Genomic DNA, 72089 nt, shown 5'->3' with positions numbered 1-72089 from the left:
CGAAAACTGACCTTTTCCAGTCCTGTGGCCACTGCTGAGTTTTCCAAATTTGCTGGCATATTGAGTGCAGCACTTTCACAGCATCATCTTTCAGGATTTGAAATAGCTCAACTGGAATTCCATCACCTCCACTAGCTTTGTTCGTAGTGATGCTTCCTAAGGCCGACTTGCCTTCACATTCCAGGATGTCTGTCTCCAGGTGAGTGATCATACCATCATGATTATCTGGGTCATGAACATCTTTTTTGTACAGTTCTTCTGTGTATTCCTGCCACCTCTTCTTAATATCTTCTGCTTCTGGTAGGTCTGTACCATTTTTGTCCTTTATCGAGCCCATCTTTGCATGAAATGTTCCCTTGGTATCTCTAATTTTCTTGCAGAGATCTCTAGTCTTTCCCATTCTGTTGTTTTCCTCTATTTCTTTGCATTGATCGCTGAAGAAGGCTTTCTTATATCTCCTTCCTATTTTTTGGAACTCTGCATTCAAATGGGTATATCTTTCCTTTTCCCCTTTGCTTTCTGCTTCTTTTCTTTTCACAGCTATTTGTAAGGCTTCCTTAGACAGCCATTTTGCTTTTTTGCATTTCTTTTTCTTGGGGATGGTCTTGATCCCTGTTTCGTGTACAATGTCACGAACCCCCGTCCATAGTTCTTCAGGCTCTTTGTCTATCAGATCTAATCCCTTGAGTCTATTTGTCACTCCCACCATATCATTGTAAAGGATTTGATTTAGGTCATACCTGAATAGTCTAATGGTTTTCCCTTCTTTCTTCCATATAAGTCTTAATTTGGCAATAGGAGTTCATGATCTGAGCCACAGTCAGCTCCTGGTCTTGTTTTTGCAGACTATATAGAGCTTCTCCATCTTTGGCTGCAAAGAATATAATCAATCTGATTTTGGTGTTGACCATCTGGTGATGTCCATGTGTAGAGTATTTTCTTGTGTTGTTGGAAGAGGGTGTTTGCTATGACTAGTGCAGTCTCTTTGCAAAACTCTATTAGCCTTTGCCCTGCTTCATGCTGCACTTCAAGGCCAAATTTGCCTGTTACTCCAGGTATCTCTTGACTTCCTACTATTGCCTTTCAGTCCCCTATAATGAAAAGGACATCTTTTTTGGGTGTTAGTTCTAGAAGGTCTTGTAGGTCTTCATAGAAATATTCAACTTCAGCTTCTTCAGCATTACTGGTCGGGAGTCTGGCAGGCTACAGTCCCTGGGGTCGCAAAGAATCGGACATGACTGACATGACCACGACACACAGTAGATCCCCCTAACTTATTCATCTGATGTAGTTTGAAAGATGCAGAAGAGATAGAGACAGGGAGGAAATGAAGCCAGAGGGGCAAAGAAAGGAACGGTAGGTAAGTTTCAAGGAAACGAAGGTAAGTTTTTAAGCAGAGCAAGATTCAGTCTTCAGACAGTGGAAGAAGAAGTCAAAAAAATAGCAAGTAGCTCTTTTCTGGAAGAAATATTGAGTCAGTCATGCCTTACTCTTCCTCCCAAGGAAGCAACCCTAGGAACTACTGAGAAGGTGTGCCTCCCCACAGTGTCTGCCTTACTGAACAAACAAAAGCTGCTGAAAATTGTTGTTGAAATCATAGCTGTCGGGTTTTGTTAGCATCCCAAGTCTTTTAAAATCTGACTAAAAATTACACAAATGACTAAAATCGAAGTTCCTAACAAACAGAGCAAGGAAAGAGATACCTGATGGAGAGTTTAAAAAGAAAATCCTGTCCTTCAGTCCCACGTTCTCCTCCTTTATTTTATGTAGCTACAATAAGAAAAGTTATTGACAATCAATCGTAAAAACTGCTGTTAATTGTGTACCGGTGTTAGCTTTTGTTATTAGCTGTATCTCAGCCAAGTGACAACCCACTCCAGTATTCTTGCCTGGAGAATCCCAGGAATGGGGGAGCCTGGTGGGCTGCAGTCTATGGGGTTGCACAGAGTCGGACACGACTGAAGCGACGCAGCAGCAGCAGCAGCAGCAGCCAATGAGCTTTCTGATCTAGCTTTCTGATTTGTAGTGTTATTTTTTAGTTTGTCACAATTAAAAAAAAAATTGGAACATAATAAATTGAGCTGAAGAATTATTGTCTCTGCATGATGCATGTCTTTACTGTTTTTTCTAGAATATTTCTTTTGTTACAGTAACAAAAGCTGAACATTTTGGCAGAGATTTTTGTTACCTGGCATTTCCACACTTCAATATTATGAGAACTAATGTTTGTAATGGTGACCCATAGACATTGTAAGAGGCTAAATTATTATTGGAACAACAAATAAAAAAATAAGGGATATTAATTTCGTTTGGTCTATTCTGTAGTATGAAAAACAGGTACTCCATATATAATGTATATGGGTATGGTGTGTATGGTAATGTAAACCATAATGCTCTACTTACCTGAAACGGGGAGTTTATTTTCTTTCCTTCTCCTGTTTAGCTTTATTACCCCATAGAATCCTATTTCAAGAATGGTAGGTTATTTCTTCCCAGTTTCACCAAATACCTGCCAAGTAGCCATAGAATCAATGCTGGAATACTGCAGGGGGCAGGAAATGTAACCTTTTTACAATGCAGGTGATTAATCTTTGTAAAGATGGTGCAAGCTTCCTTACGTGGAGTCAAAATCTGACTTCTTATGACTTCCACTGATTGGTCCGGCTGTTGCTACTGCTAAGTCACTTCGGTCATGTCCGACTCTGTGTGACCCCATAGACGGCAGCCCACCAGGCTCCCCTGTCCCTGGGATTCTCCAGGCAAGAACACTGGAGTGGGTTGCCATTTCCTTCTCCAATGCATGAAAGTGAAAAGTCAAAGTGAAGTCGTTCAGTCATGTCCGACCCTCAGCGACCCCATGGACTGCAGCCCACCAGGCTCCTGCGTCCATGGGATTTTCCAGGCAAGAGTACTGGAGTGGGGTGCCAATGCCTTCTCCTATTGATTGGTCCCAGGGCTATTCAAAACAAGTATTTTACAGGTCTTTGTGTATATATCCCACATATATGCAGTGTACAGGAAGAGAATTAGACTTGCATATTCCAAATCTGAAATACAGAAGTCCAAAATAAAAATATCTCTTCTCTAAATTAAAAAAAAAAAAAGGAAACAAGTGTTTTACATGAAGTAGACTTCCAGTATTTGAAAACAGCTCTTTTTTTTTTTTTTGACTTGAAATATCCCCAGGTCCCTAAGCAAAATATGATATGTTTTAAATTCTTCATTTTCATGGTAATGAGTAAATTTTTGTCCTGTGTCTCCCTGTACCAGGCACTATTAAAGGTGTGGGGATGAGGAGGGTAAATGGGAAGCAGCAGGAGCAGAAGTTGAGGCAGAAGCAAAAGCACAAAAAGCCATTTATCTTTACTAAGGAATGTGGATGTATTTTGAAAGTAATAGGCAACAAATGAAAGGTTTTTAAACAAACAGATGCGAAACTCAAATTTGCATTATAGACATGCCGATTATGTCTATAGACATAGAATGGCCAAGAATGGCCCACAGAGCAGCAGACCACCTATAACAGAACCACCGAGAGACCTTATTGAAAATGCAAATACTTGAACTCACCATGACCTGCTAAATTCAGGTCTCTGTGGGCTGTGCAGCTCAGGCACGTACCTATATCAAGTTTTCTCTTGGACTCTGAGGCCCATGGTCTGAGGGCTCGGTATTGAAAAGCCTCAGTGGTGGCAGTCAGAGAGTTTGTTTGTCAAGTGAAAGTCAATGGACATCCAGAACCCAGAGCCTGACCCACCAAGGCAAAGGGCTTGGAAACACCCTGGTCCGGGGCAGGGATACAACTCGGCCCTCCTTCATCCTCTCCGTTCAATCACTGCCTGCCTGGTGCCTTCTCTCCCTTGGGGTCAGGCCTAAGCATCACCTCTTTAGGCTTTTTCCCTGTCTTCCTACTCTTACAGGCATTCAGAACACCTCTCTATTTCCTTCTGTTTCTCACAATCTGTAATCTCACATCCATGTGTGTGGCTCCTCATAAAGGCCCTCCCCTCCCCTGAAGAGACTATAAGCTCCCTTAGGTCCAGGCCTGTGTTGTTCTCATTGCTGAGTTCCCACAGCACCTGGTACAGGGCCAGGCACAAGATAAATGGCAGCTAAATATTTGGAGATGGATGGATAGATGGGTGGATGGATGGGTGGATAGGCGGGTGGCTGGGAAGGTGGATGGAAGGATAGATGGGTACCTAGATGGATAGATGGGTGAATGGGTGGGTGGGTGGGTGGATGAGGGGTGGGTGGATAGAAGGATGAATGGGTACATGGATGGATGGTTGGGTGGATGGAAGGATGGGTGGGTGCATGGATGGTTGGGTGGAAGGATGGATGGATGGGTGGATGAATGGGGAGGCACTGGTGGCAGCCCCAGCTTGGACAACAGTGCTGAGTGGCAAACCTCTGTGGGGCTAGTCCTGGCTGCTCTATTGGCCAGGTTGCTCATGACGCCATTAATGGCTTGAAGCACAGGCCCTTTCTCTGTAGGTTCCCAAATCTTGTCAGAATCATAGGTGACTCCCCAAATGGAAAGCAAACCAAAGCCAAGGCAGTCTGGTCTGGGGTAAGAGGTCAAGGGAAGCTGCACATTTCTGGTTGGTTGTCTGAGTACCCAGAGGCCAGGGGAGGAGAGGCCTGGATTTGCTGACTTCTTGCCCTGGCCCTGACCTCCCTTGCTGTGGCTCCCCGGGGGTGGGCACAGAGCAAGGGCAGAATTCACCACCTCAAAATATATCTCTTTGGCATAAGGATTATTTTAGGCTGGTTATTTTTAAGGAACAGCAGAGCTAAGAAAGCTCTGGAAACCTAGTAGAAGTTACCATGTTGTAAGAAACATTTACATTTATAAGGGAAATCTCCATTTGTAAGGGAGTCTCCCTTCCTGGACCAGGAAGAGAAGGATGGCTTAATCTCAAGAAATTCTTATCAGTGGAGAAGACAGCAATTGTTAAATATGCATGACAATCTTACCCTTGTTCCCTGAGTTTTTCCTGAAAACCTCCCATCACTGGCTCTCCCCGACTCCCTTATCATCTTCTTTTGTTTTTAGCTGGTGATGGTATATAAGTTGGAGGCTTAGACCATTTTGGAGAGTCACTCAATTTTCCTGGGTCTCTCCCGTGAATGCAGGAGGTACATAGGTTCCAGAGTCTGTATGTTTTTCTCCTGTTAATCTGTCTTTTATTACAGGGCCAGAGACCTCAGGGAACCTGATGTGAAGAACCGACTCATTGGAAAACACCCTGATGCTGGGGAAGATTGAAGGCAGGAGGAGAAGGGGATGACAGAGGATGAGATGGTTGGATGGCATCACTGACTCAATGCACATGAGTTTGAGCAAGCTCCGGGAGATGGTGATGGACAGGGAAGCCTGGCATGCTGCAGTCCATGGGATCAAAAAGAGTCGGACACGACTGAGTGACTGAACTGAAGTGAACTGAGGGGCCTCAGTCAAGAACCTGGAAGGATAGAGAGGAAATTATTTTTCCTCCTTCACAGCCTTTACTCTATCCTATGCAGTGTCATGGGCAAATGTCCTGGAAGCCTGGGAGCCCTGGTCTCCACCACAGGGTTCCCCAGGATGCCTCAAAATGAGGAGGGCCACAGGAAGGTTTGCAGAACATCACACATGATGTGCCTCCATCTTTCTCTGAAGGGCTGGCCCAGGCCACCTGCAAACCACGTCTCCTCACCACCAGAATGGCATGCTTCCTCTGGAACGAAGAGCCAGGCCCCAGTGACTTGAACAGATCAGACTCTGGAGAACGAGGATCTCTGATGAGATGCACGTAGCAACCATCTCTGAGTGTCTCTCAAGGCTGTGTGCTGGCTGCTGTACAGTTTGCAGCAATCTTTTGAGGCGGGCACTATTTGTTGTCCCCATTTTACAAGTAAGAGGACTGAGGCTTTGTCAGGCCAAATGGGTTTGTCAGTGTCACATACAGAGCTGAGATGTGAACCCGGACAGCCTGGCTCCAGAGCCCACGCCCTGAATCACCGCACCGTGTGTGCTGCCTCCCTTGTACAAGTGAAAACTCAGACACAGAAAAGCCAAGTGGTGTGCCCAAGGTCACACAGCTGGATAATGGCAGAGCTGGAACCGGAAATTAGGTCTCCAGTCCCCACTCCACTCTCTTCCCTGCATGGCTCTGTCCCTCTAGGTACAATCGGGATGGATAACTTGTCCTACTTTACTGAGTCCTGATGGCAGAGACAGGGGTGAGTTCTCCTCAGTGTCATGACTATTTCTTTGACTGCTCAGCACTTGAACAGTCTTAGACTGAGAGGCATGGTGGGCTCAGGCCTTCTTGTTTGTCCAAAGCTTTCAAGAAGGATAATGGCCCAGACCAGCACGCTGGTCACCCTGGAGTCAGGACCCTGCCTGCGTCCATCACCCTCCTGAGTCCCCGGGTCCCATGGACTCTCTCTACAGGCCCTTTGGGGGGGAACTCTCACCCCAGCCACCATGTCTCTTCCTCCTCTTGGCTCTTTCTCCTGTTAGCTGTGTGGGTTGGGGCCAGGGGGTGTCATCCCCACCCAGGGCTTTTAATGAGATGTTTTGTCATGCTCCAGGAAGCATAGATAAATAATTCAGTGAAGGAAGCTCAAGAAATATTCTTCCACAGAAGAGTACTTTGACAGTAGGAGAGGCAGAGAAGGACAGCATCTTATTATGGGAGGGATGCGGGTGGGGTGACCGCCGTGCAAGAGAGGAGGAGGAGGAGAAAGAAGACTGTATGGGAATCACTAAGAGTGCAGACTTTCAGTAAAGTTTTAAACATAAAAGTTACTGAAGACCAGAATTGCCTTTTTAAAGAGTCCTCTGACTCCAGTGAGAGGGTGAATGTGAATGGGGGCTACAATAGAGACAGGAAGAGCATAGAGGAAGCTATTGCAATCATTCAAGTTTCCATTGTAATGAAAGGAAAAAGGTAGACTGGATAGGAGGTGTGGGTCATTAAGGCATAGTCTAGGGTGATCCCTTGGTTCCTGAGCTCTGACCTCAGAGCAAACTCTAATGTGTTCCTCTGGTAAAATGTGTCATTTTGGGTGCCTTGGTGCACCACAGAGTAAATTTCAACCATCAGCTACTTTCCTCACCAGCACAGGATCTAGTGATAGCTTACGTCTTGGCACATAGAGGGAAGATGGGGCAAGATTTGGGTGGCAAGGCCTCCTCCACCTTCCAACTATTCCTCCCCTAGGAATATCATTGTAGTGGGATTTTCTTGAGATAATCAACTGCTGCTAATTCAACCTAAAATCACATTATATTTCTTTGTATTTGTACCAAGCTTTCTTCCCTTTCTCCTTCCCTTCCTCCCTTCTTTTCTTTCCTTTTTCTTTCCTTGAGCAGTTACTGCCAGGCACTGGGCTAGGCACAAGTAGCTACTCATTATTAATTATACTCCCTAAATGGCTTTCTCATGTGGTACTAATCAATCTTGTACTGCTATCTTGTATTAATGCAATTCACTGGAGGAGATAGGGTACTTAATACTGTGGCAATACATTTACCCCTGCTAAATTGCATCTTGTTAGACTCATCCCATGGTCACAATTTGTTAAGATGATTTCTTAACCTAATTCTAGCAGCCACTATATTTGCTGTCACTCTCAATTCTTGTCATTGACATATTTAATATGCAGGTCTTATTTTTTTAACTTTAGTCATTAATCAAAATTTCGAACAGGACATGCTGAAGGACAGAGCCTTTCAGGTTGACATAAACCCCCACTAGTTAGCACTATTATGGTACAATCACTCAACTTATTACAAACCCACCTAATTATATCATCCAATAATCAATATGTTTTCCATGTTATCTGCCAAACTGTTGTGAGGAGTTCCAGTTAAATTTCTTCTTGAAGTCTGGATATATTCTTTTATTACTTTGGTATAGATGGGAGCTGAGCAACCTTCAAGAATCTACCCCATATATGCATCTAACAACAGAACCCCAAAATACATGATGCAAAAAACTGACAGAATTGAAGGAAGACATAAACAATTGAACAATAATCACAGGAGACTTCAATATTTGACTTTCAACAATAGATAGAACTACTAGACAAATTATCAATAAGGAAAAATAAAACTAAAATGACACTATAGACCAAGTAGACCTAACAAAGCATCTCTAATGATTCAAACCAAAATGTATTCTTCTCCAGTGCACAAGGAACATTTTTCAGGATAGATCATATGTTACACAATTGCACAAGTCTCAATAAATTCAGAAGGGTTGAAATTATCTAAAGAATATTCTCTGACCACAGCAGAATGAAATTAGAAATTAACAACAGAAGGAAATTTGAGGAATTCACAAAGACGTGGAAATTAAACACTACTCATCCTAATAATAAATAGATAAATGGAAATATCACAGAAAAATTAAGAAATACTTGAAGATGAGTGAAAAATGAAAGTACAACATGCCTAAACTTGGGAATGCAATAAAAGCAGCACTTAGAGGGAACACCTACATTAAAAGAAGAAAGGTCTCAAATCAATAGCTTAGCCTTCACCTTAATAAATAAGAAAGAGTAAATAAAAAACAAAACAAGGAGAAAGAAGGAAATAACCCAGACTAGAGTGCAAATAAGTTAAATTGAGAGTAGAAAAAGAGCAAAATTAATGAAACAAAAAAGCTGGTTCTTTGAAAAGATCAAAAAAGCTTACCAAACTTTAGATGAACTGACCAAGAATAAAAGAGCAAAGGCTCAATTCATTAAAATCAAGAACAAAACATAATCTTATAGAAATTTTTTTAAAAATTGTAGAGGAAATTATGAACAACTCCTGGTGAATAACTTAGATGTGATGGACACATTTCTAGAAAGGCACACAGTGCTAAAACTGACTCAAGAAGAAATAGAAAATCTGAATAAATCTATAACAGGTAAAGAGATTGAATTAGTAATTTTAAAAAAGCTTTCCACAAAGAAAAGCCCAAGACCAGATGGCTGTAGTAATGAATTCCACTAAACTTTAAAAAAAGATTAACACAATCATTCACAAACAATCCACAAAATAGAGGAGGAATGGACACTTCCCAACTCATTCTATGAAGTCAGTATTATTACCTCGATACCAAAGTCAGATAAAGACATTATGAGAAAAGAAAATACAGACCATTTAACCCTTATAAATATATAAACAAACAACTTCAACCAAACACCAGCAAACTGAATCAAGCAGCATGTAAAAACGATTATATGCCATGACCAATTGGGATTTATCTCAGAAATACTAGGCTGGTAACATACATAAAACATTGTAATATGTTAATAGAATAAAGTAAAAACACATGATTACTTTAACAGATGACAAAATTGAGCACTCTCTTGTGATAAAATACACAGAGACACAACACTTAGCAAACTCAGAATATCAGGGAGCTTCCTCAACCTGATAAAAGGCATCTGTGAAATATTTACAGTTAACATCATGCCTGTAGGGGAATGACCAAATGCTTTGCCCCTGTGATCAGAAACAAGACAAGATGTCCACTCTCCACTTTTATTTTATGGTGATGGAAGTTCTAACCAAGGCAATTAGGCAAGAACAAGAAATAAAAGTCTTCTACATTGGAAAAGAAGAATTAATGTTATCTCTATTCACAGATGACATACTGTTACTATTTAAAATTTTAAGGAAATTCCCCCAAATTATGAATTAATAAAGTCCAACAAAGTTCCAAGTTACAAGATCAACACACAAAAATCAGTTGTATTTCTGTATACTAGCAGTGAACAATCAAAAAAGGAAATTAAGATAATTTTATTTATAATAATATCAAAAAAAATGCTCAGAAACAAATTTGATTTTAAAAAGTCCAAGATTTGTACACTGAAAAATACATAACATCATTGGAAGAAATTAAAGACATCCTGTATTCATGAATTGAAAGACTTAATATTGCAAAGATAGCAATACTCCCAAAGTGATCTACATAATCAACACAATCCCCAGCAAAGTCCCAGCTGGCTTCTTTGCAAAACTTGTCAAGTTGATGCTGCAGTTGATATGGAAGCACACAGGATGCAGAACAACTAAAACAGTCTTGGAAAAGGAGAACAAATTTTGATGACTCACACTTCCAAAATTCAAAATTTATTACAAAGCTATAGTAATCAGGACAGTGTGGTAATGACATAACAATAGATATATAGATCAATGGCATAGAATTAAAAGCCCAGAAATAAATCCTTACATTTTCAGTCAGTTGGCTTTCAGCAGAGGTGTCAGGATAATTCAAGGGGGGAAAAATGGTCTTTTCAACAAATAGTGCTGTGACAACTGGATCAATTCAGTTCAGTCGCTCAGTCATGTCCAACTCTTTGTAACCCCATGAACTGCTGCACTCCAGGCCTCCCTGTCCGTCACCAACTCCCAGAGTCCACCCAAACCCATGTCCATTGAGTTGGTGATGCCATCCAACCATGTCATCTGATGCTCTGTCATTCCCCTTCTCCTCCTGCCTTCAATCTTTCCCAGCATCAGGGTCTTTTCAAATGAGTCAGCTCTTTGCATCAGGTGGCCAAAGTATTGGAGTTTCAGCTTCAACATCAGTCCTACAAATGAACACTCAGGACTGATCTCCTTTAGGATGGACTGGTTGGATCTCTTTGCAGTCCAAGGGACTCTCAAGAGTCTTCTCCAACATCACAGTTCAAAAGCATCAATTCTTCAGCTCTCAGCTGTCTTTATAGTCCAACCCTCACACCCATACATGACCACTGGAAAAACCATAGCCTTGACTAGAAAGACCTTTGTTGACAGAGTAATGTCTTTGCTTTTTAATATGCTGTCCCCCATGAACAGTATGAAAAGGCAAAAAGATAAGGCACTGAAAGATGAACTCCCCAGGTCAGTAGGTGCCCAATACGCTACTGGAGATCAGTGGAGAAATAACTCCAAAAAGAATGAAGGGATGGAGCCAAAGCAAAAACAACACCCAGTTGTGGATGGGACTGGTGATGGAAGCAAGGTTTGATGCTGTAAAGAGCAATATTGCATAGGAACCTGGAATGTTAGGTCCATGAATCAAGGCAAATTGGAAGTGGTCAAACAGGAGATGACAAGAGTGAACATCTGCATTCCAGGAATCATCGAACTAAGATGGAATGGAATGGGTGAATTTAACTCAGATGATCATTATATCTACTACTGTGAACAGGAATCCCTTAGGAGAAATGGAGTAGCCATCATAGTCAACAAAAGACAACTAGATATCCATGTAGAAAAGAATGGAGTTGTGCCTCATACAATATGCAAAAATTACAGTAAGTCCTGTACATATGAATGAGTTCCATTCTGAGCGCACATTCAAAAGTCCAATTTGTTCATTAAGTCCAACAGTGTTAGCCTGGGTACTCAACTAACATAATCAGCTATATGGTACTGTACTGTAATAGGTTTACCATGTTGTTCATTCGCTCAGTTGTGTCTGACTCTGCGACCCCATGGACTGCAGCACTCCAGGCTTCCCTGTCCTTCACTATTCCTGGGAGTTTGCACAAACTCATGTTCATTGAGTCAATGATGCCATCCAACCATCTCATCCTCTGTCACCCACTTCTCTTGCCTGCAATATGTCCCAGCATGAGGGTCTTTTCCAATGAGTCAGCTCTTCACATCAGGTGGCCAAAGTATTGGAGCTTCAGCTTCAGTCATCAGTCCTTCCAATGAATATTCAGGGTTGATTTTCTTTAGAATTGACTGGCTTGATCTTGTAGCCCAAGGGACTCTCAAGAGTCTCCTCCAGCACCACATTTTGAAAAGTTTGCAATACTTCCACACAAATAATACATATAAACAAACACACAAAAAATAAAGAAAACCTTTTAATCTTACAGTATAGTTCCTTGCAAGTATAGTGGTACAGTACAACAGCTGGCAAACAGGGACTAGCTTGCATCAAGTGAACAGGCAGAAAAAGTTACTGACTAGAACAGGGAGAAGGGGGTGGGAGGTGGTAGAGGTGGAGGATCATCAATAGGAGATGGAAGGCCAGCTGCAGTTTCACTCATGCCTGATGGTGATGGAGCGCATGTTTGCATCTTTGAAAGTCTGCAACTTGAAGATTCGTATATAGGGGACTTAATGTACTCTTGCCTGGAAAATCCCATGGATGGAGGAGCCTGGTAGGCTCTCCTCGCTAAGAGTCGGACACAACTGAGCAACTTCACTTTGACTTTTCACTTTCATGCATTGGAGAAGGAAATGGCAACCCACTCCAGTGTTCTTGCCTGGAGAATCCCAGGGACGGGGGAGCCTGGTGGGCTTCCGTCTATGGGGTCGCACAGAGTTGGACATGACTGAAGCGACTTAGCAGCAGCAGCAGCAATGTAATTCAATATGGTTCATAGACCTAAACATAAGAGTTAAAACAACACTGACATAGAGAATGCACGGATGGATACTGAAGGAGGGGGAGGGGTGATGAACTGGTAGATTGGGATTGACGTATATACACTACTATATATAAAATAAATAACTAATAAGAACCTACTTTATAGTACAGGGAACTCTACTCAATGCTCTGTGATGACCTAATTGGGAAGGAAATCCAAAAAAGCGGGGACATATAGATATAGATATAGATATATAGATATGAAGAGCTGATTCATTTTGCTTTACAACACAAACTAACAACATTGTGAAGCCAATATCTCCCAATAAAAATTAATTTTAAAAGTGATAAAATTCTTAGGAGGAAACACAGGTGAAAATCTGCGACTTGGGTTATGCAAGGATTTCTTAGATAATAAGAACAAAATCAAGAGCCTCAAAGGAAAAATAAATTAGACTCTTCAAAATCAAAGAATTTTTCCTTCAAAACTACCATCAAGAAAGTGAAAACACAACTCAGGATGGAAGAAAATATTTGAAAGTCATGTATGTGATAAAGGATTTGTAGCTCCTATACTTTATATAATACTCTTAAAACTCCATAATAAAAAGACAACTCCCCAGTTTTAAAAAGGGCAAAGGATTGAATAGCTATTTCTTCAAAGATGTGAAAGTGGCCTATAAATATACAATAAGCATATTAAAAATGCTCATCATTAGTCATCAGGGAAATGCAAATCAAACCAAAATGAGATACCATTTCATACCCACTAAGATAGCTATAATCAACGAATCAAATTATAACACTTTGTGGCAAAGGTGTGTAGAAATTAGAACTTTGATACCTTGCTGTTGGGTATATAGAATATTGCAGCCACTGCAGAAAACAATCTGGCAGTCCTTCAAAAAGTTAAACATAGAATTAGTACATGATTCAGCAATTCTACTGGAAGGTATATACTCCTAAGAATTAAAAACATATTTTCTCACAAAAACTTGTACAGTAATGTTTATTGCAGCATACTTACCCAAAAGTGGAAATAAACCCAAATATCCATTAACTGAAGAATAAATAAAATGTGGTATATCCATACAATGGAATATATATTTGGTAATTGGATATATTACTCAACAATTGGAAGATATGTTATTGGCCTTATAAATAAGAACAAAGTACTGATATATGCTATAACACGGATGAACCTCAGAAATATTATGCTAAGGGAAAGAAACCAATCATGAAAGATCACATACTGTAGGTTACTATTTATGTGAACTATCCAGAATAGACAAATTCTTAGAGACAGAAAGTAGATTAGTGGTTGCCTGGGGCTGGAAGGGTGAGGATGAAAGAATAGAAAGTGACTGCTAATGGATATCGGGTTTCTTTTGGGAGTGATGCAAATGTTCTAAAATTATGGTGATGATTGCACAATCCTGCCAACACACTAATCACTAATTGAATTGTACACTTTAAATGGGTCAGTTGCTTGTGAATTACATCTCCATAAATTGTTGAAGAGTAACCTCTCGTACACTGACAGCCTGGGGTATGAGTTTATTTTCAAGTCAAACTGCAAAGAAAAGAAGAAACAAAGAAGAGCCTAGTAATTTCCCAGTAAAGCAAAGGCTACACTAAGGTTCATTCCTATACAGTCACCTACTAGATTTTACTTACCCTTGACATGTATCAGACACTCTATATAGACAACCAGAAAAATGACAAGCATCTTCAAAAGTAAAGGATTCTATTGCAGGGCAACTATTTATTTGTTTAATTGGACCTCAGGTGGCTGAGAATTGAGTTGATCATAGTCCTTAGTTCTTAGTAAATTTTTGTCATCATTCCAGGCAAGGCCTCTCTCTCTCTCTCTCTCCCTGTCTTTCTTTTTTTGTTTCCTTCTTCCATGATTTATACTCCCAGATCCCCCTCCCACCCCAGGCATCCACCCTAAAGTATTTAATAGTCTTTAAACATGGTGACGGACAGGGAGGCCTAGCATGCTGCAATTCATGGGGTCGTGGAGAGTCAGGCGTGACTGACGGCCTGAACTGAACTGAACTGAACTGAAACATATTGATATCCCCTTAAATCATGTGCTAGTGTTTTACATAGTACATATTTTTTAGCTGTTTATTTTTTGATAAAACTTGTTCTGTACTTAGTGGCTACATAATTTGCACAGTGGCATTTCTGCCTTAGGTTCTTCCTCATAGTGAGAACCGGGTATTCCAAGTTCTGATTAGCCTTTTTGGACCCTCACATCCTGTTCTCGCTAATCTCACTTTCTCTTCAGGAGAAACAGGACAATTTTCTTATATAAAGTGTTTCTTAATATACCTATGGAGGAGAGGGGACGACAGAGGATGAGATGGCTGGATGGTATCACTGACTCGATGGACGTGAGTCTGGGTGAACTCCGGGAGTTGGTGATGGACAGGGAGGCCTGGCGTGCTGCGATTCATGGGGTCGCAAAGAGTCAGACACGACTGAGCGACTGAACTGAACTGATCCGATCCATTTATTTATTTTAAATTAATTTTTATTGGAGTATAGTCGCTTTACAACCTTGTATTTCTTGCTGTACAGAAAAGTGTATCAGCTATATGTATGCACATATCCCCTCTTTTTTTTAGATTCCTTTCCCCTTTAGGTCACCACAGAGCACTGAGTAGAGTTCCCTGTAGTATATAGTATGTTGTCGTTGGTTATCTATTTTATACATAGTATCAATAGTGTGTGTGTATATATATATATATATATCTCAATCCCAAAATCCATCCCACATCCCTCCCTTGGTATCCTTATATTTGTTCTCTATGTCTGTGTCTCTATTTTTGCTTTGCAAATAAGATCACCTATAACATTTTTCTTCCCAGTTGGCTCAGTGGTAAAGAATCCACCTGCAATGCAGGAGACACAGGAGACTTGGTTTTGATCCCGGAGTCAGGAAGATCCCCGGGAAAAGGGCATGGCAACCCACTCCAGTGTTCTTGCCTGGAGAATCCCATGGACCGAGGAGCCATGGCTAAGTCCATAGGGTCACAAAGAGTCAGACACGAGTGAAGTCACTGAGCACACATTCATGCACATGCCATTTCTCTAGATTCCACATATATGTGTTTGTATATATATGTAAGTATATACATATATAAAATGTTTTTCTTAATTTCAAAGCCCTGATCCCCTATGATAGGATATGTCCTTGTGCCGGGAGAGCCACAGAGCAGTGGTTAAGTACAAAGAGTCTGGAATCTGACTGCCTAGGTTTAAGTCTTGCCAGGGGCTGGGGGTGGGGAAGAGAAATGGGGAGGCATTGGTCAAGGCTACAGTTTCAGTTCAGTTGAGTCACTCAGTCCTGTCCGACTCTTTGTGACCCTACAGACTGCAGCACGCCAGGCTTCCCTGTCCATCACCAACTCCCAGAGCCTGCTCAAACTCATGTCCATTGAGTCAGTGATGCCATCCAACCATCTCATCCTCTGTCGTCCCCTTCTCCTCCTGCTTTCAATCTTTCCCAGCATCAGGGTCTTTTCCAATGAGTCAGTTCTTCACATCAGGTGGCACAAGTATTGGAGCTTCAGCTTTAGCATCAGTCCTTCCAATGAATATTCAGGACTGATTTCCTTGAGGATTGACTGGTTTGATCTCCTTGCAGTCCAAGGGATTCTCAAGAATCTTCTCCAACACCACAGTTCAAAAGTGGCAATTCTTTGGCTCTTGGCTTTCTTTATAGTCCAACTCTCACATTCATATATGACTACTAGAAAAACCATAGCTTTGACTATACAGACCTTTGTCAGCAAAGTAATATCTCTGCTTTTTAATATGCTGTCTAGGTTGGTCATAGCTTTCCTTCCAAGGAGCAAGTGTCTTTTAATTTCATGGTTGCAGTCACCATCTGCAGTGATTTTGGAGCCCAAGAAAATAAAGTCTGTCACTGTTTCAGTTATGCAAAATAAATAGGTTCTGGAAGCCTACTTTCAACACAGGGCCTGTGATTAACAGGCCCTTTTAACTGGATTGTGTAGCTAAAATTTTCCTAAGTTCTATCTTATGTTGTGTTCTTATGGCAAAGCTTCTCTGGTGACTCAGCTGGCAGAGAATCTGCCTGCAGTGCAGGGTACCTGGGTTCGATACCTGGGTTTGGAAGATCCCCTGGAGAAGAGAATGGCTACCCACTCCAGTATTCTGGCTTGGAGAATTCCATGGACTGCATAGAGTCAGACACAACTGAGCAACTTCAACTTTCACTTATGGCAAAAGGAAAAACAAAGCAAAACAAAGTGGGCAGAGGAAACTTTTGGATATGATGGCTTAGTTTATGGCTTTGAGAGTGATGATGGTTTCACAAGGTATACTTATTTCCAAACACATCAAGTTGTAATATATTAAATATATACTGCTTTTTATATGTCAATCATCCCTCAATAAAGTGGTTCAAAAAGTTTTAGTTCCACCATTTATCAGCTTATAACTTTGGGCAATGTACTTAACCTGTACCATGCTTCAGTTTCTTCAACTATATCATTTATATTAATAGTACTGACCTTTGGGTTGTTATGAAGCTTGCATGAGTTCATATCTGCAGAGCACTAAGAATAATGCTGACCCACAGCAGAAGTTCTATGTGCTTGCTGTTATTATAGTTCCAGGTTGTTATTCATGTTACCAGATTGTCTGGTGGAGCAGGGGATTTCTCTGTAAGCCAGTAGGGTGAACAGAGTGCAGAAATAGAATCTAGAGAGGTTCAGGCAGATTTGCCAGTGGTTGCTAGGCCTGTCACCATTGAACAGGAATGGTGAACCAACTGGTAACAGCAATTCTGAGCCACACTCCTAGGAGGGAACCAGAGTTACAAGTTACTGTTGTAGTGATCCAAAATTGGGACAGTCCTATTATATCTGGGGTACAAGGTGAATACTCAGGCTGTGAGAATGGGGTGCAGAAACACTATGGAGGAGGGGCCATGACTATCAACATAGGGGGTCAGAGCAAAACCTATTCCTGGCGACATCAATGTACCCACCCTTAAGCCCAGGAAGGCAGAAGTGGAGGAAATGGGGCAGAATCCACTCCTTTGGTAACTGTTTAAAGCAGTAATTTCCAGATATTGTAGAACTGAAAATTATTGCTTCTTTTATTTTAGTTTATCTCATCTTTTCCTTAAAATGTATGTCATATGCCTTTAAAATTTTAATTGCATTAAAATCTTTTTAATATTTTTTATACTCCTTGAAACAATTGCAGAACCCAAGAATGTGGAGAACAGCCCTGGGAATTAGCTCCCCTCAGCTCTTATTATGGGAAAGAGAGTAATGAACAATGTAAAAGCCTTCCCAAACTGTGAAAATAAAAACTCTGGGCATGAAGCCATTTTAACTCAAATTTATATCTATTTCTTGAAGTGTTTTCCAGATAGAGTACCTTCAAGGATGATATATTAAAAATGGCAAAAAAAAACAAAAACAAAAACAAAAACAAAAAAACCTGGAGTTCATCTCAGGGTTGGAATATCAAATCTGCCAAGGTCTGGTTGAGAGATGTTAATTCACCATACTTGAATCCACGTATTAACTCACTCCAAAACCACACCTGAGCCCAGTCTTTTATTTCTGTATTCTGGAGTTCGAAATTGAGGCTGGAGGAAAAAATTTAAAAAAAAACAAACAAAAAAAAACAGACCTAGAACTGTTTTTTTCTTCCATCTTTCAATCCCGACCACCCTGTGCAGCTCCAGAGGGGAAAGAGAGAAACAAAGAGAACCCAACGAAGCAAGAGGTTGTTCTGAAATGGTTTCAACAACTCAAAAATTGATTAAATTACTAAAGCTTGAATGTGCTCCAGAAAAAAAGCATCCAAAACACAGCAACATCAGTAATCATAATGAATTTGCATTACCCCACCATTCAAATAAGGCTCAGCTATTTTTGATTCAGAGATTGTGGAATGTCTCCACTGTTGCTTTCTAGGTAAATATAGTATAGTATAGTGAATGACACCCACAGAAACATACCCAAAGTAAACATAGTCACTGTTGCATAAGACTGCTTTTTAGAAGCACTCCTTAGTATAGGTCCCTTATATCACAAAGCAGAGCAGTTTACTAAAAGTGATTCTGTGGGGGCCAATATGAAATGATTCAAGTATATTGTCACCTCCTAGCCTAGTTTAACTCACAAAGATTTTAAACTCTAGAGTGACACAGTTCTCTAAGCTTTGTTCGTCTGTCCACATGCATGTAGGGTAGAAAATGGCAGCATTTCTGCAAGGAGTCACCACATCCAGCTGAACACCAAGGATTGCCACTATAATAAATCAATGAATATCCTCATGTATGTGGACAGCAACAAAATAGAAACTCGCTTTAAAGTGCTATTGAATGTTGATTGTTGAAGTTGAGTAAACAATATATGAAATTGATTCTCTACTTTTGTGTATATTAGAAATTTTCTATAAGAAAATGTTTTAAAAGAGTGTTATTCAATATGGAGTTTCCTCAAAAAACTAGAGTTACCATATGATCCAGCAATCCCACTCTGAGCATATATCCAGAAAAGACAAAAACTGTAATTCAAAAAGATATATGCACTCCAATGTTCGTAGCAGCACTATTTACGATAGCCAAGGCATGGAAGCAATCTAAATGTTCAATGTCCATCAATGGGTGACTGGATAAAGAAGATGTGGTGTGTACACTCACACACACACACACACTCTCTCTCACACACACACACAGGAATATTACTCAACCAGGAAAAAGAATGAAATAGACATTTGCAGCAATATGGATGGACCTAGAGATTGTCAGACTGAGTGAAATAAGTCAGACAGAGAAAGAGAAACATCAAATGATATAGCTTATAAATGAAATCTAAAAAAAATGATACAAGTGAACTTACAAAACAGAAGCAGACTCACAAACATATAAAACAAGCTTATGGTTACCAAAGGGGAAAAAGGGGAGGGAGAGATAAATCAGGAGTTGGGATTAACAAGTACACATTACTATATATAATGTAGGTAAATAACAAGGGCCTACTGTATAGCTATATTCAATATCTTTCAATAACCATAATGGAAAGAAATCTGAAAAAAATGTAGATATATGTGCATATGTGTAACTGAATCACTTTGCTGTACACAATATTCTTAATTGCAGCTATGACATTCATTGGAGCCAAGCCCTAAACTGCTATATTCCAAAATGTTCAACCATCATTACAAAATTAATGAGACATATTCAATCACATTATTCTCACTAACACAATATTCTTAATCAACTACACTTAAATTTTAAAAAGAAGAATAAAAGAGAAACTCTTTACATTAATAAAAAAGAGTATTACCAAATTAACAGTACATTTTAAATATTTTTTCAACCAATTAATAGTAAAATATGACCACTATCATGGTCATACCTGAGAAAAGTTTTCACCTTAAAGCAAGAGATTTTCATACTCAACATGGTTTGGAAAAACTGCTACACAGTATTGTATCTAATGTAGGATGTGTGTACTCTATGAGATTGAAATATGATTCATCAGAACTAGCATTTATATTAATTTTTAATCTTAAAAAAGAAAGAAACTATCTCATTAATATCTAATATAAAGATTGACTGATGTCATCACTCAGTCTGTCTGTCAAGGAAAGATGTCTTTTTAACAATAAGTGAGAAAGGAAATGTCTTTCAAAGGCATAGGTCACAGAGAGTGTTTTTTATTATCCTCTTGTAATTTTGTTGCTGAGAATTGTGTGAAAAAAATGTAACAAGATACTATAAACTTGCCTAAAACAGCCTGCAATAGCTTGCACTGATTTGTAAAAATATTTTACTCTGCAAGAGCCACTGATTGATGCTAGGGAGAATAGGAATTTAATACCCAAATTTTAATAAAAACCTTTGCATAAGTGAAAAGTTAGTAACATGATTTACTGAGCACAGGTAATGTCATACCACAGCCATTTAGATCTATGAATCTTAGTTAGACATTGTTTCCAGCTATGACATTCATTAGAGCCAAGCCTTAAACTGCTATATTCCAAAATGTTCAACCATCATTACAAAATTCATGAGACATATTCAATCACATTGTTCTCACTAAAATATTTATAGGAATGTTTCAAATAAGAGATAAATTTACATATGTGATCAAATGAAAGAAACTTTATTTCAAAATATTTCATATTCACATTTTAAATGTTCTGTTTTACATGCTTTATAATGCATATATTAGTAAGGCAGTGCACAAATATCACATTAATTTTTTAAGGTAAGTATATTATACATTTTAATGCATTTTTACATAATTACATACAGAAAAATGTTCTCTAAGATCTTGTTAAATTGTGGCATCTGATTCAGTAATTCTAGGGCAGGGCCTGAGGGTCTACATTTCTAACTAGCTTCCAGAATCTGCCTGCAATGCAGGAGACTCAAGTTCGATTCCTGAGTCAGGAAGATCCCCTGGAGGAGGAAATAGCAACCCACTCCAGTATTCTTGCCTGGGAAATCCCATGGACAGAGGAGCCTGATGGGCTACAGCCCATGGGGTCGAAAAGAGTCTGATACTACTGAGTGAATGAGCACACACATAGGAGAATGCTTATGTTTCTGTCAGCATTTTTTTGGTTATTGTTAGCTGATTTCACATTTTAAATCAAATAAGATTTCAACAAATTCATAACTAGCACATCTAAAGGCATGAAAGAGGGTTTTGACTGCCAGAGCCACATTTTTCTTCTCTTTTAAGTTGCTCTAGATGTAAGCTCAAATCATCAAATAAGATGAGAGCTACCTAGCAAGGATGTGGAACAAAGAGAACCTTCTTACACTGTTGGTGGGAATGTAAATTGGTGCAGCCATGGTGGAAAACAGTATGGAGGTTTCTCAAACACCTAAAAATAGAGCTACCATATGACCCAGAGGTTCCACTCCTGGGTACATACCGGAAAAAAACCAAAAACACTCACTTGAAAAGACACATGTACCAAAATTTTCATGTAAACATAGTTAAGTTTTTACAATTAACAAGATATAGAAACAACCTAAGCGTCCATCAACAGATAAATGACTAAAGAAGATGTGGAGTGAAATACTACTCAGTCATAAAAACAAAATTTTGTTATTTGCAGCAACATGGATAGACTCTGAAGGCATTATGATAAGTGAAATGAGTCAGAGAGACAAATACTGTATGATATCACTGACTCGATGGACGTGAGTCTCAGTGAACTCCGGGAGTTGGTGATGGACAGAGAGGCCTGGCCTGCTGCAGTTCATGGGGTCGCAAAGAGTCGGACATGACTGAGCGACTGACCTGATCTGATCTGAAAAAATACAACAAACTAGTGAATATAACAAAAAAGAAGTAGACTCACAGATACAAGTAACAAACAAGTGGTTTCAAGTGGGAGAGAGAAAGGGAAGGGGCAATATGCTGCTGCTGCTGCTGCTGCTAAGTCGCTTCAGTCGTGTCCAACTCTGTGTGACCCCATAGACGGAAGCCCACCAGGCTCCCCCGTCCCTGGGATTCTCCAGGCAAGAACACTGGAGTGGGTTGCCATTTCCTTCTCCAATGCATGAAAGTGAAAAGTGAAAGGGAAGTCACTCAGTCATGTCTGACTCTTAGCGACCCCATGGACTGCAGCCCACCAGGCTCCTCCGCCCATGAGATTTTCCAGGCAAGAGTATTGGAGTGGGGTGCCATTGCCTTCTCCAAGGGGCAATATAGGGGTAGGGAATTAAGTGGTACAAATTATTCTGTACAAAATAATCTACAAGGATATATTGTACACCACAAGGAATATAGCCAATATTTTGTAATAACTGTAAATGGACTATTACCTTTAAAAATTGTGAATAACTATATTGCACACCTGTAACTTTCACAATTGTTGTTTTAGTCACTAAGTGGTGTCCGACTCTTTGTGACCCCAAGGACTGTAGCCTGCCAGGTTCCTCTGTCCATGGGATTTCCCAGGCAAGAATACTGGGGTGGGTTACCATTTCCTGCTTGCTCCAGGGTATCATCCTGACCTAGAGCTTGAACCTGCATCCTCAGCTTGACAGGCTGATTCTTTACCACTGAGTCACCTGAGTTTTAAACAGGCAGAGGAACCAGAGATCAAATGAATAACATTCATTAGATCATGCAGATAGCAAAGGAGTCCTAGAAAAACATCTACTTCTGCTTCATTGACTATGCTAAAGAATTTGACTGTGTGGATCACAACAAACTGTGGAAGATTCTTAAAGAGATGGGAGTACCAGACCACCTTACCTGTCTCTGGACAAACCTGTATATGGGTCAAGAAGCAATAGGTAGAACCAGATATGGAACAACTGACTGGTTCAAAGTTGGGAAAGGAGTATGACAAGGCTGTATATTGTCACCCTGCCTATTTAACTTACATGCAGAGTACATCATGTGAAAGGCTGGGCTGGGTGAATCAAAAGCTGGAATCAGGATTGCCAGGAAAAATATCAACAACCTCAGATATGAAGATGATACCACTCTAATGGCAGCAAGTGAAGAAGAGCTAAAGTGTCTCTTGATGAGGGTGAAAGAGGAAAGTGAAAAAGCTGGCTTGAAGCTCAACATCAGAAAAAACTAAGATCATGGCATCTGGTCCCATCATTTCATGGCAAATAGAAAGGGAAAAAGTGAAGGCAGAGACAGATTTTATTTTCCTGGGCCCCAAAATCACTGTGGACAGTAAGTAAAGCCATGAAATTAAGAGATGCTTGCTCCCTGGAAGAAAAGCTATGACAAACCTAGACAGTGTATTAAAATGCAGAGACATCACCTTGAGAACAAAGGTCTGTATAGTCAAAACTATGGTTTTTCCAGTAGTCATGTATGGATGTGAGAGTTGGACCATAAAGAAAGCTGAGTGCCGAAGAATTATTGCTTTCAAATTGTGGTGCTGGAGAAGACTCTTGAGAATCCTTTGGGCTGCAAGGAGATCAAACCAGTCAATCCTAAAGGAAATCAACCCTGAATATTTATTGGAAGGACTCTTGCTGCAGCTGAAACTCCAATACTTTGGCCACCTGATGCAAAGAGCTGACTCATGGAAAAGACCCTGATACTGGGAAAAATTGAGAGCAGGAGGAGAAGGGAATGACAGAGAATGAGATGGTTGGATGGCATCATTGACTCAATGGACATGAGTTTGAGCAAACTCCCGGTGATAGTGAAGGACGAGGAAGCCTGGTGTGCTGCAGTCCACGGGGTCGCAGAGTGAGACACGACTTAGCAACTGAACAACAACTTATATAAAATATCACTGTACTTCAACTATACTTTTAAATTTTTTTAAAGAACTTAATCAGAAAAAAATATTTTTAAAAATTTGAGACACCTATAAATTTTAAAGTATCAACTCTCTTATAACCATCAGAACCCAGCTTTGCTGTTTTTCCCTTTTCATGTTTGAAAGTTAGACCTTCACATAATAGATTGGAGTATCAATTAATATAGTTCCTTCAGAGCCCAGAGCTGGAGGTTTACTGTTTATGTTGATGGACAATACATTAGAAATGCATTAACATCTTTTGACCCTAATACCATAGTATGTCAGGCCTTTCTCTAGGCACAGATTCGTATGCCTCCGTCTTCATTTACTTGACTCCGTTTCTCAAGAGACTGTACAAATTTCTCTTTTTCCCCACCTTTTTCTGTCTCAGGATGTTACTCTCATTCTTTACCACATTACTTGTCTCCCTCCTTAACTTTTTTCCCTTTAGTTGAGATCTCTGAGGGCAGAGACTGTGTCTGTTTTAGTCACAGCTATATTACCAGCAACTAGCACAGCACTTGGCACAGAGAATTCGTTGAACATTTGTCGAAGGTTTGAACCATGTTAAGGTTGGATTTCCTTTGATTATTTCGTTATGTGGAAAATGCTCATAACTCTATCTTAATTTTCTTTCCTTTGGAATAAAGTTGATCAATTCAAGAGTTCGAGAGCTGGAACACATAGACACCAAACTTTCCAGGACAATAAAAATTGGGAAAAGTACGATTGCTTGTTTCAAATCGGACAAGGAAAATCTTCCCAGTTTATAGATATTGGCTTGAATTCCTTACCTGTTTATCTATGTAGGAAAAGGCCAAGTACTGATTTTTTAATGTAAGAATGGCTATTTATTCCCTCTGTTACTTAATATTCATCAAGCTAGACATGAATGTCAAAATAGACACGCTGTCTGTGCTCTCAATATGAAAAATCAAAGAGAGAAGTATCATGTGTCTCATATTACCCATGCATGGCTTCTCAGATTTGGCCTGGAAGGAAAAAAAGTCAGGCAGAATAGCCTGTGTTTACGTAAATTCTGATGTGTGTGCCCTCTGACTCCCCAGATGACTGAGTGGGTGGAAGCACACACACTCATTGTGACAGTGTGTGCATAAATACTGTCACATGTGAGGCCAGGAGCAGGGTGACACAGAGAGCAAGTCACATGTTGTCAGGGCTCTAAATTGAAGTTTTGTTTTTATCAGGGCCCTAGAAAACCAGAGCCACGTGAAGTCATGGCCCTTAACCTCGACCTCTCCCACATACTGAAAGGAGAATTCACATGCCCACTGCAGTCAGCCAGTCAGACTGCTTCTTGCATGCTCCCTGCCTCCACTGCTCCCATGCTCCACCCTGGGAGATTTCTCCACTATGGTTGAGGCTGACTGAGATCTTTGAGATCATATCTTTATCCCCTTTCTACTCACATCACCCCCAAACCTGAAATTCCTAGGATTTAGCACAAAGCTTATAAGGGCCCAATTAATATTTGTAGACTGAATTAGTGAATGAATGAATGTTGCTCTGGGCCAAACCCACAGCTTCCACACCCTGCATAACTGCACTCAGTACTGACCCTGGAGATGTGAAAAGCAATACAATTGACGCTGTAAGAAAATGTTTCTTGTTTATACTGCTGCATCTTGATCTTTGGCTGATCTAGGCACAAAGAGAACTCTTTCAGTTCAGAGAAAGGAGGTTTGTGGTGTGTGGGAGAGCTAAGAACAATGCACTCAGTTGATAGACTGGATGTGCTCTCAGCTTCTGAGAGCATGAAAACTCGATCTATAGATGGGTCCCAGAGGGCAGAGCCAAATAAGGGCAGATGGAGAACACAGCTTTCTTGGGAACTGGCTTTCCACTGTTCTGAGGCAAAAATACATTCACTTTATAGCACCCTGAATCAGTTTTCCAAAATATGGTGCTCTGTCCTTGTTTGCCAGTGTCTAAAAATAAGTCCTTTTCATATTTTTATTCTTTTTGTCTTAAAGTCATCCAACTAGCCTTGCTTGCAGAATATTAATTGCAGTGAAGCAGAAACCAGGAGATTACATTGAAACTACTTTTGTACAGAGCTCCTTAACTGATGAATATCTTGTTGCCCCCAAGCTAGACTCTCTTTTCTCTCTGATGATGCTCCTTGCCATCTCTTTAGGCTGGTCGTTAGAGTGCCAAATCATAGCCTAGGGTTTTGACAGGGATTGGATGCTGTGTCCTAAGTGGGCTAGTGAGTGGGGCATTGGGATAGCATGTGCTGCTAATTAGCTTAATACTGCCCTGCCACAGATTGTTTACATTTACACTGCCTTTACTATATCTGTTCTGCCCATACATTAAACCTTTCACCCAGTACTTCTCATATAAAACTAAGCATTATTCGTGCCTGAAGCACTAAGCATTCATTATTGGAATATACAAACAATTCAAGGAAAAATTAACAATAACTGAATCCTATACACACCAGGGCTGGGGCACTATTGTCACATAAAAGTGAAAGTCACTCAGTCATGTCTGACTCTTTGCAACCCCATGGACTGTACAGCTCCACGGAATTCTCCAGGCCAGAATACTGGAGTGGGTAGCCTTTCCCTTCTACAGGGGATCTTCCCAACCCAGAGATCGAACCCAGGTCTCCCACATTGCAGGTGGATTCTTTACCAGCTGAACCACAAGGGAAGCCCATTGTCATATCATATAAAAGCCCATGTCATATTTGACTCTGAATTTGTACAGCACTCTGAAACCCAATTTCTAAGTGAAAAGAAACCCTAAAATGCAATGAATTAGTATCAAGACCTGAGTTGAGTGCTAGCCCAAGCCCAGATATATACTGGTTATTTGTGGTAATTTACCTTGCCTCTATTTCTTAGTGTCTCCAACTATAAAAACAGAAGTGATTTATTTACTCTTTATTTCATAAAATTATTGTGAGAATGACTTGGGATGACCTGAAAAATAAATAAGGTCCTTGAACAAAGCACAATAAAGGTACAATTAGTTGAACTGCTATTGTGGAGTCAAACAGAACAATTCAATTCAAAGACACAGTTGTTTGATTGAGAACATTCTTAATTTTATTTTCTTTAATTTTATAAAATACATTTTGTAAGATAAGTTTCTAAAAGTTTATCCTTTATGTGTGTTAAAATTGAAATTCTATATCAGAAATGAAGGAAACACTTTCAGTTGATTAACTCTGTTCATATGTGTATATGTGTGTATGTATACATAGAAAGTTTTTGGGGAAGGGTTGGTTATTTGTTATATTATTAAATCAAAACAAAACACAAGGTATGGATTACTTCACTTTCCTTGATCTTGATTGGTTTCTTACAGAACCTTTTCCATCTTCTCCCTATATGCAGCCTGGAAGCTTATATTGTATACTTCGCTGAAAACAAATATCAAGTGTTTTTTTGGTAACGATTTTACATCTCCTTAAATGTTGTTGAAATCACTTTGGGGGAGAAAGCAAAACCACTCTTTACATCAAAAGAGCCGCCTACAGTCATACCCGTAAAATCTTTCCCTGAATAAAGACCAATCAGCTTTTTGTTTTTTAACCCAACATTAAAACCCAAACATAAAAAGGGAAGACTGAAACCTGGGAGCTATTTGAGTTTCAAACTCTTTCCCCCTTTCCTTTTCCATGGAACCTCACCAACAGAATAGCTAATGGCTGGTGCATTTAGTTATTTGATCTGCACCAGGAGAGAATAACTTGTATGTTAAAACTAACTCTTTAACACACCAAGGTAACATTACTAAATCAAATTATCTCCCACCACCTAGAAAGAACAATCAGATATGTTACTCAAACTGAGATTCGAATTCACCAAATCTGTTTCTGCAAAGAACGGAATCATTGGTCAAAAATCCCAACAGATGCAAGAACTAGCCAATTTTACATATCATTTGTGCTGTTTAATGTCCAATTTTCATTTGTTAGAGAATCATAATCAAAGAATCATTCTCCAGACCTTTCTGGTACAACCCCAAACAAGTGATAGACAAGCTGGAAAATACGAAATGTGCATCATTCTGAAACAAATCAAGATCTTCAAATCACCTGCTATGACTGAATGGCTAATACCCCATGAAAAGAGCACCATTGTGAAGATATGACAGAGGCCAAAGTACACAACTAATTAACAGAAAAAAACATGCTATCCAAAAAGTTATCTATCCTGTGTCTACCAGAGGGCTGGCCCAGTTTACACTGTTAGCCACTAGCGACTGCTGCTCCTTAGGCCAGTCTATTTTTCATATGAACTAGTTTCTCTCTATCCTCAGCTCCTTGGAAACCACAGGGTTGTCATGGTAGCTGTTATCAGGGAGAAGGGAGTAAGAAGATGCTGACTACACCCTGTTTCTCTTCTCTAACGAGGTATAAGGCCAAGCGCCCCCTTTGTCTACACAAACACTATGCTCCCTTATGCTATAAGTAAGGTTGGCTGAGTTAGGGCTTAAATAGTCCATCGCCATCGGGGTCAGTGCTCTCTTTCTATGGGAGAAAGATCCTTGCTTTGACCCCCTTCTCCCAGCTGCAATAGGTAGATTTGGGCAAATGCTCTTATTGTTTTGCTGGCATTCTTTTTTTTTTCTTCTCTCTTCAGTGGTACTAGGGAGACTGGAGTGAGTTCTCGGTTTTGTACACCAAAGAGAATATATTTGGCTCCCAAGATGGCAACAGGGACAGGTGCCTCCCTTCTCTCTACCTGAACATCTTTCTTTCCACTTTGTTTTCATCAGTGGAAGTGCCCTTTGAGAAGAAAACACTTCCTGGTCCTCGGGAGATGCTTGAAAATTGAATGAGAGCCTCCACTTCTTTGTGACTTGCAGTTGGGGAGTCACCATCTTTAAGCATTTCCCATTTCTAGCAGGAACCAGCTATGAAGCAAAATGACTAAAAGAGGTACGTAAGAGGGGAGAGTCCGCAGAGACATTAATCACCGTGAGACTCTCCTTTCTTGTTACACTCGTCAAGTAAGAAGAGGGCCAGTCAGTGGCAAAGGCAAAGAGTTAACATGGGAGACGCAGCACTGTAGGCTGTGTGGTTAGAGCCTCGCTATTAGAGAAAGGGAAATTTCTACAGGAGATCAGAACTTGGTGCCTCGGCCCATGAGTTTCAGGACGGCAAAGTTGTAAGTGGCAGCAATCATGAAGGTGAGCTGTAGGGAAGAGAAGAGAGAAGACTAGTGAGAGTAGAAAAGGCAGCTCTCTCTCTTCCAATCCTTTTGGGAATGAGGAAGGGTAGAAATAAAATCACAGGTAAATAAAGAAAAAAATATTCTGCACAAAGGAACACATTCAGGCTTTTGCCCTGTATACTTGACTAGAAGTCCTCCATGAGACAGGCCCAGAGAATCAACTTGACAAGGATTTTTTCTACACCCCTGCTCTGCCCAGCACTGAGTTTTCCTCAGGGAAGTGAACACTACCTGGGCTCTGCCATCATCATATCTGTATGTCTGAGTGACCTAGACTTCCTGTAGAGGCATAGCCCCACTGTGCAGCACAGCTTTCTCCCACTTAATACAGCCATTTATTTCACAAGATGAGGAACAACTCAACTCTGGAGAAAACCCTCAGTGGTGGGAGCCAGGAGTGCTGCAAGCTGATCCTGAGGAGATCAACACTTATTCAGTACCCCGTGTTCTTAATAATGAAGGCATGACATTGACACTGTGCCGCGACACCATCAATAATAACAATTCTAATAGTGTTAAGAGGTCCTTCCAGTATTTTCAGGAGAGTAACTAAATCCCTTGGAAGGCATCCAAGATGGATTCCTATTTATAGTGTATAGAATTCCAGGCCACAAAAAATCACATTTAGTAAGGTTTCAGTGTTCTTGTCACTGATCTGACCAGGATGTGTTAAGAATTAATGATAATTTCTGACTGCAAAGCACTTGGCAATGTCACATGCTCTGTAAATGTGATATCTTATTATTCTTTTTAAAATTATGTATGTATGTATGTGTATATTTGGCTGTGCCGGGTCTTAGTTGCAGTAAATGGGATCTTTGATCTTTGTTGCAGCCTGTAGAATCTTTAGGAACAGCATGCGAACTCTTAGCCGTGGCATGTGGTATCTAGTTCCCTGATCAGGGATCAAACCCAGGTCCCTTGTGTTGGGAGCTCAGAATCTTAGCCACTGCACCACCAAGGAAGTCCCAATATCTTATTTCTTGACCACGAATCTCTTTCCTCCTCTTCCCTCATATCACTTTACTTGTTCCTATCTCATTTTTGAAATTTTTCTTCCTTGCCAACCCAAAGTAGAAAGACATAGTCTCTATACTCTGCCATCTCTGCCCAGGAGCTTCTCTCCAGCATTTCAAGTTTAGAAGGAATCTATCTTTTTACCTTTCAGTATAGCTGTCTCCAAGCTATCCCAGGACCATTTATTTGCCAAGATCATTCAAAGACAACTCACCAGGGACACCAGTGTGGCTGCAGCCCCCACAAACGCAGCAATAAACAGATGGAAGGTCATTTGGAACTGTAAGAAAATGCAGAAGAACTGGGTCTTGCAACCGCAAAACTAAGCTGTGCTGTAGATTGTGAAGCGCAACTTTCAGAAGGTGTTGATTTTTTTGTGTGTTAATTTGGCATCTCTAACTAACTTGTCACATCTATAGGCCTCCCATTCTTCCGTGTACCCATAGCACCCAGAACACAGAATACTCATAAAATAACATAGTCCTCCCAAATAATCAACTGGTTCCCCACGGTTGTGCCTGGGATCCCAAAACATTTTGCTTTCAAAGAAATAGTTTACTGCCTTCTTCCTTCCTTTTATTCCCCTGCTGCATTTGTGCATAATATCCATTTTCAATAGTGTTTTCCTTTTTCAAATGTACTTTCTTTTTAAATGAGATTGAGAAGTTCCAAACGAAATGTGTGTTATAAAATCGATGAATATCTGTGCACAACTCATTTCCTTGATAAGGTTTTTAAGAATAAAAATGTTCACTTGAGGGGTTTTGCCATTAAGCTCTATCTTTACCTAAATCTACAAATTTCTCTTTTAAGAGAGTAAGCCTTAGAATGGAAGGTTTTATCTGCTGTTTTTAGGAAACTAGATATTTTACCAAGTATACGCTCACTGGCTCAGGCGATATTTCATAGAAGGCAATCTGCTAACTCAAAACCCAGCAAAGAGAAACTGTAGTCCTTAAAATCCAAGATGGGTAGAAATGTTACAGTTTGGGCCATTTCATTGTAAAATAACCCAATGGCTCACTCACCTCAGCTGTTTTGCAGATGGACAGAAGGTTGGAGCCACACACCTTGCCAGGGAAAGCATTCCATGGGAGAACACCTAAGTAAGAGACAAATATCACAAGGTAAACTTCACAGAGCTTTGGGGTTACCTGGAGAACTTTCATCTTTAATCATCCTGGCTGAAAAGTTGGGTCCTACTAATTATCAGGATTTTCTTTTCTAAAGATTTACTCAAAAAATAGAGGTAGTATTGAACAGTTGAAAATTTTTCTGTTTGTTATTGAAATGGGCTGCTTCTGGTTTCAGAACAGCAGTCAACTAAGAGAAAGCAGTGCAAACAGCCAAGAAAACTCCCACCACTTCCAACAAGTGGTTTCCCTTCTCAGGGAAGAAATCTCTCTGGTTTCAGTGGAGAGGGATTAACGAGCATCCATACTTCTTATTTCTCCCCATAATTACCACCCTCCTTAGCCTAAGAACCAAATATATCATGCTTCTATAGGGAGTAGGAGAGCCAAGCCACCCTAACTCACCATACATTCTGGCATCAGCACAGAGAGTGCCTATACTTGCAGAGGTCTTGCTGGGGGCAGCAATAGACTGGCAGGTGGTCCAGGTGTTGAAATAAATGTATACAGGCACAGCAGAGCAGGCAAACACCAGGAGCCACACAACGGTCAGGGCATAGGTGATGCCCACAAACTAAAACAATTGACATGGAGTGGTTAGAAATCAGTGTCAGCCTGCAGATATTGAAATGTAAACAAAGAGATCCTGGAATGGCATGTGCCAGACATGAAACCAGATTTCAGGGATCTCCACCAAATACAATTAGTAAGCGGGGCACCTCTGCCAAATGTCATTGGCAGTATCTTATCTACTAGAGAATTGGCCCCAAGTAATGACGGGGAGGGGGAGAATGGGTGGGGGTTGGAGTGAGGAGGACCCCTGGGTTAGAAAGGTTTCGGGAGATTGTTTGGACAGATAAGGTGTGAAGAAATCAAAAGAGATCTTGAAAGAAAGTCGTGCCATTTAAATGCCTTAGGCTGAGCTTAAAAAATGCCCCTTGTCAAAGGACTTTGGATCCCTAGTTATTGAACAAAGCCAATCAGAGATTTCAATTTCCAATCCAAAAACCTTTCTAAGCCAATACTAGCCACAAAAGATAACAGCACAACCCCCAGATGTTCAGCCCCCAAATGGTCTTTAACTCTAGAGGCTGGAAACCAATGTGTACCTCACTAGAAGCAGAATAGCCCTCTGACAGATAAGGCCTTAAACGTGCAGATCTATGCTAGTTCCCTCTGGGACCTTCAACAATGTAGGATCCCAGAATAGTATGGATTCCATCTCGGAGTCAATTACTTAATTTCTATGATCCACCTTCCCTCTCAGATCAGGAACCTACATCTCAATCCACTGAGTAACATTTTAAATTCTTAGGCAGTCAGATCTACTGTTGTGGTCCCAGCTAGGAAGGGATCAAAGAGGTACCAGTAGATGGCTTAGAAATGGTCTGATTGTATGAAGCACCCCACAGAACTCAGGCTTTCCCTTTTGAGATGAAATTTTCTAGGGACCTTTTGAAAAGCGAGGCTAAGCCAGCTGGGCACCACGTTCTTCCTGACCTCATTTGGCCGTAGCCATCAGGTCCTCACTCAGAAGCCAGGCCCCTAGAGAGGACCCAGCCTTGGGTGGGGATGAGGCCACAGACTCATGCCCAGTTGTCCCCCACCCCTTGTTATTGCCACAAAATCCTGAGGATGATCACCTTGTCGGGATGTCCTAGCCATTTTCCCAAACAATGACACACCCGCTCCAAAGAATGAGCTTGATGTTGGCCTCTGGAACCCCTCCCCTTCTGGCCCCCTGTTACCGTTGCACTCAGGCCCTTGCCGCAGATGGTGGTCTTGTAGTCGCCAAAGATCTGCCTGACTGCGCCGGTGGTGTAGAAGCCCTCGGCCAGCAGGAGGGCCCCATAAAGGAAGAAGAAAGAGGCAGTTCCATAGATGACATACTGGAAAGCATGGATCCTGTGTTAACAGATAACACAAAGCCAGAAAATCTTATGCATGGAGGACCCGGTTCCCTTGCTGCATAAGTCAGTTGGACTCCTGAGTAGGCTCCTAAACAAGGCTAGGGATGCTTTAGGGGAATCACTAGGTTCTTCCTCTAGGCTTCTACCTTGTACTTATTGAGGTAACTGGAGAAGGGAATGGCAACCCACTCCAGTATCTTGCCTGGAGAATCCCATGGACAGAGGAGCCTGGCGGGCTACAGTCCATAGGGTCACAAAGAGTCGGGCACGACTGAGCAACACTTATTGAAGTAAAAGAAGATGCTCCTCCCCCACATTTGTCTTACCCTGTGACCTGAAGAACTGGGACCCTACTTTCCTTGGCCTGACCCTTCAGAGATGCTCCATCAGAGAAGAGAGGAGAGAGGAGCTAAGTAAAAAGGAAGACGGATGAAGGAAGTAGAGCCTAACTTGCTCTAGAAACAGGAGAGGCTTAGTATTGGGCTGGAGCACACTCAAGTGGTATGGTGAAACGAGAGCAGCAGCCCCACTCTTGTCTCATCAGTCTGCCTCCCGCGAGTTCTCTATATGGACCACTGCAGAGGCTCCAACTCAGTCCATGTTAACCCTACTTAGCAGAAATGAGAACATGTGAGACAAAGCAAGGGCAGGGGTGGAGTGGGTGTGGTAGGAGTGAGGTGGCAGGCAGGCAGACCTCCTCCCCTGAATGTGGCACTTCCCCTTCATTTAGGGCTTCAGATGTGCTATAGGTGGAATCTGCACACATATCAATGTGTGTATGTGGAATCTAGAAAAAATGGTACAGATGAACCTATATGCGGGGCAGGAATAGAGACATAAATGTACAGAACACATGTGTGGACAGAGAGTGGGGGGTGGATAAATTGGGAGATTGGGATTGACATATATATACACTGTGTGTGTGCTAAGTCGCTTCAGTCATGTCCAGCTCTTTGCGACACTATGGACCATAGCCCGCCAGGCTCCTCTGTCCATGGGGATTCTCTAGGCAGGAATACTGGAGTGGGTAGCCACACCCTCCTCCAGGGGACCTTCCCAACCCAGGACCTTCCCAACCAAGAACCTTGGCAGGCAGGTTCTTTACCACTAACACCACCTGGGAAGCCCCATATATATATATATATATATTCACTTTCACTATATATACACTACCATGTGTAAAATAGATAGCTAGTGGGAAGCTGTTCTATTAGCACAGAGAGCTCACCTCTGTGTTCTATGATGACCTAGATGGGTAGGATGGCAGGTGAGGGTAGGATGGAGGTCCAAGAGGGAGGGGCTATGTGTATACATATAGCTGATTCACTTTATTGTACAGCAGAAACTAACACAACACTGTAAAGCAACTATACCCCAATAAAAAATGTTTTTTAAAAAAGAAGGAAGACCCAGGAATTCTGTCTGGCTCCACACCAATCCCCTACTAGTCACTAAGGTACTGATGAGTTCTGTGTCTCGAAGATAGACAGGATTGGTGGGGGAGAGTAGGTACTTACACATTGATAAGATACTCATAGTCCTGGTAGTTTTTGGAGAAATATGTCTCAATTAGCTTTTCTGTACCAGTGAGTGCTTCATGTCCACAGCCACAGAATAGTGCCACCCCAAAGAAACACAATCCAGTGGCCACCAGGGAAGCAAAGGGGGCCCCTACGAGACATCTTGCACAGCACTCTAATAAGCCTGAAGAAAAAGGAGGGCAAACAGTCAGGGATGTACAATACATAGTTCATCACTCATCTCTCTCTGCCAGCCCAGCCAGGCCCTGTGCTCACATGCATGGATGCAGGGATGGAGGAGGGGTCACCTCAGAGACCAAAAGCAGGAGAGTCTAGAACCTCAGAATTTTGGAATGTGAGACTGACTCCCCCCAACCATATTTTGTTCCATTCTTGAAGATAAATCCTTGCCTTGAATTCCCAAAATGTCCATGAGTTTTTGAATAATCAGTATTCAAGTAGGCCACTAGAAAGATGGTGCTCTCATTCCCTCCTTTCTTATCCTTCTGATTTGTTTGTTTTCGCCATTTATCAACTTTTATGGAGTACTTACTATGTGTCCAGCATTGTGTTAGGTGTCACATGGAGTGTGAACATGTAAAAGACATAGACTCTGCCATGGGGACATTTTTGTTTATGGAGGAGAATGAACTAGGTAGACCTGACATTTTCAACCAACAGTTTCAGGCAGCCTAGTAAATGGTTACAAAGGGTAAATGCCCTTCCAATTTCATAGAAATATTTATATTGTCAGACAAGAGTTGACCCTTAAAGAGCATTTCAGGTGGGAAAACTGAAATTGCATGTTCCTGGGTATTTCTGAACATTGCATTTGCAGCACAGAATGCTTTATTCTTAGTCTGGATGTCTGGAGAGCACTCCAAAGAAAGGAGGAAACTGGCAGAGGACAGGAGATGTTCATGGGAGGATGACTATTACTCGCAGTAGTAAACATACAGGCTGAATGCTTTTGGGACACTTTGCGTGGCTGACTTGTCCCCCTATGATACAGTTTGGCCAATGTCCCCACCCTTAGTCCTACCCTGGAGTTCTGTCAAAACAACTACAAAGACACGTTATACAAAGTCAACAAAGCATGAAATGTCTTTCTGGCGTGACAAAACACACTAGGGCCTGGGAATACAGGTGTCTTAAAATGCTGAGACTCTGAAATTCCACAGATCTGGTACCCCAGGCCCATGCAAGTGTTGCTGAGAAACAGGAAGGGCACATAAGAAGTCATAGGTTCTGAGAGTAGCTGTGTCCCAAGTATAAGCCCTGAGCTCTAAGGTGTCATGTGGAGTGAAACAACAAATGTCCAGTAGATGATGGGAAAGGCACCTTCTAGTCTCTTGGCCACAACCCCAAAAGGTGAAAGAAATGAAAATCTTCAGAAAATAAGTTATATATACACTAATTTTATCCATCTATTCACATATCATATAGATATGATATATGAATTATTTTGTATATAGTATATGCATTGTTGCTGTTCAGTCACTGTTGTGTTCGACTCTTTGTGACCCCATGGACTGCAGCATGCCAGGCTTCTCTGTCCTTCACTATATCCCAGAGTTTGCTCAGACTATGTCCATTGAGTCGATGATGCCATCCAACCATCTCGTCCTCTGTCATCTTCTTCTCCTTCTGCCCTTAACGTTTTCCAGCATCAGGGTCTTTTCCAATGAGTCATCTCTATGCATCAAGTGGCCAAAGTATTGGAGCTTCAGCATCAGTCCTTCCAATGAATATTCAGGATTGATATACTATATGCATATAAAAATTATTTGCGTGCATATACACACACAAATAAATAGCAAATGTGCCAAGAAGCTGCTATTTTGGGAAAGCATGCTGAAACTCCTTACACAAATAAAATGCATTGTATTGACTTTTAGATTTGGACTTTATCCAAAGCTCATTTTTTTAATGCCAGGGACCAGGAAAATCCTTTGTCTGACTCTCTTAATACTAGTACAGTTTCTTTGTAGCCCTTAGAGCTTGACCATCTGGTGATGTGCCTGAACTATGTCCATGTGAACAGATTCTGAAGGACCAAATTCTCTCTATCTTGAGAAAGCTGAGGTAGAGGCATTTGTCTCTGCTCTCAGGGCCACAGCGTGAGTGAGTCCTCTTACCCACTGTCCCCTAAAATGATAGCCCTTCCTTGGTGCTCAAAGAGCCTCTTCCTCAAAATTCTTGTGTGTCACCCCAGAGATTAGGCATAGAAGCCCAAGCCAAGCAAAATAAATAGCTAACATTTGAAGCAGAACTGCATTTCCTCCCTTCTCTAAGAACTGAAGGCCTGCTGTCGGAAAACTTGGCCCCTATGGAAAGCAATCAGTTTGTAGCTTCGCTGCTCTAAGTGGAGGCAGAGTTTACTTAGTATGAATTGTGCTTGGTAAGAGTGCCTCATTAGAGCTGGTGCATGGGGTGTGAGTGTGTGTGTGTGTGTTCCCACATGCACACATTTGTGCCAGAGAGGGGGCACATGCATGAATGCAAACATGTACATAAACGCATATATAAACCAGAGAGAAAAACACAGCACTTGAAATTGATTATTGTTCTCAGGAAACATTCAGATATCGATCTTCCTCTTTCTTAACAGGTCAAGATACTAGATGCATCTTGTAAGTCAAGAAAAGGAGCTTGGAAATAAACAGTGCTGCCATTTTCCTTCTCTGCCTATCCAAATCTTCCCCACTCCCAAACTCTTAGAATCTTCTACTGAAGAAGGTCTCTGAAGCCTGGGGGTGGAGGGAGGGGAAGGTGCATGACCCCACTGTTCCCTCTCTCCCCAGCACAGGGTCAGGGCTTGGACAGAACCCTCCATAGCTCTCCTGGACAAAGAAGCCTTGTTTTTTCCCTGAGATCTCAGGAGCCTCATTGGTATTCTGCAGGGGCCTCCAGGCCTGGGGGTGGAAAGGGGGTCAGACCCAGGGAACAATGGAAGAACTGTTTGTTTAGCCCAAAGTAAGGAGAACCATCCTCCCAAGCAAGTGACCATCCTGTGCCCACTGACTCACCCCACCTTTTTTATCCTGGAAAGGGCTAAAATGGTGGTGCAGGTGAGATCAGGAATGAAAAAACTTGAACTCTTGCTAACGAAACAGAATTCCAGTCTAAGTTTCAGCTGATGCCCCCTCCAGGGTTGTAAAGATCAGGGGGAAAGCCTCGTTAGTCCATCTGATCCCTGTATCATCCAAATAACCAGAGTATCATATATAGTGTTCTTACTGGGTGATAAAGGGCTAAGCCTTGGGAGCAACTCTGAATCATCCACTGATATTCTTTCTTCTTCAATCCATTTTTCCTCCATTTTCTTAGAGCTCAAATAACTTAGCACCCCCATTTCTGCTTTACTGTCACTCGAAGCAAGGTACAAGAAAGACCTAGGCTTTAATGAATCTCTAACGTGGAGCTGAAATTAAATGGTCCTGAGTATATCTATCACTCTTCAGCTATAAATAGTTCAACAATATCAGCATAAGATGTCCATCTCTTCACATTGAAATGAAATGTTTGTTCTGAGGGCATTTAAGTTCAGCAGAAGTGAAGAATCTCCACCAGTCAGCCCGAGCAAAAAATCAAATTTTGGATTCCAACTGGGAAAAACTCAGAACATGCAAGAAATTGTGTCATCAAAGGAGTTTACAATCAAAACATTCTGAGGAAGGTTCATTGGGTTCCCTTTAATTTGGGGTTGTGTGAACAATAACCTAAAGCCAAAAGGTCTCCATTTCAGAAGACTTCATGGTTGAAAAGTTACCGGTTTGATTCAGGAAGGCCATGAGGGATTCTGTAGAACCTCCTTGGCCTCTCAGGAAACATTCTTATATTTCCAGGCTAAGTATTGACTGCAACATGGTGGAGTTGGCAGAAAAGAACTATATAGCAATAATATTACCCAATGCAACTGAATTGAATTAAACCATCTGACCTTTTCTAAAGATTCTTATATAGATCATTTTTAAAGTCGTTACTGAATTGGTTATAATATATTGCTTCTATTTTATGTTTTCTTGGAGATTTTGGCTCTTAGGGATGTGGAATCTTAGCTCCCTGACCAGGAATTGAACTTGTGCCCCCTGCATTGGAAGGCAAAGTCTTAACCACTGGACTGCCAGGGAAGTCCCTAAACCACCTGACTTTGATGAGAGATCATACAGAAAAATAATGACCTTCCCCAGGGTTTTCCTTTCCATTCATTGAATTCAGTACAATTATTAAGCATATGGCAATAACCTAGATACTGTGGGAAACAAAAGGGAACTATAAGGCCTAGTCCCTTCCTTCAGAAACCTTTCAGTCTTGGGGAGAACAAACATATCGGCAAATCAAAGACCAAAGCTACCTACAATCTAGTATTAAAATGTGTATAACCAAGCCCTGTGGGCAAAATGTAAGCAAAGGGGAAATATTCAGTGTTGGCTAGATGTATCTGTGAACTCCCAAAACTAATCAATCTGTGATAGAACTTCAAGTCCTTCTCATTAATGCTCTTCACAGGAATCTGACAAGGATCAACAGGACTGCTGTGACTCTCGTCCATATTTCTGTCTATCCAGAAATAGATACTGGGTTGTACTGGCTTGATTCTGATGCTGTCTCTTTAAGCAGGAGCCAAGAGCTCCCAAGCCCTCCCTCCTTTCCCATGCCCTGGGCATGCCTCAAGGACAAGCTCCATGATGGAAATTCAGTTTGAATCTGGGAACCCATCAAAGGGAGGAAAGGAAGGTCTTTGATCAAAAGGGATGATAGAAAGAGACCAATTGTGCCTTGCACAAATCCCAGCCTGTCCCTTGAATCCAGCTGACAAAGGGAGAGATAGAAGAACCCTATACAATAGAGCTAAACAACAGGCAGGCTCATTGAGTGAAAAACTGGCCCCATCTCTCTAAGTCTCTAATCTGAGCTACAGTTTTACCCTCCTCCCAGAACCCACCCCTTAACCTCACCCCATGAACAGAGGCTCACTTGATCAGGACCTATCGCAGTTGACAGGGCCAAGATGCTAGAGCAGCCGTGACTGGTACCAGGAATGGATGGGGATGAATGGGTGGGTTCTAGGAGTAAAACAACAATCATCAGGACGTGCCAGAGACAAAGACTTTTGCTTCTGGCTTTATCCAAATCAGACAAAGCCCTGCTTGTAATCTTGTCTTTCCTACATGAAATCAGCACTTATACCATGTTCAAGTGCTGGAAAGGGGCTCTGTAGCCACTGAGGCATGAAAATCCAAGCTTGCTAGATAGTCAAGTCATGCAGACATAATTAAATAAAAATGAAACACAGCCTCCTCTTTGAAAAGATATTATTATTACCATGGCAACAGCATCTGGACCACTTTGTTTCCTATATTCCCTACTCCTCCCCCAAACACACACACTCACACATGCACACATGCATGGGTGCACACGTGCATTGATGTATGCCAACTTGTACCCAAACATTGGGAGGCTGGGGTAGAGACTGGATTGTTAAACTCTCTCCCTGACATGTTGTCCTCACTTTGCCCACTTCTGGGAAAATGAAAGAGAAGCAACTGGCACTAAACTGAGAGACAAGAGTTTCCATACTTCCTTCCTTAGCCCAGTCTCCCACCAATTCCTGCTCTTCCCTTGGTTGCGGTGTGAAGCTGATCTAGGGAACCTTGTTCTCTTCCTTGGGATGTCACTGACTCCTTTCCAGAGCCTGGCCTGGCAGAAAGCTCAGAGGCCAGTGCAGAGCTGAGTGATCACCTTTAGGACCATTTTAAAATAACCAAGGAGTTTTTGATGAGAGTTTGACACTGGGCAGGCCCTGACAGTGGGAAGGGAAAGGAAAGGTACTCTATTCACCTGCCAAGGCTGCTGTTATCTTTCCCAATCAGTTTACTGCCCTAACTTGAAGTTTTCTGGACCTGAAGTTCTGTGGGCAAGGAGGGCATTTCTACTGTTGCTTTCTTTCAACACCAAGAACCCTGGGGATGGTTTTCAAGGCTTCAAGGTAACACACAACAAGGGGAAAAGATGCCATTGGCTAGGGTTCTGCTTTCATGGGTTTGGAGACTGTATTTTCCCTCCTACCCATTTCTCAAGGGTTTCTTAGGTCTATTTACTACTCAGAGAGATTTGAGAGCGTAGTTCTAGTTGTCAGGTTATTGAGTAAATTTCTGGCTTTCCTAGAAGAAACCCAGGGCAAAAGGCCCTTGAAGCAGAGCAGACCTTCCAATCTGCCTGGTTCTCCTCTGGCTCTGCCGGGCCGAGGTGAGGAGTGGGGTGGGGAAGGGTACATATGATCGTTTTAGTCAGTTTTAGTCAGTGTCTCTAGGAAAAGTACATAAATGTGCTGGTTTCATCTGCTTTCTTTTTAGCTCCTGGCACTCTTGCAGACTTCTTGCCATCATGATGGGATTCAGTTAGTCTTCAGGCATTTTGTAAAAACCTGGACCCCTGCTCTGCCTTCACACTTTTTGCCTGGGTTGCACTCACACTGTGAGCCAGCCAAAACTACACTGCTCAGCAAACAGCCACCTTTGGAGGGAGGCATCATAGTCTGGTTACCAGGGTAACAGCCACTGTTCTCAGACATCAGGCTTTGCAAGAGCCAATATTTTGCTGTTCAGTAATGCCATTGTGTTGCTAAGCAGAGAATAATCAGCTACTGCTCTTTGGCTCTTTTCCAGTTCCATTGTTATCCGAAAGACTCATTTGGAACATCCCTCTCCCAAATCAGGAAGAGGTTTAATGAACTATCATGTCCCTTGTAAATCTCTTGTGTGAACACTACAGAATTCCCTGTTCCTCTTACTTGATTCTCTGTGGTGGAGGTAGTGAGCTTCCTGTTCCTGGGGATGATGAAGAAGAAGCTGTAGGAACATTGGAGAAGGGAATTCTGCACTGAGAATTAGCTCAGACAGCTTCTAAAGTTCCTTCCAGTCCAATCCCAGATTCTATGATATAATTTGTCTAGTGCAGTAGTTAAACAGCAACACACTCCCTGTCAGAAGCAGTAGCAGTCCAGTACCTTGCTAGAGATGGTCTATTACTTACAAAGTATTTGAAATATCAGTACTTTGCTATTGCATAACTGAAAACATAATGGCCACTCCATCATGCGCACCTAGCCCAAGTATGGCTCACCCTCAGAATAAGAGATCCCATATACAGCTTCGACTGTGCCCTCATCTGCAATAATCTTCCCTGGAGGAAATTATCCGCCTCTGTAACAGGAAAATGTCCCTATGGTCACCTGATTTTTCCTGCCTTTTCCTCAGGGCTTTTACTCCCTGAGGAAGTAATATTCAGCATCCTTCCTTACTCCCTCTCTGTTTTTCATTCACAACCTACCCAATCAGCTGCCCTGACTTCAGGTAAGGTTCTTGACATTACCTAGGACAGGAATTGAGTTCTTGCAATATTCACCTCTCATCTGGCCCCACTCAACTGGACAATTCTTGCCCAAGTGCTCCAAGTACATGCAAAGAAAGCTCAATCATTTCAGGAAGAATAAGAGACAGCCTGTACATGCATCATTGTATAATAATTAGTATTATTATTATTTATAACCGTTATAGAGTTTGCCCATTTTCAAAGTACTCCCACATATTATTTTTTTATTTTTATAACTCTGAAAGTAGACAAAGCAATTATCATTATCCCTATTTTCGAGATGATGACGTAATAATTCATAGCAACCTACCCAATGTCACGAAGTTCATAAGTAGCAGATCTGGGATTTGAACCTCATTATGTTCACTTCTAGTCCAGTGCTCATGCCTTCTTAATTATCTTGCCTGAATACATGCCTCAAGAGCTCTTTCAGTGTTTCAGGATGAAACAACCTAAAAACTGACACTAGCCTAATATAATTGAAAACCCATCTCCATAGATGCTTTTGGAACCTTCTGGGTAATACATTTGATGGTGAACGCACAGGACAGTTGATTCTCATTTCATTTAGGACACATTCAAGCTGTTGCTCTTGTTTTGCCAAATGTGAGCAATGTCTACATGTTTCTGTGGCCTCCTGTATGGACAAAAATCCTTGTGCTCTGTACATCTCACACTGAGTGGACACTACAGGAGACCAGACCATGTAGCTTCTCTCTACGGAGATGCCCTCAGGACTCAACCAAGTCAGCAAGAGCCCTAAGGTCCCAGTAGCCTCCTTGTCATAGCAGGGATTTAGAATCTGAGTCATGCCCTCAGGAAGGCTAAGACTGTAATATTTACTAGATATGGTCACCCAAACGGGTGCGTGCGGCGCACACACACACAGCAGTACCCATATCTCTTCCTTATGGTAAAGCCATTGAGGACTTTATTTTCATTTCCTGAACTTGAGATTGGCCTCCTCAGCCATGACGAAGCCTGAATCCATGTCACCCAATTTCATTCTGATGCCCCACAGGGTCCAAATTTTGTTTCAAGCAAGCAGTCATTTTGTACAGCTGAGAGCCAGCCAACATTAGTTGCCTCCAGCAGAACCAAGGATGTCAGCTGACCAGGCCATTACCAGTACATGGGGACCAGGGCAAAAGAGAAGGCAGAGGGAAGGAAGGGGGTAGGAGGACACATGACCACATCCAGCCCTCCAGACACTCTCTCCAAGGACCTGTGGGACTCTCCATGTGTTGCTGGAGTTCTTTGGCAATAAAGCATCATTCTCAGTACAGCAGACAAGGAGTTAATCTAATTGCGTGCTAAGGAATGAAAAAGAAAACAAGTGCCAGAACACAATTCATTTCAACCATTAGAAACTCTGAACCCCAAAGTTCTTGCAAATTCCTATGCTCTGGCTTGAATCTTCCAATCTAAAGTTTTTGAAACTCACCCATGTCTTTGGGACTCTGACTCCAACGGTAGCCGGCTGGCTAGTCTGTTTGTTCAGCTGGAAGGATCCTGGTCTCTCCAGTCTCCTTCTTCGGTCCTTTACTTTTTCTCTCTGAGTATCTTTGTCCTCTTCTCCTGCAATGAAAAGGGCTTTCTGATTGACAGCCAACCCCCTTAAAGGGACAGGCCCACTTTCCTCCTCCTCTCCTCCTCCCCTTCTCCTCCCCTTGTCCCCACCTCCTCAGGATACTCCCTTCTCTAAGACCTCCATCTTCTCTTTCTGCTTTTCAGTGCCAATTGTCTCTTTTTCTTTTTTTCTTTCCCTCTTCCCCTAAGGCTTGCCTATGTGGAATTTTGCTTTGCTGCAGAGACATCTGGAAATGTGGTTTGGGGGTGGAAATAAAAGAAAGAGGTCCTGCAAGCCTCCAACTGATCCTTGGGTCTATTTTGGTATGAGATGTGGCAGCATAAGTGTCGGAGGCCATGAAGGTGGTAGCCCTGGTGAGGCAGTCAGGGTCAAAACCCTAGATGTGATCTCCTAGTCCTTCTAACTCTGCCCCAACACCACCCCTCACACCTAGCTGCCCTTGACCCTACCCACCTTTACCCTCCCCCACCACTCTTTAGAAAATAAGCACTTCTCCCAATTCCTCCCATTCCAGTTTTAGAAACACAATAGAGAAAAAAATTGGCTTTTAAAAATAATTTCCTCCAAATCCTTCTTGGTTTTAACTGAATGAGGACAAAACACAAGCTGTTGATTCCTCGAACAGATTTTGACCAAGCTGGAGAAAGCTAGAATTGTAATCATTTTATAGACAGAGTAACGGAGATCCAGGGAGGGGGCAAGAAGACATGCTGTGCAGGTTCACAGAACACACTAAAGGAAAGGTGAGAGTTGGGGATGTGGGTGATTTCCATGGAAGGTAACTGACTTTGACAGAAGAACACAATCTGGGAAATAGGTAGTCAATACCCCACCCTGAGAATAGAGTGTCATGAGAGAGCTGTATCCAGGGTGATGAGAGGCAAGGAGTGGGTTGAGGTAAAGCCATGGTTGTCAGTGAGGGTGGAGGGAAGGGGAAAGAAATATGGTCCTTGCCTCAAAGAAAGAAGCATGATGAAAAATAGCCAAATCAAGGAAATAATAATATGCAAAACCTAATATTTATTATTTCTAAAGACTGTGAAAGTATTTGAGTGCCCAGGACTAGGTGGGATTCACGTATGGAAGGTTTTCTAAAAGAACTGAATCTTAACCAGTGTCTATCAAACTGCTTGTTTGTGTTCCCTAGCCCTTCAGGAGCCTCAGAAAGACACAACTCTCTTGACTTTGAGGTCTGCATCCTCCCATGGATGGCCTTTGAGGAAACTGGTTGACATATAAGTGGAGGATTACCCTACAACTCCAGGGAAGTAAGGTATGCCCTCCCTTCCTTATTTTCCCCATGGCTTTGCCTTGGGGTAAGAAAGGAAAGGAAGGAGGTACTGAGCAGAGCCTAGAATCTTTCTATGAGGGGAGAGAGGCAAAATTGTGTCTTACAGTTTTCTCTTTGAGTTGAGACCTTGGTCACGTTTCTGGCTTGGGCTCTGCTGTTAGGAAATGGGTGAGTCTTCTGCAGATGCCCCTGTGGGTACCCCAAGTTCCTGAGTCCTGCTATAGTTGAGCAGAGAATCTAGAACTTTAGAGCCTCTGCTCTTATACCAGCCCCAAGAAGAAAGGATCCCTGTAAATGCTGCTCCTTTGGCAGAACCGTATAATAGTGGTTTTCTGGAGCAGGCCAGACTAAGGTCATACGACTGATGGCAGACGGTCCCAGGATCTCTGACCTCACCAGCCCTGTTCTCCAGCCATGGACTCTGCCTGCTGTGGGACTGTGCCAACAATTAACTTCTGGATGGATGTTGTCAAGAGAATGGCTCTGGAGGAGAAGGAGGTCCAAAAAGAAGAAGTCACCAAATGCGTGCCCTTCGCTTCTCAGATGGCAGGAGCTGTGTCCAAACATCAATCTGATTGATATGATGAGGGAGATGGTTTTTCACAGCTTGAATAGGTGAGACACTTCTACATGCAAGGGAAATCACTCAGCCTGGGCGTCTCACAAATCTGTTCCCGGACTCCTACCAGCAGCCCTGGGGACTGCTAAGCTATTGGGAAGAAAAGATGTGCTCCTGATAAACTCACAGAGACCAATTTTTCAACTATATTCCCCTTAATACACATTTCTCCTCTTTCCTTCAACTCTCTTGCCTCACTATTCATTTTGTCTTCTCCCCAGGTCTCAATCTCTCAGCGTCTCTGTTTCTCCAGCTCTGTCACTGCTTCTCTCTGTCTCTCTCTTTCACTCACCACATTCCTTGATGGAGCACGTCTTCCTGTGTCTCCCTTGTTCTTACGCCTGGGATGGTAAACGGGCTCAGCCGGGTGACTGTGTCATGTTCACTGTCCCCAGCGCCTTAAGGTTCCCAGCTCTCCAGGATCTAGTATGTCACGGTGGCTGTGTAGGGCTTGACACTCTACCTCAGCTGCCACTCACCAGTCTTCTGAGTCTTTCCCACAGCTCTTATAGGGTTTTTTCCCCTCCGTCCCCAAGTGGGCTTTTTTTTTTTTTTTTAATCTATCCAACTCCACATATTTCTGTGATTCTGTTTCCAGTGGTTCTGCAGACAAAATATTCTCCAGAGTCCAGCTGGATCCCTGGCAGTGCCCAGGGATTCCCCTAGAGGGCAATACCAGTCTTCTTGGTGGTAGCCTACTGCCTGCACTGGGTGCCTGTGGGAACAATATAGGATTGTATGAAACTCACGAACAGTTTGCTTCATGTACTTCTGATGCTACCTCCAAAGATCTGGGCCTCCTTGATCATCGCTTGTTTTGGTCATGCAGCTTTCTTGCAAATAACTCCAAATGCTTAGATAAAACATCCCCCCTCTGCTGTGTGATCACACAGAACCAGATTCTTGAAAGCCACGGGACAAGAGTGTTCTATTTTCTCCATTATGCAAACCAAACTATGAAATTCAGGGAATTCCAGTGAATTTCTCCCAGGAAAGTAAATAAGGGCTCAAGTACCCAATCTGGTGAGCCACTTCTCCGTGTCCACATAAAAGATCATAAAGGGGAACAGAGAAGGCACAGTATCAGTGAAAGCTTGAACTCACCTACTAACACTGGGGCTTCTGGAGCTGAGGCTTTGCTTCTCCCCAAGATAATGTCTTCCCAGACCCAATTTTAAAAGGCAAGTGGCTTATTCTTACAGCTTTTCTGGCCCTGGCACCGAGGCTGCTTGGCAGGCAATATATCCTATGCACTTGTGGCTGGGCTTCCCTGGTGGCTCAGCAGTAAAGAATTCGCCTTTCTCCTGCAAGAGATGCAGGTTCGATCTCTGGATCAGGAAGATCTCCTGGAGAAAAAAATGGCAACCCATTTCAGTATTCTTGCCTGGGAAATTCCATGGACAGAGGAGTCTGGCAGGCTACAGTCCATAGTGTCGTAAAGAGCCAGACACAACTGAGCGACTAAACAACAACCAAAGCACCTGCAACTAGAACTTTCCATACCCAACTTCATGCCAGTTGGCTTGACCTTCCCTTTCTGGCCAAGAGAACTGAGGGCCAGAGATGTCACATACATTGAGCTGGCATGGAGTGGGAGGAAATTGGGGGGGGAGCGGTGAGCTGGATGTGCATTTGTGATGGGGAGATGCCCATGGCTTAGGATACAGTGAGGGGTAGTCTGGAAGCCAGAACAGTCAGATGAATAAACTCAGGAAATGAGTGCCTGGGGAGCATCAAACAGCTACTAGCGACATGCAGAAATCAGTTGTCCACATAATCCACCTTCATGAACATGAAAACTCACCCAGTCTTGGTACGGTGGTCCCTGCAGAGTGCTGTACGTTTGATACAATCTCTGAGTGCAGCAGAAACACTACTACTATCCTTGGCTATCAGATACTCACCTAACTTCTGAGGATGAATGTTATTTGCTACAGTTTGCTGATGGGGTACAGACACAGCTCTCCCAACACCACCCAGGAAGCAAAGGACAGAGCCACTTCTAGAGAATGCCTCTCCAAACTCTGATAACCTGAGAAGTTGCTTGGAAAATTGTTTTGCTCCAAAAAGATGTCTGCACGGAAAGCCTCTGGCCTGAATAAGAACAACCAGGGGGAACATGGACAGGTTTCCGGCTGCTATGGCCGGAGTCTCCAACCCTTTGTACTTCTCAGGCTAAGCAGAGGGCCCACATTAGAACTCGAGGCAGGGCAAGTTATGTGAACTTTGTAGATCAGTGGGATTCAAAATCAATCACTGGGGATTGGTTAATACTAAGAGCTTTCTTATACTTGTTAGGTGTGATAATAGCATGGTTGTTGTGTAGTCGCTCAGCCATGTCCAACTCTTTGTGACCACATGGACTGTAGCCCGCCAGGCTCCTCAGTCCATGGGGATTCTCCAGGCAAGAATACTGGAATGGGTTGCCATGCCCTCCTCCAGGAAATCTTTCTGACCCAAGGATTGAACTAGTGCCTCCTGCATTGCGGGTGGATTCTTTACCACTGAGCCACTAGGGAAGACCCTAATAGCATGGTAATTATGTTTTGGGAAAGAATCTTTTAGCAGTTAGAGATGCATAGCCAGATACTTACAGATGAAATGTCATGATGCTTGGGACTTTTTTCCTCCCTCACAAAATTATAGTGAGATAAAATAACATTGGCTAAATGCTGAAAACTACTGAAGCTGAGTGATGGGGACATGGAGGTTCATTATACTATTTTCTCTACTTTGTGTATGGTTAAACTTGAGGTTAGAAAAGAGGAGTCCTTATGGTTAATTTGAAACAAACTCAGGAAAAAGAAGAAAGAGAACATTTTCAAGAGCGATCTCTGCTATTCCTGGGAGGATTCACAAAATCTGATAAGAGTAAGAAGGAGACTTTTCACTCTGCATTTTTGTGTGATGGGAATTTGCACAATCAGCCTTTGGTATCCTCGGGTTCACAACCTTGGATTCAACCACTGTGAATGGTTGAATACATGGGTGTGGAAACCGTGGATACTAGGGGCTGAGGGCTGACTGTAGGACTGGGGCATTCACAAATTTAGGTATCTGTACGGGTCCTAGAACCAGTCACCCGCAAATACCAAGGGACAATTGTAATTATATGCATGCCTTAGTGTTTCAGTTGAAAATCTCATTTGAAATGTGCTTCAGGTAGATTGAGGGACAGCAGTCTGCAGGCCTCTTGAGTCTGCTCCATTGATGCTAAGAGATCACAAGAGAGAAGTCCTCACCATGACAAGCTGGCCAGCCCCCACTCCCCCCACACACCCAAGCTGCCTGTGTTTCCAAAACACTGACCTATTCTGAAACACGGGCTGGCTCCAGCCACAGGAGATGACCCCCAGGAACCCCTTCTGCACAGCTGGAGGAGAGAGGAGGATTGCTCTTGCCTGCTCCCCATGGGAAGAGAAGATGTGAGCCCTTGAATGAGAGAAAGTTCCTCAGGCCAAGAGGCCACTCCCTCACCTTCCAGAGGAACAAGGCCCCTCCTTGCCTTGCTGCTGGCCCCAAGAACAGTGAGGCCTATGCCTGCCGTGGAAGCCACCCCCTCAGGCAGATTCTCAGGCTTCCTCTTTTCAAAGCTGCTGCCCAGGATGCCAGAAATATGATTATGCCCCCTCTATCCTCATCATCATCATCAAAGTTGACTGCCCCTTCAGAGAAGCCAGGCTAAGCCCTTCAGCCCTGGCTGCTTGGCTTGTTCAAAGGAGTCAACACCACCTGTAAAAAACAGAGGTGGGCCGTACTAATACCTCAACCCAAAGCCTCACTCCTATGGAGAACATTGTCTACCCTCGAGGCTGGGATGCCTTCCTTAAGGAACTGTGCCAGCATCCAGGATGGAGAGGAAGGGGAGCCTCAGTTATCCCTGCTAAGAACGTATTCTGCAAAGAGTGAAAGTGTTAGGCACTCAGTTGTGTCCAACTCTTTGCGACCCCATGCACTATAGCCCGCCAGGCTCCTCTGTCCCTAGGATTCTCCAGGCAAGAATACTGGAGTGGATTGCCATGCCCTCCTCCAGGGGATCTTCTTGACCCAGGGATCCAACTGGGGTCTCCAGCATTGCAGGCAGCTTCTTCACTGTCTGAGCCACCAGGGATCTGTGCTTCCTATATACTCCAGGTAAGCACAGATCATGGGGCCAGAACTTAAAGAAGATGCCTTACACAGGGAGACCCACCTGCCCCAGCTGAGGCTTGCTTTCCACCTCCTCCTCCCCATCCCTGGCTGAGCCTGGGCAGCTGCTTTCCCCATCAGCATGGGCTCCTCCTGCCACTGAGTAGCACGTGGCAGGCACTGAGCCATGGGGAGCCCCCACCTCCCAACCACTCTCACACACCCCCCACCCACTTAGGAACTCCATTGCTGTGGGATTTTCTGTGACAACTGGGAGGGCCCAGGGGCACAGGGCCCTGGAGCTGAGGCTGTGTACAGGCTCTGTGGAGCTTCTGCCCCTCCCCCAGTCCCCAAAGCAGGGAGGGTTTTTGTTTTTGTTTTAATTTTTGTATTTTTCGTGAAGTCGCTCAGTCGTGTCCAACTCTTTGCGACCCCATGGACTGAAGCCTACCAGGCTCCTCCATCCACGGAATTTTCCAGGCAAGAGTACTGGAGTGGGTTGCCATTTCCTTGTGCTGGTTTTTGCCCTACATCAACATGAATCAGCCATAGATATGCGTGCATCCCCAGCAGCGAGGGGTTAATGTACTCCTCCATCCTGACTTGCCCCTTCCTAGGATGTAGATACCCTCGCCCTTGGAGGGAACCAGGTTCTTTTTTTAAGTACAGTTAGTCCAAAACCATAAAGTCTAAGAAGCAATTTCCCCAGAGGACCATCCAAAGAGGGTTTTACATGCTCCTTGGGTTATCCTTGAAAATCCTTCAAATTTTCTAAAGCGCTGCAATTATTTCCGCAGGCTGAATCCAGCAGTTCTTGGAAGAGTTTCAAAAGATAGAGTGGCAGCAGCTTCCTTTAGCCTCTGCTTCCTCCCTGCAGCACAAATCTTCAGGAAGGAAAGCAAATCCTCCCTGGTTTGTCCTCTCTACCCTGGCTATACTGCAGCTGCCCAGCCACAGAAGCTCTGTCCAATGCTCAGCCCATGGAGACACCCTCCAAGGAGCTGGCTTAGAAAGTGCCACTGAGCCTATATTACAAGCCTAGAGAGCCAGCCAATAGGGCTCTTCATTCTGGGGCAAGAGATCCCCAGCTGTCCTCAAATTTCTTCCAAAAAGGATCATGAAGTTAGCTGGAGGATGCTGGGGGTGGGCTGGCTGTCCCAGTTAAATCTCAGTTTGGAGAACGTGGCTAGTCCTGGGAGTAGCAGTCCTCTCTCTGTTAATAACTAAACAAGAAGGAAGTAGTAGAATTGCAGCATGAAGGATTTTAGCAAGATACCAAGGAGGCCTTCCAGATGATCAGAGCTCTGTAATCATAGAGAGCTGATTAATAACATAGACTCTGAAGTCAGACACACCTGGGCTTTAGTAGCAGCTCCACTAAATACCAGTTCTGTGACTTTGGGCAATTCAACCTCTCTGGGTTTCCAATTTTTCATTCCAAAAAGGTACAGTAATAATAATGAGTTATTGAAAAGATTACACAAGACAATGAACATCAAATAATTACCACAGTGCTTATGCTAAGGTGTAATAATAACAATAATAACCAGGAGAGGTGACAGAGTATTTTTGGAAGTGTTTAATAAGCATTAAGCAAACAAAGTCTGAACTTAAATGATCTCTAGAACCAACACCTTTCAGATCCAGGATTCCTAGACTTCCCTGGAACCTGTTCATCTTTTAAATGGACTCAAGGAACTACGCTGAGAAGAAATATTGAGATTCACTCAATAATTCAGCCATGTGCTCCCGTAGGTATCATCCTCACCAGGATGGCCAACTGTCTTCATTTGCCAAAAAGCAAGAGGTTTCCCAATATGTGGAAATTTCCATGCTAACCTTGGGTAAACTCCAGACAAACTGAGACAAGCTGGTCAACCTACATCAGCACTCACACCCATGCATGGCCATAAGCATGATCCTTGAAGCAGTTCCCTCAAAGGCTGTGCAAAACAGCCTGTGTCAATTTCCCAATGCTGAATCTGCTGAATAAGAAATTCCGAAAGCTCCCCACCCTACTTTCCTCTACTGTCTAACATATCATGCCAGGCAAGTAAGCGTGCCAGATAAACTACTCGATGCCTAGTTAAATTTGAATTTCAGATAAACCACAAAAAATTTTTTAGGGTAACTATGTTCCCAATTACTATTTGGGATATACTTATACTAAAGAATGTGTTCACTGTTTATCTATTGGAAAGTCAGATTTAACTGGGTGCCCTATATTTTTATTTGCTAATTCTGGCAACCATATAAGCCAGAGCAATCTTCCATGGCAAGTCAAGCTGGCTTCTGGGGAGGGAGCCAGGGAACTTGCTAGGGAGACCTCAAAAAATAAATCACAGTTCCCTATAGACACATCTTCTACTCTGCATTCTGTCCTCCAATTCCTTCATCTTGTGAGCCTTACCAGACCCCCTGAGCCATGCCTGGTGCTAGGGAAGATCATTTGGAGCAAGGCTAGATGTGATTGATCCCGAGGTGGGCTGCACAATGCAGGGATTAGGGGTTTGGATTCACATCACACCTCAGCTTAGGACACAGCACAATAATAATAATAGTGTTTGTTGTCAGTACTTAAGGCCTAACCTTTCTCCTGTTGATCTCCCGTCTCTCCTGTATCCTGGGGAATACAGAGTAATAGGAGGATTTCTGGACACAGGCCTTGCCTGAGGGGATTTACAGGTTCATCTGGAAAACATATTAGAGATATTAACCAAATGGAGACTCAGACACAACTAACAGTGAGCATCTACCTATGCTTGGCCTGCCCTATGTGTGCATGGAAGCCATTATCAACAGAGGATCGGCCTGTCCTTTCAAACTCAGATAAAATTGGCTACAGCTCCCATACTACCCTTTATCAGGAAAGCCCCTTTATCAGTGTCTTCCCCAAGATTTCTGTGAATTCTAAGGGAGCTCAAAATCCCATGGCCAATTCTGGTTCTGAATTTGGGCTCCTAATGAACTTTGCTTCATCCGCAATTCATCTTCTTGCTTTCTATTGCTTTCCAGCAACTCCTTGCTTTCTATTTTTTGTCACAGCAGATTGGGAATGCTGTTTTTCTTTCTGGATTTCTGTGAAAAACCACTCCCATAAAGGATTTGTACAAGTAACCAAATTTATCAAGGTTGGGTAGATGGATGGGACATACAGTGATACAAACAATTAAAAAGTGATAACTAAACATTTCTGTATTTAAAAGTCCTTGACTACACTGCTACTTGGAATTTCTTTGCAAATTCCATCCTCCTGCTATGCATCCACTCTTGTTCCTTTCTCCCTTCTCTCACTTCCTCTTTTTTCTTCTCTCCCACGTCCAAATATTTATTCATGTTTATTTCTTACAAAGAGCAATTTAGCCACATATGTGTTCTCTTCCAGTCCTTTCCATCAGTTTCTCCTTCCCCGAAACTGACATATCCAAGTATTTTCCTTACAAAGGACTATACCTTTCTTAAGAGGAACCTTGATGTTAACTAATATATCACCCTACTCCTCTTTCATGAAAGTAAACACTGTTAATCCCACAGCACATAAGTTAGGGTTGTTACACCCATTTTACAGGCTTCCCTGGTGGCTCAGGGGTAAAGAATCCACCTATAATGCAGGAGTCACAGGAGACCCAAGTTAGATCCTTGGGGCAGGAAGAACCCCTGGAGGAGGAAATGGCAATCCACTCCAGTATTCTTGCCTGGGAAATCCCATGGACAGAGGAGCCTGGCGGGCTATAGCCAATGGGGTCTCAAAAAGTCAGACAGGACTGAAGTGACTGAGCACACACACACGCATTTTGCACATGAGCAAATTGAGGTGTCTAAAGCCCACAGCTGGCACAGGAAGAGCTAGGATTCAAATGCAGTTCTTTCAAGTCCAAGTCTGGTGTTCTTTCCATTACCCATGGGGGTTGCTGCAGACAAAAAATATGAGAAAGAGCTAAATTGTGTACTACAAGCTATTAGAGAATATGTCAGAGATGGGGGTTGGAGAAATTACTCTCAGGTGGAAATGGCCCACTGGAAAAGAACCCACTGAAGCCTATAAGCCTCTGCCTCAGGCCAGCTCCAGAGGCAGCAAAGCAGTGCTGTCTACACAAAAATCAGTTAACGCAGATTCACTAGGCAACTGGATCCCTGAGTTGTTTAGCCTAGGAACCACTTCAGACATGACCTAGCTATCACATTTTTGTTTTTTGTTTGTTTGTTTGTCTGTGGGTAGGGCGTTATTTGTTTGTTTTGTTTTGTTGGTTTTTTCTTTTTCTTTTTTGAGGCAACCATGTGGTCTGTGGCACTCCAGCTCGCCAACCAGGGATCAAAGGGCAACACCCTACTGTCCCACAAGGTATGCATTTTCCCTGGAGGCAAAGAGAAGTAAGTCCTACTTGTTCAACTCCAGGTGTGCTCCGGCGGTCTTTGGCTAGAGGACACCAACGGAAATGAGGGTTCACCAGTATTCAGCTGAAGCCTTCAGCTGAGGGCTGCCTTGGACCCAGATCTGCCACTTAGTAATAGTTACTGCATCTGAGACTCCTGTCTACCTGTTTGAGGTGCCAGCCTACCCATATCTGGGAGGTAAGTTTGTGCTGAATTGTGCTCTGATAGTTCATTGAAGTCGTTCAGCTTTGGGTTTGTTTTGCTTTTCCATGAATGATCCCTTGGGATATTTTTGGTTATCTGTTCAGATTTGTATTGTTCCCCGGTAAAATTGTTTTCTAGCCTTCTAACACATGCTCCTACTTGTCTGCTTGTCTAAGTGTCTTAGCGTTGTTTGTTTATAAGAGGAAAAATCTGTGAGGAAAGGATGGCACAAATTCAATGAACTTGTCCTTGAGCTGGCTCCAGGGACTGAGGAGTTCAGGTCTCCTCAGACCAGTGTCTTTCTGACAAACTTTATCTCAGTTGATCGTTTCAAAGGGCTTCCCCTGTGGCTCAGTGGTAAAGAATCCACCTGCAATGCAGGAGACAGCAGAAGCAGGTCCGATCCTTGGGTCAGGAAGATCCCTGGAGTAGGAAATGGCAACCCCCTCCAGTATTCTTCCCATGAAAATCCCATGGACAGAGGAGCCTGGAGGGCTACCGTCAATGGGGTCGCAAAGAGTCGGACACAGCTGAAATGACCGAGCGCACACACACATCGTTTCAAAGCATTATAAAGGTTTCTCAATCTTGTCTTTGTGTCCCTGAGACCTGCTTTGGTCAGTTTCATCTACCCAGTGTCAGGGGATTTCGTCTGGCCCCTCACTGGTAGTGACTGGCCTTTGGCCAAACTCTGAATGCATGAAGTTCACCACCACCATCTTTATAGACTGTTGAGCCCTCATAGGGTTTTCTCGGTCTAAAAATGCACCTCTTCCAGGCTCAAGACCTGCTTCCTTCATGCTTTCTCCCCGTAATGCTAATTTGTACACTTAGCCCCTTAACTGGCACAATTTCACCAGGGATGATTTAAAACTGCAGTGGTTTCTTTGGGGAGTTTTGGACATGAACAGGAGAGGTTCTTTAGAGCAAAAAGCAAAAGAAACTCAGGAGGAGAATGTGTCTTTTGTCTAAAAGAGAGAACAGTTTGTTTAATGTAGGAATCACCTCTTCAGTTTCCATATTTGGAAGATTAAAAAATGCTGGCTTTTAAATTATACAGTTTGATAAACTTATCCAGAGCCCATGTTATGTCAAAACCAGCTACATGCTACTCTTTTTGTATGTGTATACCTCAAAATCTGTATTTCTGTATGTGAACTTTCTACCTTATTCTTGCACAGGAAACATAACTAACCCTTTATGGTTGATAATTATACATTGACTGTGGCTGACCCTCTCATTTTTATTTTTTCTGTTCCTCTCTCTCTCTTTCTCCTATTTGGTGAAACTTGAAATATTAATTTATCACAAAACAATTTAGTTGTTTCACATATACCCTAGGAATATTTAGTTCAAATAAACACAGATTTGTCTAAAAGAAAATTTTAATGTATTAAACCATGTTACTTTTTGTGTGCACTGAAAAGCTTAATAGCCTTGTTGCTATAGTTTATAAGAAAATAAGAAGACGCTTTATTTTCAAAATAAAAGAAGAATTTTGGTATGATTTTATATCTTTAGCACACCATCTTGGTTTATTCAAAGCCAGGTTTAAATGTCTCATAACTAAACTTTCTAATTTTCAAAATTTTTTACATTGGTTTTATAAGTTAAATAAGTTAGTATTGTTTCCATAACTTGTTTAAATTAAAATTATATGTATAAAGTTGTATTCAACTAAACAGAATGAAAATAATAGATATCTTTTCAAAACTTTAATTTTATGAAATTCTTAAAAAGATGTGTATTGTAAGAGTTCAGTGTCTTAGCTAAATTGTATTTCCCGTTTCTCCAGTTCAGTTCAGTTCAGTTCAGTCGCTCAGTCATGTCCGACTCTTCACAACCCCATATATCGAAGCACACCAGGCCTCCCTGTCCATCACCAACTCCTGGAGTTCACCCAAACTCATGTCCATCGAGTTGGTGATGCCATCCAGCCATCTCATCTTCTGTCATCCCCTTCTCCTCCTGCCCCCAATCCCTCCCAGCATCAGGGTCTTTTCCAATGAGTCAACTCTTCCCATGAGGTGGCCAAAGTATTGGAGTTTCAGCTTGAGCATCATTCCTTCCAAAGAACACCCAGGACCGATCTCCTTTAGGATGGACTGGTTGGATCTCCTTGCAGTCCAAGGCACTCTCAAGAGTCTTCTCCAACACCATAGTTCAAAAGCATCAATTCTTCCGCGCTCAGCTTTCTTCACAGTCCAACTCTCACATCCATATATGACCACTGGAAAAACCATAGCCTTGACTAGACGGTCCAGATTCTTAGCTAATTTTAAAACCTTAGACCTGGGTTCATTGTAAATAATCTTTGGATGTCTGGACAGTTCCAAAATAAATAAATAAATAAGCCAGATACAAATATAGTTATATTCTTATGTTTGATAGAAATCAACTAACAAAACATACAAAACCTTTTGGATGATATTTTATACATTTTTTTTTTTGCCCCCTAAAACTTTAAAATGATATGAAATAATTTGCTCATGGAGAAAAGATAGCTAAATAGCTTTTTATTTTCTGTTCTCTAGTTTTCTCTAATGTTTGAAGAAAGAAAAGTTCTCTACTTTGGTTAAAGATAAGAATTAAGGGCTGTGAGCTGCAGGTACTGAGCCTGCGCACCCTAAAACCAAAAGTAGCCCTCGATGGTAGCAACCAGAAAGCCTGCATGCAGCAACAAAGACCCAGCAGAGCCAAAAATAAGATAAACAAATATTTTTTAAAGGGTAAGAATTAATATATATGTTTAGTTGTACTAAATACAGAAATTACAGAGAAATAGAAGCATGTATAAAAGATAATGGATATTATTTTCATTTTGCTTTTTTTTTTCCAACTACAATTTTATTTTATTTTTAAACTTTACAAAATTGTATTAGTTTTGCCAAATATCAAAATGAATCCGCCACAGGTATACATGTGTTCCCCATCCTGAACCCTCCTCCCTCTTCCCTCCCCATACCATCCCTCTGGGTCATCCCAGTGCCCTAGCCCCAAGCATCCAGTATCGTGCATTGAACCTGGACTGGCATCTCGTTTCATACATGATATTTAACATGTTTCAATGCCATTCTCCCAAATCTTCCCACCCTCTCTCTCTCCCACAGAGTCCATAAGACTGTTCTATACATCAGTGTCTCTTTTGCTGTCTCGTACACAGGGTTATCGTTACCATCTTTCTAAATTCCCTCTATATGCATTAGTATACTGTATTGGTGTTTTTCTTTCTGGCTTACTTCACTCTGTATAATAGGCTCCAGTTTAAGAAGCTGTCAGTTGCTTAATATGATGTTTAATTTAACACACTAAAGTAATTATATTTAAAGCTATAGTTAAAAGCTTGAGATTATTACATATTTTCACATTTATGTATCTGAATATGCATAAATGCATATATATATACTTGTATTAATCAATTCCTTGCTCTAAATTGCTGCATGAATAATGTATCAAAAGAGTAAAAGCAGAATTTGACTCTTTTTTTTTGGTAGAATGATTAAGTTTTTCTGTGCCCAAATTAGTAGAGGTTCCTTTTTGTCCCCAAATTATTGTTAATTCTCAGAGCTTTGTGACGTAATTTGAAATCATTTTATAAAGATTCCTCTTCTTAAAAAAAAATAATTTCCTAATAGATGTTGTTTATCACTAGGTAATTCTACCATGCTAACTATAAATATTTTTGGTTTTAGATATTTATGTCTTCTTATACCTTGTCACTTCTAACAACTATTTTTAATTTTCCCTTTCCCAAATGCAGAATGATAAAACTATTAAAATGTCTTTTATGTCTAAACTATCTTTGGGTTTTCTAAAATGGACATTAAGTAACAAAAGGATTTGCCCATTCACTCTATAAAAGAAAAGGCAGGAAGAATAAGTAAGTCTGTCAAATTTTCTCCAACTTTTAATTGTTGAAATATTATGAGAACTCTGTCTCCAAAACTTAGAATTAAAAATAATCTGACAAATTAAAAATAGAGTTTATCTTCAGCATAAATAAAATATTCAAATGTAAATATCTTTCTATGTTGAACAAATTTCAAGTTAAAAGAAACATACTAATATTTAACTACAAAGACTGATATAATACCTTCAGAGAAACTTTGGCCTATTTTGCAAGAACTGCTTAACCTGACTCAAAAGAAAAAAAAAGCTCTATAAAGTTAGAAGGAGACAAAATGGGCTCTCTGCTATTGTTGCAGGTGTCAGTTTTGCTCCCAATACAGTCTGTGCCTCACTAGGGTAGTACTTCATATGTGGACATCAGACATCACACTAACTTAACTTGTGTATTCACTCTAATTTTAGATATTTTCAGATATTTGAAATTACCACTCCTCCAGAAAATTATGTTTCTCTATAAATAATTTTTAAATTGCCTCCAAATTACCCAGTCACCTCCAAAATAAAGCATATACCAGCCACTTTGGAGAACTCCCAGAAGGGATAACTGATTGCCTCTTCATGTATACTGTTGGAGCTGTGATTCCCACATTAGAAACCAGCAAAGATAGTCCAAAATTTGATTCTGACCCTAGAAAAAAAATCTTAAATTATATAAACTCAACTCTGAAATCCCAACAACCTGGTCAAAATTCAGTGTCCAGAGCTGTTATAAGCAATCACATTACTCTTGATTTTCTCTTAACTAGTCAAGGGGAATTTTATACTATAGCAAATACTTCTTGCATGCATGGCAACCCACTCCAGCATTCTTGCCTGGAGAAGCCCATGGACAGAGGAGCCTGGTGGGCTGCCATCTATAGGGTCGTACAGAATTGGACACAACTGAAGCAACTTAGCAACAGCAGCATACCTGCTATAGACTACATTCTCCAGGCAACCTCCTGATGAGCAAAATCTTGGCAAAAGAAAAACTCTGGCTATCATTGATTAATGTCCTGCAACCCAACTTCATCTGCCCTTGGCTATAAGGGAAGCACTAAGAAAAAACAAGTAGCCCCTGACAGCTAGGACTCAGCCTCATACTATCAGCTAAGGCTTGCTGTTCTTCTGCGAAACAACCTCACAGAACATCAAAATCAAACAAGGCCACCCTGTGACCATGATGGATCAAAGCCAAGAAAGACCACTGTGAGGGCCAAAATAGCTCAGTAGGAGAGCTTTAGACTGAAAAGGCCACTGCATAATCTGATCTGAGCAAAAACAAGATATGAACATTATCTAAACCTCAGAAATGACCACCACCCCCCAATTCTGGCTAATATGAGTGACTGCTGCTTCTTTAACTACATCTTTAATCTTCTCTCATTTTAGATGATTTATTGAGATACCCAGTTATAGAATTACTCCTGCTTCCTGACAGCCTCCAAACCATGCAAAGCCCCACTTCCTTAGTGTAGGCTCTTCTCTGGTGGCTCAGATGGTAAAGAATCTGCCTGCAATGCAGGAGACCTGGGTTTCATCCCTGGGTCAGGAGATCCCCTGGTGGAGGGCATAGCAATCCACTCCAGTAGTCTTGCATGGAGAATCCCATGGACAGAGGAGTCACACTTCCTTAAACCTTCTCCAAAATCAGTTCAGTTCAGTTTAGTCGCTCAGTCATGTCCAAGTCTGTGACCCCATGTACCACAGCACACCAGGCCTCCCTATCCATCACCAGCTCCCGGAGTCCACCCAAACCCATGTCCACTGAGTTGTTGATGCCATCCAACAATCTCATCCTCTGTCATCCCCTTCTCCTCCTGCCTTCAATCTTTCCCAGCATCAGGGTCTTTTTTAATGAGTCAGCTCCTCGCATCAGGTAGCCAAAGTATTGGAGCTTCAGCTTCAACATCAGTCCTACCAATGAACACCCAGGACTGATCTCCTTTAGGATGGACTGGTTGGATCTCCTTGCAGTCCAAGGCACTTTCAAGAGTCTTCTCCGACACCACAGTTCAAAAGCATCAATTCTTCTGTGCTCAGCTTTCTTTATAGTCCAACTCTCACATCCATACATGACTACTGGAAAAACCATAGCCTTGACTAGACGGACCTTTGTTGACAAAGTAATGTCTCTGCTTTTTAATATGCTATCTAGGTTGGTCATAACTTTCCTTCCAAGAAGTAAGTGTCTTCTAATTTCATGGATGCAATCACCATCTGCAGTGATTTTGGAGCCCCCCAAAATAAAGTCTGACACTGTTTCCACTGTTTCCCCATGTATTTCCCATGAAGTGATGGGACCAGATGCCATGATCTTAGTTTTTGTATGTTGAGCTTTAAGCCAACTTTTTCACTCTCCTCTTTCACTTTCATCAAGAGGCTCTTTAGTTCTTCTTCACTTTCTGCCATAACGGTGGTGTCATCTGCATATCTGAAGTTACTGATATTTTCCCCGGCAATCCTGATTCCAGCTTGTGCTTCCTCTAGCCCAGCATTTCTCATGATGTACTCTGCATATAAGTTAAATAAGCAGGGTGACAGTATACAGCCTTGATATATTCCTTTTCCTATTTGGAACCAGTCTGTTGTTCCATGTTCAGTTCTAACTGTTGCTTCCTGACCTGCATACAGGTTCCTCAAGAGGCAGGTCAGGTGGTCTGGTATTCCCATCTCTTTCAGAATTCTCCAAAATCACATAAGTCCAAATCCTGAAGCACCCCATAAGTCCTCATGTTGTGCATTCTCCTTTTCCTGCAATGACATATAGATTTTCTCACTTTTATCCCACAGGAAGAAATGATTACCATCACCATTTTGCAGATAATGAAACTGACTCTGACAATTTAACTTTCCCAAGATTACCCAGCTAATAAGCAGGGAAACCCACACAAGAACCCACGACTTGCTCTTTACAATATGTCATACTGCTTTTAGGGGCTTCCCAGGTGGCACTAGTGGTAAGAACCTGTCTGCCAATTCAGGAGACTTAAGAGACACAGGTTCAATCCCTGGGTCAGGAATATCTCCTGGAGAAGGGCCCAGCAACCCACTACAGTAATCTTGCCTGGAGAATCCCCATGGACAGAGGAGCCTGGCAGGCTACAGTCCATGGGGTTGCAAAGAGCCAGACACGACTGAGCAACTAAGCAGAGCATACAGAAGGACATTCTATTAGGTTCCTGGCAATTCCTCTGAAGAAAATTCCATTTTTCAATAGGCTACCTCTTATTCTTAGTTGATATAGTGGTAAATCAACCACTTCATGATCATTCTCAGGTACTTTGAATGTTCTCATTAACTTGCACACAGTAGCTGCTCACTAAATCATGTGTGTGCGTGTATGTGTGTGTGTGGTTGGAGGGGTTGTGATGTATTTTAATGTGTCCTGTGATTTATCCTGGGGGCCTGCATCTGGATAACTTGGATCACCCATCCATTTCTGTACAGAGCAAAACCAGGGGAAAAAAAAAAAAAAAACCTCTTTCTTCAGGCCCCTTCCAGGCTCAGGTGCTGAGGAGCTCACAGGCTGAACCAGCTAGCCTGGTGAGGCCACTAACTCAGTGCAATGTGCGAAGGGAGGAGCCAGAGCGGCTACTGCAGGGCTTCTGACTGTTTAGTGCTGACAATGGAAATGACAGGAGTGTCAGTTGTTCAGCAAGGATGAAGTGAATTCTTCCTACTGTCAGCTTCCTGTCCACCTTGTGCCTGGTGCAGAGGGTAAAAGAGGGGTTTCAGAAGGGCTGTGAGATATGGTTTCTGCCCTGGGGAGATTATCTTGGCCTCCTCCAGTAAGAATGCCTCCTGCCTCCTTTTCTCTCCCTCCCATCTGGCGCTATGTTTTGAGAAGCTAAAGGAAGCACTCTCATGAGGGAGGGGCAGATGCGCAGGCTGATGTGGGCATGAGGCACAGCCATGAGAGCCATAAGATGGAGAAGTGTGCACATTCATTGACCTAGGCATGTCTTCTGTCAGATAATTACCTGTCAAGAAAATCCCAAGGGGTAGTGAGGAGGGAAGGGGGCAAGGAACAAAGTTTTATCCACTTCTATGCAGTAAGGATTTAGGGACAGTGATCTGAAATGTGTGTTACGGGAGCACGGGAGTTTGCCTGGAGGCTGCATCTGCTTAAAGGTGCTTTATTTGGATTATAGTTTCATCGGGGGTGGCATGGTGAGCAGGTGGCAGCTTATAGCAGTATCAGTGAACTGAAGATGCTCTAAGACATCCCTGCTCTCAGGTACGATGACAGGAGCTCCTTCCCTGGGCTAGCAAGCAAGAGAGGAAGTCAGAGAGATGGGATCAAGGATGAGGGTTTGGAGTCTTGAGAAAAGGTGTGTGTGTTCTGTGTATTAGTTGCTCAGTCATGTCCAACTTTTTGAGATCCCATGGACTGGAGCCCACCAGGCTCCTCTGTCTGTGGGATTTCCCAAGCAAGAATACTGGAGTGGGTTGCCATGCCCTCCTCCAGGGGATCTTCCTGACCAAGGGATCGAACCCAGGTATCCTGCATTGGGAAGTAGATTCTTCATTGTTTGAGCCACCTGGGAAGCCTGGGGAGCAGGGGACAAACTGTTTAAGATATAGTGGTTCCCTCCTGAGAATTGGTTAGGAGAGGCGCTATTTATGAACTTCACAAGACCGTATCGAGGGCCTTCCCACGAGGGCACTATGGCTGGCAAGGGTAGACGGTGTGCTTCATATAGCCCACATGTAAGGGTTATAAGCACCAGGTATCTTCTCCCCACAAAGTCCTAGTTTAATATGATGTCTTGTTCATGGCTGGCCTTTATTAGATAATCAGAGTACATTTTCCCATCTTCACTCACAGATTTAAGAGGGGAATAGAACCACTGAAGTGATCCGTGGCTTTCTTGAGATTGGATCCTCCAAATTCAAACCTGGAAGGTTAGAGTGGGGTGCTGACTTGGTCCATCTGGACATCAGTCATCTTGTTTGTCCCACAGTCACTACTCACCAGCCCAGTTTCTGCCCCTCTTCTTAGAAACCCCCAGCCCCCACAAGACACAATGCCTCTTCTCCTGTCCCCAGCAGCCCAACTGACAGCAGGCTGGCATTTAAAAAAAAAGAACCTCCCTTCAACCCCTCTCCAAATAGGAGATAACGAATAGGAAAGAAAGCATCAATAACGTGATATGGAAACATTCTGAAAGCACTGACACAGTTCATTGGAGTCATTCCCTAGAAGGAGGATGGAGCTTCCCAAAGTACTTCTTTTATAATGTCAGTTCCACCAGATGCTGAAAGGTGGCTGTGAGGAGAAATCTGCCTGTGAAAGGCCGAGTTAATCAAACATTAAAAAAAAAAAAATGTTTCTACTTTGAGATTTCTTAGAACCTCTAATATGCTAATGTGCATTTATGGTCTCTAAAAGATGGAAAGAATAGAGTTTGCAGCTAGATGCCATTTATCAAGCCCTTACTGTGTGCTAGGTCTGAGCTAAGTGCTTCACTTGTAGTTTTTAAAGCTTGTTACTTTTTTATATTTATGATTTATTTATTTGGCTGCACTGGATCTTAGCTGAAACATGCAGGATCTAGTTCTTTGATCAAGGATCAAACCCAGGCCCGCTGCATTGGGAGCACAGAGTCTTAACTGCTATACCACCAGGGAAGTCCTTGCTTCACATATATTAATCCTCATGTAACCCTTTTCATGTAAGATAGACGCTACTGTTCTCTTCATTCTAAAGGTAAGGTAATTGAGGAACAGAGAGGTTATAACTTCATCCAAGGTCACAAGCAGAGCTGATATTTTGGGAGATTGCACTGTAGTATATCAGATCCCTGTGGCAGAGACTGTTTAGATGCTCACCAAACACATTTTCTCTTCTTAAGAGCCCATTGCCAAATTAGATCTCCCAGGCTCCCTTGTAATGAGGTGGTTAGTTCTTATGTTTGGAATGTAAGTAGAAGTGATGTGTGTCCTCTCCAGGCCAAAGCAATAAAGAATGGATGTGTCCCGAGACACATAGTAATCAAAATGATGAAAATTAAAGACAAAGATAAAATATTAAAAGCAACAAGGGAAAAACAACAAGTAACATACAAGGGAACTCCCACCAGGTTATCAGCTGATTTCTCAAGAGAAACTCTACAAACCAGAAGGGAATGGCATGATATATTTAAAGTGATGAAAGGGAAGAACCTATAACCAAGAATACTCCACCCAGCAAGACTCGCATTCAAAGTTGATGGAGAAATCAAAAGCTTTCCAGACAAGCAAGAGAATTCAGCACCATGAGACCAGCTTTACAGCACATACTAAAGGAACTTCTCTAGACTGGAAACATAAGAAAAGGAAAAGACCTACAGAAAATAAATGCAAAACAATTAAGAAAATGGTAATAGTATCATGTATGTGTGTGCTTAGTTGCTCAGTCATGTCTGACTCTCTGTGACCCCATGGACTGTAGCCTGCCAGACTCCTCTGTCCATGGGTTTCCCAGGCAAAAATACTGGAGTGAGTAGCCAGCCATTCCCTTCTCCAGGTGATATTCCTGACCCATGGATCAAACCCCAGTCTCCTGCATTGCAGGCAGATTCTTTACCTTCTGAGCCACCAGGGAAGCCCAATAGAATCATACATATCAATAATTACCTTAACTGTAAATGGATTAAATGCACCAACCAAAAGACATAGATTGGCTTGGCAGATGAGAACATGTGCATGTATGCACTTCCACTTACCACATCTACTTAACCCCCCAAACTGTATGTAACTATTTTATATGGTTAAGTTCCTATTATGGCTTGCAATTGTAGGTATCTTTTATTTGTTCTCTGACTATTGACTGTGAAAACTGTTAAACATATTTTACTATTTTGATTATGTAACTAAAAAAATAAGAATGATTGTGCCTCCTCCACCTTCTCAATTTTCCCTCACCTCTTGGCAGAATGCAGAGAATTCAATAAAGGACTCCAGGGACATAAAAGTGACCAAGTCACACTATGAGATGAGCCTCGGTCATTGGAAGTCTGTGTAGATCAGAAACCCCCAGCCCAGCGCCCCCCACTCCTTCCAAGCAGCATTGCACTGTGACAGGGATACAAAATAATCATTTATTGCATTAAACCACTGAGATTTGGGAGGTGTCTGTTTGTCACAGAAGTTTTCCTATCCTACCCTGATTAATACAATCAAGAAATTCTTTTTTTTTCTTAGAGCATTTCCTGGAGCAAAGATTCTAAGGAGTCGACACTGAGGAACACCTGTGTAATATAATGAGTATCAGCTTCAAAATCAGTCAGAACCATATTCAAACGTCAGTTCTGCACCAGCTGTGCCACTCTGGGCAAGTCACTTAACTCTTCTGAGCTGCTGTTGCCTAATTAAAGTAGACACAATAATGCCAAATTCATGCAGATTAAGTGAGATCATGTACAGAAAAGTGTCTGACGTGCAGTAGGTGCTTGTTATAAGGTATGTGTGCGTGCTCAGCTGCTCAGTCTTCTCCGACTCTTTGCGATGCCAAGGACTGAAGTCCATCAGGTTCCTCTGTCCATGGGATTTCCCAGACAAGAATACTGGAGTCTCTTATGATCCTTTGTATTTCTGTGTTGTCTGTTGTGATTTCTCCATTTTCATTTCTAATTTTGTTGATTTGATTCTTCTCTTTATTTTTCTTGATGAGTCTGGCTAATGGTTTGTCTTTTATTTATCTTCTCAAAGAACCAGTTTTTAGTTTTGTTGATTTTTGCTATAGTCTCCTTTGTTTCTTTTTCATTTATTTCTGCCCTAATTTTTATGATTTCTTTCCTTCTACTAACCCTGGGGTTCTTCATTTCTTCTTTTTCTAGTTGCTTTAGGTGCAAAGTTAGTTTATTTATTTGATTTTTCTCTTGTTCCTTAAAGTAAGCTTGTATTTCTATGAATCTTCCCCTTAGCACTGTTTTTACTGAATCCCATAGATTTTTGGTTGTGTTTTCATTTTCATTCGTTTTTATGCATATTTTGATTTATTTTTTTATTTCTTCTGTGATTTGTTGGTTATTCAGAAGCGTGTTTTTTAGCCTCCATATGTTTGTATTTTTAATAGTTTTTTTTTTTCCTGTAGTTCACATCTAATCTTACTTCATACAAAGGATCATAAGAGACTACTATCAGCAACTATATGCCAATAAAATGGACAACTTGGCAGAAATAGACAAATTCTTAGAAAAGTATAACCTTCCAAAACTGAACCAGAAAGAAATAGAAAATCATAACAAACCCATCTCAAGCATGGAAATCAAAACTGTAATAAAAAATCTTCCAACAGACAAAAGCCTAGGACCAGATGGCTTCACAAGTGAATTCTACCAAAAATTTAGAGAAGAGCGAACACCTATCCTACTAAAACTCTTCCAGAAAATTGCAGAGGTAGGTAAATATCCAAACTCATTCTATGAGGCCACTGCCACCTTAATACCAAAACTAGACAAAGATGCCACAAAAAAAGAAAACTACAGGCCAACATCACTGAGGAACATAGATGCAAAAATCCTCAACAAAATTCTAGCAAACAGAATCCAACAACATATTAAAAAGATCATACATCATGACCAACTGGGCTTTATCCCAGGGATGCAAGGATTCTTCAGTATTCACAAATTAATCAATGTGACACACCACATTAACAAATTGAAAGATTAAAGCCATATGATTATCTCAATAGATGCAGAGAAAGCCTTTGACAAAATTCAACACCCATTTATGATAAAAAAAAAAAAAAACCTCTTCAGAAAGCAGGCTCAGAAGAAACATACCTCAACATAATAAAAGCCATATATGATAAACTCACAGCAAACATTGTCCTCAATGGCAAAATACTGAAAGCATTTCCCCTAAAGTCAGGAACAAGACAAGGGTGCCCACTCTCACCACTACTATTCAACATAGTTTTGGAAGTTTTAACCACAGTAATCAGAGAAGAAAAAGAAATAAAAGGAATCCAGATTGGAAAAGAATAAGAAGTAAAACTCTGTTTGCAGATGACATGATCTTCTACATAGAAAACCCTAAAGACACCACCAGAAAATTACTAGAGCTAATCAATGAATACAGTAAAGTTTCAGGCTATCCCTTGCATTCCTATACACTAACAATGAGAAAACAGAAAAATTAAGGAAGCAATCCCATTCACCATTGGAACAAAAAGAATAAAATACTTAGGAATAAATCTATCTAAAGAAACAAAAGACCTATATATAGAAAACCATAAAACACTAATGAAAGAAATTTAAAATGACACAAATAGATGGAGAAATATACCATGGATGAGAAATAGACCATGTTCATGGATCAGAAGAATCAATAAGTGAAAATGAGTAAACTACCCAAAGCAATCTACAGATTCAGTGCAATCCGTATCAAGCTGCTGCTGCTGCTGCTAAGTCACTTCAGTCGTGTCCAACTCTGTGCGACCCCATAGACGGCAGCCCACCAGGCTCCCCACCCCTGGTATTCTCCAGGCAAGAACACGGGAGTGGGTTGCCATTTCCTTCACCAATGCATGAAAGTGAAAAGTGAAAGTGAAGTCACTCAGTCGTGTCTGACCCTCAGTGACCCCATGGACTGCAGACTTCCAGGCTCCTCCGTCCATGGAATTTTCCAGGCAAGAGTACTGGAGTGGGGTACCATTGCCCTCTCTGCCCTATAAAGCTACCAACAGTATTTTTCACAGAACTAGAACAAATAATTTCACAATTTGTATGGAAATACAAAACACCTCAAATAGCTAAAGCAATCTTGAGAAAGAAGAATGGAGCTGGAGGAATCAACCTGCCTGACTTCAGACTATACTACAAAGCTACAGTCATCAAGATAGTATCATACTGGCACAAAGACAGAAGTATAGATCAATGGAACAAAATAGAAAGCCCAGAGATAAATCCACACACCTATGGACACCTGGCAACCCACTCCAGTGTTCTTGCCTGGAGAATCCCAGGGACAGGGGAGCCTGGTGGGCTGCCATCTATGGGGTCACACAGAGTCGGACATGACTGAAGTGACTTAGCACCAGAAGCATGGACGCCTTATCTTTGACAAAGGATGCAAAAATATACAGTGGAGAAAAGATAATCTCTTTAACAAGTGGTGCTGGGAAAACTGATCAACCACCTGTAAAAGAATGAAAGTAGAACACTTTCTAACACCATACACAAAAATAAACTCAAAATGGATTAAAGATCTAAATGTAAGACCAGAAACTATCAAACTCATAAAGGAAAACATAGGCAAAACACTCTCTGACATAAATCACAGCAAGATCCTCTATGACCCTCCTCCCAGAGTAATGGGAGCAAAAATAAACAAATGGGACCTAATTAAACTTAAAAGATGTTGCACAATGAAGGAAACTATAAACAAGGTGAAAAGACAGCCTTCAGAATGGGAGAAAATAATAGCAAATGAAGCAACTGACAAAGAATTAATCTCAAAAATATACAAGCAGCTCCTGCAGCTCAACTCCAGAAATATAAACAACCCATCAAAAAATGGGCCAAAGAACTAAACAGACATTTCTCCAAAAAAGATATACAGATGGCTAACAAACACATGAAAAGATGCTCAACATCACTCATTATCAGAAAAATGCAAATCAAAACCACAATGAGGTACCATCTCACACCAGTCAGAATGGCTGCTATCAAAAAGCCTACAAACAATAAATGCTGGAGAGGATGTGGAGAAAAGAGAACCTTCTTACACTGTTAGTGGGAATGCAAACTAGTACAACCATTATGGAGAACAGTGTGGAGATTCCTTAAAAAACTGAAAATAAAACTCCCATACGACCCAGTAATCCCACTGCTAACCATACACACAAAGGAAATCAGAACTGAAAGAGACACATGTACCCCAATGTTCATTGCAGCACTGTTTACAATAGCTAGGACATGGAAGCAACATAGATGTCCATTGGCAGACAAATGGATAAGAAAGTTGTGGTACATATGAACAATGGAATGTTACTCAGCTATTAAAAAAGAACATATTTGAATCAGTTCTAATGAGGTGGATGAAACTGGAGCCTATTATACAGAGTGAAGTAAGTCAGAAAGAAAAACACCAATACAGTATATTAACACATGTATATGGAATTTAGAAAGATAATAATGATGACCCTATATGCGAGACAGCAAAAGAGACACAGATATAAAGAACAGACTTTTGGACTCTGTGGGAGAAGGCAAGGGTGGGATGATTTGAGAGAATAGTATCGAAACACGTGTATTACCATATGTGAAATAGAGGACGAGTCCAAGTTTGATGCATGAAACAGGGCACTCAAAGCCGGTACACTGGGACAACCCAGAGTGATGGGATGAGGAGGGAGGTAGGAGGGGAGTTTGGGATGGGGTACACAACTATACCCATGGCTGATTCATGTCAGTGTATGGCAAAAACCACCACAATATTGTAAAGTAATTGGCCTCCAGTTAAAATAAATAATTTTTTAAAAAGAATACTGAAGTGTGTTGCCAGTTCCTTTTCCAGGGGATCTTCCCAACCCAGGGATCAAACCCTTGTCTCCTGTGTTTCCTACATTGCAGGCAGATTCTTTACCACTGAGCCACCTGAGAAGCCCAAGAATACTGGAATGCATTGCCATTTCCTTCTCCAGGGTATCTTCCAGACTCAGGGATCAAATCCGAGTTTCCTGCTTGGCAGGCAGATTCTTTACTACTGAGCTGTCAGGGAAGACTGCCTGTTAAAAGATATCTATTTTCATTACAGAAAAGCCCTGGCGCTCTGACACATAACAAGGACCTAATAAAGAGTAACTCTTGTTGTTGTTCAGTCACTCAGTCATGTCCGACTCTTTGCAACCCCATGGACACCAGGCTTCCCTGTCCTTCACAATCTCCTGGAGCTTGCTCAAACTCATGTCCATTGAGTCAGTGATGCCATCCAACCATCACATCCTCTGCTGTCCCCTTCTTCTCCTGCCCTCAGTGTTTCCCAGCATTAGGGCCTTTTCTAATGAGTCGTCCCTTTGCATCAGGTGGCCAAAGTATTGGAGCTTCAGCTTTAGCATTAGTTCTTCCAATGAATGAATATTCAGGGTTGATTTCCTTCAGGATTGATTGCTTTGATCTCCTGGCAGCCCAAGAGACTCTCAAGAGTCTTCTTGAACACCACTCTTTAATTCCTTCCCTCATCCCCATAGCTTAAGAGCTGGCTTTGACTTGGCTAGCATCTTGTTGAGATTACCACTCTCCCACTTCCCTCCTAACCAGTGTCTTCTTGGCAGCACGATCCTTTACACACCTTCCAAAGCTGGTCCATACCCCATCTTCATCCTATCCCACACAAACCACAAACCCCAAGTGAAATGACTCTCTACTGAAGACCTGCCTTTTTAAAAAAGGTTTTGTGGGGGTTAATAATATCCCTCTTCCTAAAGCAAGCCCTCAGCTCCAAGCTCCTCTGGGGTCCTCTGAGCTGACTGATGACTGGGATGTGCCAGGGATATGCTGCCACTCTCCACACCCAACATCCAATTTAATGCTTCCTTCAGTATGCAGGGACCAAATGTGAATTTTTCCGGTGCCAACCAATGTGGTGCCACTGAATCCTACAAAGGGGCACACCTATGGAAGACCTGACATTGCAAGAGCTGCATACAGAGGGCTAGTGGGTAGTGAGAAGGGAGTGCCCACTGCACAAAGAATTCCAGGGGCAAGGGGATCCTTGATCTGTGGAGATCTGTGGTTACTGCAGGCAGTGATCCAGAAAACTGAATTCACATTGACTCACCTCTTCCTGGAGCAGGCAAGAATAAATGGTTCTTGCTTTCTGTCCAGTTCTAGCACCCTCTTAATTACCCCACCACCACTAAAAGAAGAAAAAAAAAGCTCAGCTATTTTTAGTTCTCTGCTTTTTCAGAGTTGGCCTGGATCTCTCAATTGTTTTTCCTCTTTCCTCTGTGCTGGGTTTTTCACTGATTTGAAACTTTCTTATTCTCTTAGGCTGATCAAGCTCCTGAGGTAATCTCTTTGGAGGGTAGAACAGGTGGGTGTCCATGTTCTTTCTGGGGACAAGGAAGGCCTTCCTTGGCCCCTGCAGGTCATGACCTCCTCCTGTTCTCCCTCTGGCTTTTCCTGCTGTTCTTGGCTATGAGCCTAGGGGCACCTATGCCCACCCTAAATCTAGACCATCTGTCTCTTCTGCATGAAGTAGATGGCTGGAACTTAAGTATGAAAGGAATGACAGTGTTGGAACTAATACAGGCAGCACCTGCAGAAGTCTTCAAGGCTTCAGGGCTGATTATGGGACTGAGTCTGAGGCTGAGCCAGGGATCACTGGAGAAAAACCTTTAGAAGATTCCATGGGCCCTGTGAACAGTATGAAAAGGCAAAAAGATAGGACACTGAAAGATGAACCCTCAGGTCTGTAGGTGCTCAATATGCTACCGGAATTCAGTAGAGAAGTAACTCCAGAAAAATGAAGAGATGGAGCCAAAGCAAAAGCAACACCCAGTTGTGGATGTGACTGGTGATAGAAGCCAAGTCCGACGCTGTAAAGAGGAATATTGCATAGGAACATGGAATGTTAGGTCCATGAATCAAGAAAATTGGGAGTGGTCAAACAGGAGATGGCAAGAGTGAACGTTGACATTTCAGGAATCAGCGAACTAAAATGGACTGGAATGGTTGAATGTAACTCAGATGACCATTATATCTACTACTGTGGGCAAGAATCCCTTAGAAGAAATAGAGTAGCCATCACAGTCAACAAACGAGTCTGAAATGCAGAACTTGGATGCAATCTCAAAAACGACAGAATGATCTCTGTTCGTTTCCAAGGCAAACCATTCAATATCATGGTAATCCAAGTTTATGCCCCTAACAGTAATGCTGAAGAAGCTGAAGTTGAATGGTTCTATGAAGACCTACAAGACATTCTAGAGCTAACACCCCAGAAAAGATGTCCTTTTCATTATAGGGGAATGGAATGCAAAAATAGGAAGTCAAAAAACACCTGGAATAACAGGCAAATTTGGCCTTGGAGTACAGAATGAAGCAGGGCAAAGGCTAATAGAGTTTTGCCAAGAGAACATACTGGTCATAGCAAACACCCTCTTCCAACAACACAAGAGAAGACTTTACACATGGACATCACCAGATGGTCAACACTG

At 42.0% G+C, this 72089-nt stretch overlaps 1 protein-coding gene across 2 annotated transcripts; it reads right to left on the bottom strand.

The window, feature by feature from the left end:
* Nucleotides 1-27577: 27577 nt before the first annotated feature.
* PLP1 (proteolipid protein 1) lies at nt 27578-43444 on the bottom strand. 2 transcript variants are annotated; one of them, XM_019956117.2, is made up of 7 exons: nt 43287-43444; nt 34463-34649; nt 32679-32940; nt 31441-31609; nt 30931-31004; nt 30117-30182; nt 27578-28846 (listed from the first exon to the last, which is right to left on the bottom strand). In XM_019956117.2, exons 1-7 carry the CDS (start codon nt 43288-43290, stop codon nt 28775-28777), a joined length of 834 nt encoding a protein of 277 aa, XP_019811676.2. In that variant the 5' UTR covers nt 43291-43444; the 3' UTR covers nt 27578-28774. The 2 variants fall into 2 exon arrangements, with proteins under 2 accessions (XP_019811676.2, XP_019811677.1); XM_019956118.2 differs by having other exon boundaries at nt 32784-32940.
* Between the last annotated feature and the right edge of the window lie 28645 nt (nt 43445-72089).

This window comes from Bos indicus, chromosome X, assembly GCF_029378745.1.
Source record: "Bos indicus isolate NIAB-ARS_2022 breed Sahiwal x Tharparkar chromosome X, NIAB-ARS_B.indTharparkar_mat_pri_1.0, whole genome shotgun sequence".
In the NCBI taxonomy this organism is placed as follows: domain Eukaryota; kingdom Metazoa; phylum Chordata; class Mammalia; order Artiodactyla; family Bovidae; genus Bos; species Bos indicus.
This window is presented reverse-complemented; position numbering and strand designations above follow the sequence as displayed.

What these genes read in the sequence shown, in the direction of transcription:
- PLP1 (XM_019956117.2), bottom strand. An exon ending in TATGAGTATCTTATCAATGT is followed by an intron (nt 32,941 to 34,462) that starts GTAAGTACCTAC and finishes CTGTTAACACAG; the next exon opens with GATCCATGCTTTCCAGTATG. An exon ending in CCATCTGCAAAACAGCTGAG is followed by an intron (nt 30,183 to 30,930) that starts GTGAGTGAGCCA and finishes ATTTTCTTACAG; the next exon opens with TTCCAAATGACCTTCCATCT.